Source organism: Mytilus galloprovincialis, chromosome 13 (assembly GCF_965363235.1).
Source record: "Mytilus galloprovincialis chromosome 13, xbMytGall1.hap1.1, whole genome shotgun sequence".
Classification (NCBI taxonomy): Eukaryota; Metazoa; Mollusca; class Bivalvia; order Mytilida; family Mytilidae; genus Mytilus; species Mytilus galloprovincialis.
Genome location: NC_134850.1, coordinates 20,117,885 through 20,189,973, shown reverse-complemented (window position 1 = coordinate 20,189,973; position 72,089 = coordinate 20,117,885). Strand labels below are relative to the sequence as shown.

General features: G+C 32.9%; 2 protein-coding genes and 1 long non-coding RNA gene across 3 annotated transcripts; 1 reads left to right on the top strand and 2 right to left on the bottom strand.

The window, feature by feature from the left end:
* Positions 1 to 7,689: 7,689 nt before the first annotated feature.
* Positions 7,690 to 8,842, top strand: LOC143057086 (uncharacterized). Its single transcript, XR_012972627.1, has 2 exons — positions 7,690 to 7,781; positions 8,479 to 8,842. It is a non-coding gene; the product is annotated as an uncharacterized LOC143057086 (long non-coding RNA).
* A 24,306-nt stretch (positions 8,843 to 33,148) lies between these two features.
* Positions 33,149 to 41,876, bottom strand: LOC143057425 (uncharacterized). Its single transcript, XM_076230729.1, has 2 exons — positions 37,899 to 41,876; positions 33,149 to 36,164 (listed from the first exon to the last, which is right to left on the bottom strand). Exons 1-2 carry the CDS (start codon positions 41,874 to 41,876, stop codon positions 35,937 to 35,939), a joined length of 4,206 nt encoding a protein of 1,401 aa, XP_076086844.1. The 3' UTR covers positions 33,149 to 35,936.
* Positions 41,877 to 45,343: 3,467 nt separating this feature from the next.
* On the bottom strand, positions 45,344 to 64,349 carry LOC143057424 (uncharacterized). Its single transcript, XM_076230728.1, has 8 exons — positions 64,257 to 64,349; positions 56,322 to 56,617; positions 54,109 to 54,199; positions 52,823 to 52,854; positions 51,768 to 51,896; positions 50,876 to 51,078; positions 47,964 to 48,134; positions 45,344 to 45,376 (listed from the first exon to the last, which is right to left on the bottom strand). The coding sequence occupies exons 2-8, from the start codon at positions 56,590 to 56,592 to the stop codon at positions 45,344 to 45,346; spliced, it is 930 nt and encodes a 309-aa protein (XP_076086843.1). The 5' UTR covers positions 56,593 to 56,617; positions 64,257 to 64,349.
* Between the last annotated feature and the right edge of the window lie 7,740 nt (positions 64,350 to 72,089).

Sequence of the window (72,089 nt, the reverse complement as noted above, 5' to 3'; positions counted from 1 at the left end):
CAAACAGCAGGGGAACCTATTGAAAGTATTATCTTAAATGCATAATTTTTATAAACAGGGTATCCTGTAGATCGCTCAGGGGATACTGTAGAACTCCCTATAGTATAAACATGAACAACAAACAACAGGGGGCCCTATAGAACGTCATACAGTAGATATATAATGTTGAGAAAACAGGGGATCCCGTAGAACGCCCTATAGTATACACTTAAAAAACAAACAACAGGGGGTCCTATAGAACGTCTTATAGTAGACAAATAATGTTGAGAAAACAGGGGATCCTGCAGACCACCCAGGGGAATCTGTAGAACGCCCTATAGTATAAACCTGGACAACAAACAACAGGGAATCATATAGAACGTCTTATAGTAGATATATAATGTTAAGAAAACAGGGGATCCTGCAGACCGCCCAGGGGATACTGTAGAACTCCCTATAGTATAGACATGAACAACAAACACCAGGGGGCCCTATATAACGTCATATAGTATATATATAATGTTGAGAAAACAGGAGATCCTATAGACCGCCCAGGGGGATACTATAGAACGACCTATAGTATAAACATGAACAACAAACAACAGGGGGCCCTATAGAACGTCATATAGTAGATATATAATGTTGAGAAAACAGGGGATCCTGCTGACCAACCAAGTGATCCTATAGAAAGCCTTATAGTATATACATGATAAATAAATAACAGGGGAACATTTAGAATGTCCTATCTTAAATGCATAATTTTCATAAACAACAGGGGACCCTGTAGACCGTCCAGGGGATTATGTAGAACACCCTATAGTATAGACTTGAAAAGAAGTCAACTGGGGGTCTTATGAACGTCCTTTAGTAGATATATAATGTTAAGACAACAGGGGATCCTGTAGAACTCCCTATAGTATATACTTGAAAAATAAACAACAGGGGATCCTATAGAACGTCATATAGTAGATAAATAATATTGAGAAAACAGGGGATCCTGCAGACCGCCCAGGGGGATACTATAGAACGACCTATAGTATAAACATGAACAACAAACAACAGGGGGCCCTATAGAACGTCATATAGTAGATATATAATGTTGAGAAAACAGGGGATCCTGCTGACCAACCAAGTGATCCTATAGAAAGCCTTATAGTATATACATGATAAATAAATAACAGGGGAACATTTAGAATGTCCTATCTTAAATGCATAATTTTCATAAACAACAGGGGACCCTGTAGACCGTCAAGGGGATTATGTAGAACACCCTATAGTATAGACTTGAAAAAAAGTCAACTGGGGGTCTTATGAACGTCCTTTAGTAGATATATAATGTTAAGACAACAGGGGATCCTGTAGAACTCCCTATAGTATATACTTGAAAAATAAACAACAGGGGATCCTATAGAACGTCATATAGTAGATAAATAATATTGAGAAAACAGGGGATCCTGCAGACCGCCCAGGGGGATACTATAGAACGACCTATAGTATAAACATGAACAACAAACAACCGGGGGCCCTATAGAACGTCATATAGTAGATATATAATGTTGAGAAAACAGGGGATCCTGCTGACCAACCAAGTGATCCTATAGAAAGCCTTATAGTATATACATGATAAATAAATAACAGGGGAACATTTAGAATGTCCTATCTTAAATGCATAATTTTCATAAACAACAGGGGACCCTGTAGACCGTCCAGGGGATTATGTAGAACACCCTATAGTATAGACTTGAAAAAAAGTCAACTGGGGGTCTTATGAACGTCCTTTAGTAGATATATAATGTTAAGACAACAGGGGATCCTGTAGAACTCCCTATAGTATATACTTGAAAAATAAACAACAGGGGATCCTATAGAACGTCATATAGTAGATAAATAATATTGAGAAAACAGGGGATCCTGGAGCCCGCCCAGGGGGATACTATAGAACGACCTATAGTATAAACATGAACAACAAACAACAGGGGGCCCTATAGAACGTCATATAGTAGATATATAATGTTGAGAAAACAGGGGATCCTGCAGACCAACCAAGTGATCCTATAGAAAGCCTTATAGTATATACATGATAAATAAATAACAGGGGAACATTTAGAATGTCCTATCTTAAATGCATAATTTTCATAAACAACAGGGGACCCTGTAGACCGTCCAGGGGATTATATAGAACACCCTATAGTATAGACTTGAAAAAAAGTCAACTGGGGGTCTTATGAACGTCCTTTAGTAGATATATAATGTTAAGACAACAGGGGATCCTGTAGAACTCCCTATAGTATATACTTGAAAAATAAACAACAGGGGATCCTATAGAACGTCATATAGTAGATAAATAATATTGAGAAAACAGGGGATCCTGCAGACCGCCCAGGGGGATACTATAGAACGACCTATAGTATAAACATGAACAACAAACAACAGGGGACCCTATAGAACGTCATATAGTAGATATATAATGTTGAGAAAACAGGGGATCCTGTAGACCGCCTAGGGGATCCTGTAGAACGCCCTATAGTATACACTTGAAAAAACAAACAACAGGGGATCCTATAGAACGTCTTATAGTAGATAAATAATGTTGAGAAAACAGGGGATCCTGCAGACCGCCCAGTGGATACTGTAGAACGCTTTATAGTATACACATGAACAACAAACAACAGGGGGTCCTATAGTAGATATATAATGTTGAGAAAACAGGGGATCTTGTAGACCGCCTAGGGGATCCTGTAGAACGCCCTATAGTATACACTTGAAAAACAAACAACAGGGGATCCTATAGAACGTCATATAGTAGATAAATAATATTGAGAAAACAGGGGATCCTGCAGCCCGCCCAGGGGGATACTATAGAACGACCTATAGTATAAACATGAACAACAAAAAACAGGGGGCCCTATAGAACGTCATATAGTAGATATATAATGTTGAGAAAACAGGGGATCCTGTAGACCGCCTAGGGGATCCTGTAGAACGCCCTATAGTATACACTTGAAAAAACAAACAACAGGGGATCCTATAGAACGTCTTATAGTAGATAAATAATGTTGAGAAAACAGGGGATCCTGCAGACCGCCCAGGGGATACTGTAGAACGCCCTATAGTATACACATGAACAACAAACAACAGGGTGCCCTATAGTAGATATATAATGTATATACATGATAAATAAATAACAGGGGAACATTTAGAATGTCCTATCTTAAATGCATAATTTTCATAAACAACAGGGGACCCTGTAGACCGTCCAGGGGATTATATAGAACACCCTATAGTATAGACTTGAAAAAAAGTCAACTGGGGGTCTTATGAACGTCCTTTAGTAGATATATAATGTTAAGACAACAGGGGATCCTGTAGAACTCCCTATAGTATATACTTGAAAAATAAACAACAGGGGATCCTATAGAACGTCATATAGTAGATAAATAATATTGAGAAAACAGGGGATCCTGCAGACCGCCCAGGGGGATACTATAGAACGACCTATAGTATAAACATGAACAACAAACAACAGGGGACCCTATAGAACGTCATATAGTAGATATATAATGTTGAGAAAACAGGGGATCCTGTAGACCGCCTAGGGGATCCTGTAGAACGCCCTATAGTATACACTTGAAAAAACAAACAACAGGGGATCCTATAGAACGTCTTATAGTAGATAAATAATGTTGAGAAAACAGGGGATCCTGCAGACCGCCCAGTGGATACTGTAGAACGCTTTATAGTATACACATGAACAACAAACAACAGGGGGTCCTATAGTAGATATATAATGTTGAGAAAACAGGGGATCCTGTAGACCGCCTAGGGGATCCTGTAGAACGCCCTATAGTATACACTTGAAAAACAAACAACAGGGGATCCTATAGAACGTCATATAGTAGATAAATAATATTGAGAAAACAGGGGATCCTGCAGCCCGCCCAGGGGGATACTATAGAACGACCTATAGTATAAACATGAACAACAAAAAACAGGGGGCCCTATAGAACGTCATATAGTAGATATATAATGTTGAGAAAACAGGGGATCCTGTAGACCGCCTAGGGGATCCTGTAGAACGCCCTATAGTATACACTTGAAAAAACAAACAACAGGGGATCCTATAGAACGTCTTATAGTAGATAAATAATGTTGAGAAAACAGGGGATCCTGCAGACCGCCCAGGGGATACTGTAGAACGCCCTATAGTATACACATGAACAACAAACAACAGGGTGCCCTATAGTAGATATATAATGTTGAGAAAACAGGGGATCCTGTAGACCGCCTAGGGGATCCTGTAGAACGCCCTATAGTATACACTTGAAAAACAAACAACCGGGGATCCTATAGAACGTCCTATAGTAGATATATAATGTTGAGAAAACAGGGGATCCTGACCGCCCAGGGGATACTGTAGAACGCCCTGTAGTATAAACATGAACAACAAACAACAGGGGACCCTATAGAACGTCTTATAGTAGATAAATAATGTTGAGAAAAGAGAAGATCCTGTAGACCAACCAAGGGATCCTATAGAAAGCCTTATAGTATATACATGATAAACAAACAGCAGGGGAACCTATTGAAAGTATTATCTTAAATGCATAATTTTTATAAACAGGGTATCTTGTAGATCGTTCAGGTATTCTGTAGAACGCCCTATAGTATATACTTGAAAAACAAACAACATGGGATCCTGTGGAACGTCTTATAGTAAACAATACTGTTGAGAAAACAGGGGATCCCACAGACCGATCAAGGGATCCCGTAGAAAGCCTTATAGTATATACTTGATAAACAAACAACAGGGGAACCTATAGAACGTCTTATAGTAGATATATAATGTTGAGAAAACAGGGGATCCTGTAGACCGCCCAGGGGATCCTGTAGAACGCCCTATAGTATACACTTGAAAAACAAACAACAGGGGATCCTGTAGAACGTCTTATAGTAGATATATAATGTTGAGAAAACAGGGGATCCTGTAGACCGCCTATGGGATCCTGTAGAACGCCCTATAGCATACACATGATAAACAAACAACAGGGGATTCTATAGAACGTTCTCTTAGCCTAGTAGATACATCAAAAACAAACAATAGGGTATCCTATAGAACGTTCTATAGTTTATATATTATGTTCCGACAACAGGGGATCTGGAGAACACATAGTATATACATGATAAACAAACAATATGGGATCCTATATATATTTTTTCCCAAAATTACAGGGCCCATAAAGGGCATAGAATCAGATAGAATTGATTTACATAATTGGTAACAACAACAATAATAGAGGCATATACATATATATTTGGAATATAAGCATTGGTCAGAATCAAGCCAAAAACCACATATATATTGTGAATAAAAGAATAATAAAATTACATTATATATGTATTCATTCTCAAATTGTTTACTTGACTTAGTGTCAGTGTTCATATCTGATCTCCTTAATTCAATAGTTATCAAAGGTACCAGGATTATAATTTAGTACGCCAGACGCGCGTTTCGTCTACATAAGACTCATCAGTGACGCTCATATCAAAATATTTATAAAGCCAAACAATTACAAAGTTGAAGAGCATTGAGGATCCAAAATTCCAAAAAGTTGTGCAAAATACGTCTTAGGAAATCTATGCCTGGAATAAGAAAATCCTTAGTTTTTCGAAAAATTTAAACTTTTGTTAACAGGAAATTTATATAAAAAAAAAAAGATTATTGATATTCATGTCAACACGGTGTTGACTACTGGGCTGGTGATACCCTTGGGGAAGAAACGTCCACCAGCAGTGGCATAGACCCAGTGGTGTAAATAGTTATCAAAGGTACCAGTACGCCACACGCGCGTTTCGTCTACATAAGACTCATCAGTGACGCTCATATCAAATATTCAAAACAGTCACCAATATAACAGCCAAGTTTTTCCATAAGAGTAACATTTTCTTGGGTCAAGAGCCATAAAAATTTAGAAGATTTATTTAAATTTATAAAATTATAACAATTGTTAGAAATGTCTTGGAAAAAAATCGTCCCTTTGAATATCATAAAGAGAGCATTCTAATAAAAAATGAAGCTCATCTTCAACTTTACCGAGTGAGCAATTAGAACAAAGACGCTCAGATCTTTCTACATGTTTTTTTTTGAATATCTGGTTGTCTCCATTTTTAAAGAGTGAGCGCTTATTCTTAATTTACAAATTGACTGTCTTTTTTTGAAGTCCTGTAATTCTAAATATTTTTCTTTTTTAAAACAATTTTTTCCCTTTTTCGGAGTTAATTGTTTGAAATTTCAATTTATTCCAAAATGTGAAATTACTTTTACATAGTTTATTTTTAACATACTGACTGACATAAAGAACCAATTGATTGGTCAAAATTTGGTAATTCAATCTCTCTCTGAATATAATCTATACTAGAATACCATGTATTTACATTAGAACTTTATGTAATTGTATGTTTACAACATATAAATGCATCAAATAATAATCCTTCTTTCAAACGTTCCAGTCTATGACAATATTTTAACATTGATAAAATTATAGTAAAATACATAGGAAATCTACCAATCTCTGACATTACAGCTATATTACTTGACTTTCTGTTTACACCAAGAATATATTTCATAAATTTGGTATTAGCTTTTTCAGAAGAATCCTGACCAAAAACTTGTTCCTATAGAACGTTCTATACTATAGTAGATATATATATATATAATATTCAGACAACAAGGGATCCTGTGGACTGCCCAGGGGGATCCTGTAGAACGTCCTTTAGTGTATACATGATAAACAAACAATATAAGGGATCATATAGAACGTTTTGTAGTAGATATATAAGGTTCAGACAACAGGGGATCATGTAGAACGACCAGGGGATCCTGTAGAACGCCCTATAGTATACACATGAACAACAAACAACAGGGGGCCCTATAGTAGATATATAATGTTGAGAAAACAGGGGAGCATGTAGACCGCCTAGGGGATCCTGTAGAACGCCCTATAGTATACACTTGAAAAACAAACAACAGGGGATCCTATAGAATAGTAACTTTATTGTAAACAAGTAACAATGGTTCCTATAGAACGTCCAGCTATAGTAGAATGGTCAGACAACAGGGGGTCAGATTACAGATTCGTTTCTTTAAACGCAGACCAGTTTAAACACCCTCGCACACTCCTGTAAAGCCTTACTTAGTACGTGTAACATGTTTAACATGTGTAAGCTATATCTTTTTTCAATTTGCCTACATAAAAATACTCTTTTAAACGGTTAACTCCATAGTATATCCAAAGCCATGGGACCACGTGCATGTGACATTTGCAGGTCTTTACAACATAATTAAAGGCACTAAGTTCTACTGTTTATCATATCTATATGAAATGTATCATGTGTATTTTAAAAGGAATCTGTATATATTTGTACTATGATATATGCTACTGTAATGCGGTACATTTTCCTTTTTTTCATGTGATAAAAAAAAATAAAGCAAATTCACCATGTTACATGAAAGTTAATGATTTTGAATCGTTTTTTTTTTTAATAGTTGTACATGTTGAGAATATTCTATTTTTAGAATAAGTATTTTCAGAATCGTTTATAAATAGCCTATAAATAGAATATGCATAATTCATGAATCGTGACGTAGGGCGGTCTACGGGATCCCTTCTTCCGCTTACCGCTCTTCTGACTAGAGGTAATCGGTAAAGAAAAACGGACGACGCTGTAATTGTTTAGCTTGTTAAAAATGAGCTAGCACAAACGAACTAAGATGTCAACATAATGTGAATATGATTACGAATCAGGTAAAATATTTATTGTTAAGTTTATCACCTCATTGTATCATCATATGATAGGTAAATGCGTGAATTTTTGATTTTCAGTGTCGTTAGGGTTCAAACTTGTAATCATGCCATCCTTTTATTATTTTTTTTAAATACTATCCAATGGTCGGAACACCTTGATTTTCTCCTAATTTGTAAAGTTGATTATGTTGCATGATATATATTTTTATCGGTGGAAAAAATTGATATGCAGCAAAGATTGGCAGTTTTTAATTTGTGTTGCTATGTGAAATAAAGGGAAGTAAATTAAAGTAAAAGAAGGCGCGCTTTTTCAAATAGTAAACAATTTAATTCAGATGCATAGTATTTTGTCAAATGATAAAGAATATCCTAGAAACTTGCTAGAAATTCATCTAATTTATAAAAGATATACAACATGACATACTGAAATCTGAAAAGGGGTAAAACCACCATACCTTGAACAAATTCAGTAAAAAAAAAGGGGGGGGGAAATGCTACGAAATTTGGATTTTATTTATTTGTTGTCGACAGCCAAAAGATGATTTGACATGCAACTAACTACTTTTTCAATTTCCTTGTAAAGTAAAATTGGCTTTTTTGGGGGTCTCTGTTCATTGTGGTCTAATATTTTCAGGTTCTCTTTGGATTGCCAAATAATATTATAATCATCTAATTGAATGTTCAAATTATTTTGCAGCGATGGTCTGTATGGAAGGAAGACTGTCATAAACCCCAACAGTTCCGGATGGCCCTTTTAACTAATTGCTTAACATCAATAGCGATGTAAGATTCAAGTGTTTGATTTAGCACAAGTTTAGCCAGGTTTTCCTTGTAATTGTGGCAGAAAAACCACGAGACAGTGTCTGGCATTGAAAGGATATCAAACGGATGTTTTATGGAATGATTCTCGTACATATGGCAATCATATGCATAGGAATGTGGAGCTAGTCTCTTTCATGCAGCAATTTTTAATTTCCAATATAAACTCCGAAAAGACGAGAGCATAGAAATGTATACCAATGAGAAACATTCTTTGTGAATAAAATCATTCCAAAACTTAATTGTGTCATTAGTGTTGCATTATTTATCAGTAGAGATAATCAGATTCCAGTAATATTGCCCAACTGAAGGTTTTTGTTGGTAATGTTTTGTAAATCTTAGTTGTTTTGACAAGCTGGGCTGTGCAGGTTGCCCGGCTGCCCCTTTCAGTGTGAGACAATATTTTGTTTATTGTAAACAAAATCACTGATTCAAGACTGGAGCGGGCCCCTTTTAGGCAGTTAGTGCGAACCCCTTAGGTTTCAACCATTACATGCAATACGGGGGGAGGGGGAAGATTTTTTTTTCCGAGTCAAACATTTTTCCTAATAATAGTACATTAAGATTTAACATATACTTTGCTATATGTAGTGTTTATATTTTGCCAACAAAATTCATTAAATTTGGGATCATAATATTGTTTAAGAAAAACCCTTACCCCCTCCCCTGTACATCATAAAATTGCATAATCTTCTGTAACACATTATAAGAATTCGAAGGTTCATATCATTTACAATATCATTCAAAAAATTTCTGGGATATTTTTTTTACTATCAACGTTGAACCTCGAGGTTACACACATTGTAGTAAAAAAAAATCCAATAAAAACGTTGAATGTAAATGATATGCACCTTTAAAATCTTATATTGTAGGACTCATGTTGTTCAAACATAATGTGTTGATCAATTATGTGATGATGATTTTGATAAAACTTCACATTAGGTAATCTTTCACGTATATTGATTACATTATATCGAGTTGTCCCAACGATATACTTGTCGGTGTGCTCGATCATACGAATTTACCGACATTCATATAGACAAAATGACACAACTTTGAAAAATTCTTGTGACGAAACTACATTTCGAAACACGTTAAAAATTGGATACTCAGAAAGCTACATTATTAAGGTTTGATATATATTTTTTTCAAAAAAAAAGAAAAATATGCAGTCAAATCTGGCAGTTTTTTACACACCCCTATGTTGAACAATAGGTTGTTCAATTAACAGCATGTTTGGCAATAAAAAAATCATATATTAACAAATTTAGCTTTAACATATACTTTATTTATAGTGGTTGTATAAAAGTTAGATAATGGTTTTGTGTTTTAAGAGATATTCATCCCTATGCATATCGGTTTTTATGCGTAAATTGTCTCTCCTGTTTTTAGACCTTTTCTGTCTCTTTCATAAGAAGAGTGACTTTTCTATTGTTCTAGTGTCACTGGAAATCCCACTGCACTCCTTTGCGGGAGATGCAAACAACAATCTTTAACTTCAACTCATTTATTGGTAAATGATTTGATTCTATATTGTTAATTTAAGATATACATTCATTGGTTAGTTTGACCGAAACCGAAAACTGTGAGTTCTTTCCGTATTTATTTGATTGTTTATTGTTTGTACTATTATATAGATCTATTGTATTTGAAATAAAAGTGAACACAAATTCAATAATTTTGCGACTTAGATCAAGGGGTACCCCTAGAGTATCGATATCAAAGGCAACACAAAAATCGGCCAATAAGTATATAAGAAAAAGGACAATACAAATGTTCAAGTAAAACAATCCCTATACATTTTTGTTTAGGGGCCAACTGAAACACGCCTCCGGGTGCGGGGGTTTCTCGCTGCATTGAAGACCCATAAGGGGCCTTCGGCTGTTGTTTGTTCTTTGGTCTGATTGGTGTCTCTTTGACACATTCCCCATTTCCATGCTTAATTTGACTATTAAGAAAAATAAAAGTTGTTCAAAACAAAAACTCGCACTCACAACCTGAAATGTAACTAGGTGATCTTGAAGGATATAAACAACACTTCAAAGAAAAACTCATCAGAAGATCGTTATATTCTTACTTGTTACCGGTATTCGATTGTGCAAATGTAGTTTCACGGAACCAAGAAAAAAAAACACGTACACGTATATTATTACAAAAAGCATCTAGCTAGGCAAGGTATCAAAATATCAGCAAAATAAATGCAGGTTCAAATATTGAAAGTCATGTTATGGCAGTTCTGTGTTTGTTTTTATACATCCGTCAAAATTTGACTGGACGTATTATGGTATACAAATGTCCGTCTGTCCGTTTGTCCATCTGTCTGTCCAGCGTAAACATGTCGCATCGTAACTTGAGAACGAATCATCCAAATTTCATGAAACGTATCATAGTTGTTTCTTATGGTGGTCAAACGATCTGTATACTTTTTGATGACAATAAGATTAAAACCTTTTGAGTTACGGGACTTTATAACTAAAACAGGGGTGTAATTTTTTGCACCACATGTCGCGCCGTTTCTCAAAAGCCATTTATGATTATTGCTTAAAACTTAATATACTTCTTAGTTTTATTAATCTAAAGATCTCTATACTTTTTGGTTTTGATTCAAAATTGTATTTAGAGATATTGATTTTTTTATATATATATAAAAAAAAAAAATGAGGGGGGGGGGAGGGGAGGGTAGAGTTATTATTTTTTTTTATAAAATGTTTTGGTGATGGTGATGTGTTCGTAGATCTTACTTTACTGAATATTCTTGTTATTACAATTTTCTATAATATCTATAATAAACTTGGCCCTTAAGTTACAGAGGAAAATCTTTTGTAAAAAAAAAATCAAATTTACCAAATTATTGAAAATTGTTAAAAATTGACTATAAAGGACAATATATTTGTGGAACTTACATTGCTGAACATAATTGATGTTTACAGTTTATCGCTATCTATAATAATATTCAAGATAACCAAAAACGGCAAAATTTCCTTAAAATTACCAATTCAGGGGCAGTAACCCAACAACCAGTTGTCCGATTTATCTGATAATTTCAAGGCAGATAGATCTTGACTTGATAAACAATTTTACCCCATGTCAGATTTGCTCTAAATGCTTTGGTTTCAGAGTTATAGGCCAAAATCTACATTTTACCCCTATGTTCTATTTTTAGCCATGACGCATCTTGGTGGGATGGCCGGGTCACTGGACACATTTTTTAAACTAGATTCCCCAATGATGATTGTGGCCAAGTTTGGTTAAATTTGGCCCCGTAGTTTCAGAGGAGAAGATTTTTGTAAAAGATAACGACGGACGACGGACGCCAAGTGATGAGAAAAGCTCACTTGGCCCTGTGGGCCAGGTGAGCTAAAAAATGGGGGTTCTCACATGTCACGCCATATGTATGAAACTATAATTCATGATTATTGCATAAAAATTCACACACAAGACAACGCGGACGTATGCGCTCATGGCGCAGCTGTTCATTAAACAAGTATTGCTGCGCATGTATCTTCATACGCTGACGTCATCGAATGCAACATGGAGTTCTTTATTGCTTCATATACCGTATACTGGGTTGTTTTTGCGGGGTGTGAATTTTCGCGGATAGAATAAAATCTCCAAATTAAATCCCGCAAGTGAACATGCAAAGGTATGATAAAAGTTATGAATCCGCCAAAATAATAACTTCCAAAATATTTCGCATGTATACCTTATTCAATGAAAATCGTGAATTGTTACACCTACGAAAATAATCCGCTAAACGGTATATTAATATAACCAATGAAATTTCAAGATATTTGTTTTATTAGAACATACTCACCCCTTCTCGTCCAATAAAAAATCAGTTTTTTGCCCTCTAATTTTCATAGTACATGGTTTTCCATGCACTATGAAATGTTAGAACATACTCACCCCTTCTCGTCCAATGAAAAGTCAGTTTTTTGCCCTCTAATTTTCATAGTACATGGTTTTCCATGCACTATGAAATGCTATACATGAATGACTTTTCATTGTCAGTTAATTATGAAAGTGAACTCTTAATAGCTGCACTAACGAAGTGTACAATCCCCTAAGACATTTTCCTTGGGAAAATAGCCTACTGATTAGAAACGAAAGAGCAAAGATTAAAATAAAAATATTTTGAATTTTGCAAAATTTCATGCATTTTTTAATGGTACACATATATAGAATACACAAAAAAATAATAGGATAAATAAAATGATATTTATTTCATTTATATACCTTACATTTGAGGGAATTATTTTCTTTTTCTATAAAAAAACACATTGCCAGACTGCTGATATATAGCAAAGGATTGTTTTCGGAGAAACACAATACATTTAAATTTATCAATAAAAAGTAAACATATAATGTTCAATTGTTGTATGGTCTGAATTCAAATATTCATACAGAGAGTTTCATATTTATAAAAAAAAATCAAATTTCAAAAAGGGGATTTATGTAACATTGTGTTGCTTTTTATAATAAAAAAAATCTAAAGATATATGCTATAAGTATTAAATTTTACCTGGAGCAGAAGAAAAACAATTTATCCATCACAAACTATGTCAGTGCTATTTCATTTCATCCATTGAAATTACCATAACCTATGTATTATATTTAGTTCATTATAAAAAGTGAACTCTTATTTAGGTTTGAATATTACAATGGGAAAGGATAGTTTTGTAAGGTCATTCGAAAGTGTGAATATGTTCTAAATTGGTCAGACAATACTTGGTCATGTTTTATGAAGATTTAAGCCCTCGGCTTCGCCTTGGGCTTAAATCTTCATAAAACATGACCAAGTATTGTCTAACCTATAAATAAAATTGAGATTGGGAATGGGGAATATGTCAAAGAGACAATAACCCAACCAAAGAGCATACAACATTTCTTTGTCAAAATGTCCAAACGTCTTGAGAAATATATATCAGTAAAAATCATGCATATCAGTCATATCATAGTCATGATAATATAACGCATAATAGCGTTTGCAGGTACATGTACCTAGATACATGGGTCGTCTTATTGGCCATAATGCAAGCGAATGCATTACAAGAATTGTATGCATGCTCCTTATTTACATAATATTACGGACGTACATTGTACTTAGCTTATATACAGGCATTTTCCTTTTGAAAACTATCATCAGTTGTGTTTATACCTCGTACTTTATAACATACATAGACAATATATACTGTCATTTCGTGACTATACATAATTTAACTAGATGCTCTCAAGAGCATGTGTCGCTCACCTGCATTTACTGATGCTTAGATAATCATGTAAAATAAGGTTAAAATCATAATTAATAGTATACAGTTATTTATTATGTACATGTAACTATGCAATAGATCAAAATATATTTCCCGAGGTATGAAGATCAGCTCATTGTTCTATTGCCCTCAGCCGAAGATCAGCTCATTGTTCTATTGCCCTCAGCCGAAGATCAGCTCATTGTTCTATTGCCCTCAGCCAACGGCTGAGGGCAATAGAACAGTGAGCTGATCGTCATACCGAGGGAAAGATATTTTGATCTATTGCACTGTTACACATTCAATAACTGTTTTATTACCTAATACATACTGAGTACCTAATAAATACATAAAAACATTTAAAAGACCCAATTTGATTGGACAACATGAATACCTTTCTACTAATCAGATTTCAGAATAAGAGGTCATAACAGGTCAGTGCTATAGACTGCACACAGGTGCAATAGAACGATAATTTCCAGTGCAATAGACCATGGAACAAAAAATGGCAGAAAAAAAGCAAATAATATAGAAATATTAATAAAACAGTAAAATACTCTTTATTAGATAAAAATATTAAATATTAGATATTGATATAATGATAAAAAAAACCCGGCAAAACGGTAAAATTACAAACTCAGGGGCAGCAACCTAACAACGGGTTGTCGGATTCGTCTGAAAATGTCAGGGCAGATAAATCTAAATTCAATAAACATTTTTGCCACCTGTCAGATTTGCTCTAAATGCTTTAGTTTCATAGATATAAGCCAAAAACTGCATTTTATCCCTATGTTCTATGTTTAGCCATGTCGTCCATATAGCCATGCATGTTGGTTGGCAGGCGTGGTCATCGATCGGACACATGTTTTAAACTAGATACCCTAGTGATGATTGTGGCCAAGTTTGGTTAAAATTGGGCCATTAGATTCAGAGAAGAAGGTTTTTGTTAAAGTTAACAGACGACGACGAAGACGGACGACGGACGCCAAGTGATGAGAAAAGCTTATTTGACCTTTCAAGTCAGATTGGCTAAAACTGTACCTATATATTAGCATATGAAAGTCATATTACACGGAGTTTAATGAACAGCGTGATTATCATTGAATATAATTAAGGAGTAGTTGATAACATAAATAGAATAATTTGAAGTAAAAGTTAAGAAATCAGAAGATAGTACTGTAACAAAATCGACGTTCCTGAATTAAAGATTTTGCTAATTTTCAGGTAGGCTTCAACAAGTGGATATATGAAACACCTTTTAGGAATTTATAAGTTAACTGCGATTGTCGATTCCCTAAAATTGTGTGATGACGTTGTTTTAATCGTGCCGATATATCTATAAAAAATAAGATGTGGTATGATTGCAAATGAAACATCTCTTTACACCATGACACAGAAATTTACAACTATAGGTCATCGTACCGTCTTCAACAATGAGCAAAGCTAATACCGCATAGTCAGTTTTAAAAGGCCCCGAATTGACAATGTAAAACAATTCAAACGAGAAAACTAACGGACTTATCTATATACAAAAAAAATTAACGAAAAACGAATAGGTAACACATAAACAAATGACAACCACTGCATTCCAGGCTCCTGACAGGCACATACATACATAATATGGCGGGATTAAAAATATAGTGAAATCCCAACCCTCCCCCTGACCTGGGACAGTGGTACAAATGTATAGTAGTACAACATAAGAACGAACTATACAAATAAGTTGAAAATGGCTTTACTCATCAAATGGACAAAAATACAAGTGGACGTGGCCGGGTACTTGTACATCCCAACAAGAAATGGACACTAGGAACAGATTTGTTAGCATGTTTTTGAGTGTACTAATGCAGTTTGCAATTACGTTTTTCAGTATTTCAAGCATTTGCATAGTTATATATAATGTCATAATCTATGTTAAACGTGTCGGACTAACGGGGTGTCGGACTAGTGGGGTGTCGGATTAATACGGTGTCGGACTATTGGGGTGTCGGAATATCGGGGCGACCCCTAGAAATTTTATATTTTTGCTGCCAAAACTTGATAAAAGAATGGAGAGTAATGGATCTATGGTCAGTATGGAACTTGGATTTAAATGGGGACTTGACATATTGTTGCAACCTTTTTAAAGTTGTTCTCATGTTCTTTAATCTCTTTTTTTCTCTCTCTCTAGGTCATAGCAGATTAATTAATTAACAAAGTCTAAGGATGGAAGTCAAAGAATATTTATTATAGAGCTATTTTAGGGTAATTGAATTCTACTAGTAATAGTACTATAATAATTGTTCTGGTCAAATGAGTATCTGATTGAATAGATCTACTGACAAAATTTTATTTTACAGCTTGATAATAAATGAAAAATGATATAATTCATTACAATTTGTATTTCTTGTATTGTATTAGGCATTCAACCTCTTCTTTATGAAAATAAATCTTGTACTTAATGATGTTGTGGACTGGTCTAAAGAGTGTATGTCTCTTTTGTTCTAAAATGACTAAATGTAATCTTGATTAAATAATCTTGCCTACAATTATTTCTTATTGTCAGTAATTGTTAGTCTTCTGATACTTATTATTTCATGTCTTTGTGGATTGTAGGATTCAAGCAAGTTTAGTACAGTTACAGTTTCAAGATGGATCAAAGTGTGTCAAGTTCTTCTCAAGTAGAGACAGTGTCTTGTGTTGAATATTTTGGACCTTTTTCTGAAAAACTTGGTATTTCTATTGAAATTTTGAATAAGTTCAAATATGTTGTAAAGGAAGTTCCTAATGGTTTTATTTGTGAATTGAGGTCATTTGGTCACAGTGAAGATCAATGTATTTCACATCTTTTTGCTCTTACTGGTAATAAAAGTTGTAACTATAATGAAAGCAGTGTAAGAAGGAAAATCAAGGATAGTGTAGATCAAATTAAGAAAATGAAAAAGAATAAGAATAAAGATGTTGAAGGGTTTTTAGGTAGTATTTTCAAATTTCCTGAAAGAAGGGAAGATGCAATTATTGGTTCTTTCAGTGATGATAGACAAGCTTTGGCAAAAAAGATTGTTGATAAAACAAAAGAAGTTGTAATAGAAAATAGGGTTTTAAAGAGGAAACTAGAAAACAAATCTGATAATTTAGATGAGGTCATTGATGATTACAATGTTTTAAAAGAGAGTTATGAGTCTCTTGTAATAAATGTAATACAATTATATCTGAGTGTAATTCAGAAACAATACAATTCAATAACAACAATGAAAAATTGAAAAGAACTTTAAACAAATTAGAGGAAAAATATAAAATTCAGTCTGAAAAACTAGACGCTAAAATTCAACAGCTTGCTGAAGCTAAGTCAAAGTTAGGGACATATGGCATTAAAAATGTAAATAAAAAGTTGAAAAGAAAGAATGAAAAAATAAAAATATTGACCCAAGATTTGAAATCAAAAACAGATGAAAATGAACAATTATGGGAAGAATTGGGTGAGAAGGAAGGAATAATTTTGAATGAAGATGTATTAAGAGAGGATTCAGAAAAATACAAAAATGAAATAGATGATTTGTGGGAACATTTATTTGAAAAAGAAGCTGAAAAGCATACACTTTCAGAACAGCAGCAAATATTAAATAAACAAAAAGTTGCTTTACAAAAAAGAGTGTCATTATTAAATAAAAAGTTTGAGAAAACTGTTAATGAAAAAAAAAATACTCAAAGAACAGCATGACATTGAAATAGAAAATTTTTAGTATGAGAAAAAAGATTTAAATGAGCAGATAAAGGGTCTAGAGAAAGTAAATGCATTTTTAGAGGGTGACACAATTGCTACTTTTGAAAATGGTAAATATACAAATGAGGTTAGAGAATGCTGTATGCAGCTAGTAACAGAGGGAAATGTTAGTTTAAATAAACTTCCTATTGTTATAACCTCTGTATTAAAAAATCTAACAGGGAAATTACCAGATAGGCTACCAAGCAAGAGCCTAATAAGTAGTAGACTTATGGTGGAAGCCAAAATAGTAGCATGTAAACAGGCTTGTGAAGCCATGTTTACCAATTATAAGCCTACAGAGGCAAAAGGTAATGTTCTGCATCAAGATGCAACAACAAAATACCATGACCATTATGAAGGCATGCAGGTCACACTAAAAGATGGCTCAAATCTATCACTGGGTTTAAGTAAAGTAGGCGGTGGTGATGCTGCTACATACACAAAATGTTTTAATAATATTATAGATGACCTTGCTAGGTCTTACTCAAACCCAGATGAAGATAGCACTAAAGTTAAGGCCAAGCTTATCACCTCTATTAAATGTTTCCTAAGTGACCAATGTGCCACTAATAATGTTTTTAATGAAAATATAGAAAAAATTAGGAAAGATCTTTTACCCACGGTAATTAATAATTTTGATAATATGACTGAAAATGAAAAGTCTGATATTACAAAAATGGGAAGATTTGCATGTAGGTTGCATCTTCTGGCAAATTTTGGAACAGCAGCTGATAAAGCGCTGAAATTATTTGAAGATTCTGTCACTGATAGCAGAAACCCATACTCATTTGAAAGTGATGAAAGTGGTACGTTTCGCTTAGCTAGAACAGCAGCAAAGGCACTTACAAAAAGAGGGTCAGACAAGTCAGGAATAGGGGCATTCTGGGAAGTTTTTCTTAAGGGGCGAGACATTAAAAACCATTTGGTAACATTTCATGGGCATAGAATAAATATTGCATTACATGATTGTGCTGCTGTATACTTTCACAGAAATGATATTTTAGAGTTACTACAGGATTATCCTGAACCAAATGGTTTGTTAAAGTCTGTCCTTTTTGATATAAAATCCAAAGTTATTATTGCTGGTGCTAGAGCTATGGGCATGTTGGATAAATTGGTAACTGCTCCTTTTTGGAAGATATTAGAGCAAGACGGCTCTATCTTAGATATTAATAATCATTTACTGCAAATGAAACTTTGTCTGAGTCAGTGGGCAGCTGATGGTTCTGAACCTTTTTCTGGGGCATTAATGTATGATGTCAGCTTGTTGGACAAGGATGACCTATACAATGAACTATTTAAAGAAACAAATGACCCCCAGCTAGACTCTTTTACCCAAATTGCACTTGAATTATTATGTGCACAGCTGCAAATCATATTAGAAAGGCAGGCAGCAAGTCAGTTACCTGGGGGTTCATATTGGGAACCATCAAAAAACATTAAAGAAATGTCAAAAAATGTCCCTAAAACAAATGCCATCAGTGAACGGGATATGGCTATCCTTGACAATTTATTAAAGGCCAAGCCTGCAGCCAAATCCTCCACTCTAGAAACTGTGCTTATGTGGACAAGAAACAAACCCTCTAAATGGCTATGTAATTTGCCTGTTAGTGAAAGGCATGCTGCTCTTGAAAGTGCCCAGAAACTTGCTCCTCAATACATAGAAATTATTCAAAATAGACAAAAAGAGGTTGAAACACAAATTGCAAATAAACTTGCAGAAAAAAAAGCAAAGCAAGAAAAATCAGAGCAAACTAAAATGACAAATAAGTTGTCTGTTAGTCGAGAAATTATTAAATTTGGTGGTGTCTGGGATAAATCTCAAATGGAAGAAAAAATAAATAAATTAGAAGCAAAAAAATTGAGAGAGGCATTATTGGTACAAATAAAATTTCACAAAGTGGTTTTACTTTCAAAAGGTTCAAAAGAGCTCTTTCAGGAAACATACATTAAGAAAAAATATTCAAATGAAGAATTACAAGATAACCTAACAAAAATTTTTGAATTGAATGATTTAAATGATGATGAGCAAGATTCTGTTTCTAGTGAATTCAATGTGCTATGTCATATAAATCTGAAGATCAGATTCAAGAGTCTCTGCAATCAAAAAAGAATATTTTGTTCTCTAAATTATCAGGAGAAAGATTGTCTAGACAAATAAAACAACAAAAAGAGTCTTTGCCTTATTATGTAGAAAATCCAAAAGATCTGGTTGGGAAAAAAATTTCACAAAAATGTAGTGAAAATAACACTATACAGTGGTTTGATGCCCAAGTTATCAGCATAAAATAGCTGAAAGCAGATGCAGTCAAAACTGAATACAATATTCGATATGACGACTGTCCAGATGATGTTTGGTTCTTTCCTCTCCTAATGGATTTAAAAAAAGGCGACCTTCTCATTAAAAGTTGATTTTGTTTTCTGTCTGTTTCTGACTCTTGGAGACTTTTAATTTGCTTCACATTTCTGACTGTGAAATTTAGAACAAATTATTATTTTCAAGGACCTCGTTTTTCTTTTGTAGCTTTTACTTGCATAACCTGTAACATATATGTTATTTTCTCCAGTCCATGTCAATGAAATTAATCAAAATACACAAAACTAATATACATATATCACTTTCTATGTATTGACTTCTGTATGGTTTTATTGCTATGTTGCTGCTTTAAATAATTTGTTTACTTGTTTGTATATTAGATAAACAATGAAGGAAGAATTGAAATCCTAGAAAGGATAGATCTAGACAATTTGAATTTTGTAAATCTTTTTTGTAAATTTTCACCAAAAAAAAGGGGGGGTAACTTCCATACCCCCCCCCCCCCCCCATTTGGTATCTGCCCATTACCTGTCAGGTTACACATCTGGGTATTGACGGTTTTATTTAACTCGTGCACTTTGCTTTCTAGGTTCAGATTTTTTTTCTTAAAAAAGCACACGTCTGCTAAATTTGATGTGTTACCTATACAATTTACCTGTTTACCTGTAATTTACCTGTAATTACCTGTTTACCTGTAAATAAACCTACAAGGCTTAGTTACTATAGCTCAGATTAGAATTGATGTATAATATGAATGTTTTTTTGTTATCATACTAAATTTAGCTTTTATAACCCTTTTCACTAACATGACTTATCTACCTGTTAATTACCTTTTACCTGTATGCAATAACCTTTTACCTGAAAATGTGTTTTTCATCTAACATAATTCAAATATATGTTTCTTTTCTGAACTAATATATAATTTATCTAGAAAATATTGATTGTCTTTGTAATATTCTAATTCTTCAATGTTTATTAATGAATAACACCTGTCTTACCTGTAATAATTTACCTGTGTGTGTATGAAATACCTGCTTTTAATGTTTCTTTTATTGGTTTTTAGAAAATAAAATTAGTTATTGATCATAAACCATCTTAGTTGTTTATTAAAATGATGCCACAAGACCACATTTGTGCTTTCTGTTCATTTAATTTGGATATTTTCACCTTATTTTCACCTGATTTTGCACCTGTGTCTCTAAGGTAATATGCTTTTGACATCTGGGTTGAAGCCCCATTCTCAAACTTTGCTGCTCAACATACAACTAGCAAAAAAAAAATTAAAAATTTAACAAAAAATGAAGAAGTTTCAGATTCATGAAAATTGAATTTTCCTTCTTAATTATCTTGGTGCCATTTAATTATCTTGATTATAATTATAATTATTAATAGAAATATCATATGCAACCAAACCGAATTCCATTAAATGGTCAAAACTTCAAACCTTCAAACATTAATTTTTCTGAGATGGGTTGTCCTACAGAAAAAAACTTAGGCTCAAAATGCTCAGGAAAGAAAGATCTAAAAGGTTATGAGATAATTTAATCAAGCAGAATTTGGTACAAAAAAAGCCTGAACACCGTAGCAGAGTCTCCAAGGATGAAAATAGAAATATCTTTTGATTATTTTCACAAATACCGAAACGCATGATTAAAATTATTAATAATAGTCCGAAATGATTGTTTCAATTTAACGTACAAATAATGATTTGCACTGGACAGTACACAGCAATATTTAATCAAACAACCCCAAAATACACATATAAATTATATGATATATGTATTTATGTAATATTGCGTTACACAACACTCGGATTTCCTCAATTCAAATATGTGTTATAAATATAGCTTCATGTGCGAACTGTAAAGATAAATGGAAACGCAATTTTAGACGTTTACTTAAAATATCGGTTTCTTAGACATGTCTATCCTTTGGATAGACAAACGTAACTTTTTTGTTTCCAAAAAATGAACACATGCGGATTTGGAGTGTCATTTTTACTAAAAGTATAATTTTACTTCATTTTTTTATTCTTCAGATCAAAGTGAATATTGGCCAAGAAAAACTCCTACTATAGTCAGTTAGTGCATGCTTATCTGATTGTACTGTTGCTGATAGAAAATCAGAAAAATTGAAAATTTATATATAATAGAGACAGACCATAAAAACAGGTTGACAAATGAATCAGTAGGCAGCACTTCGGTGTTGACAGGAATATCAATTATGTGGTCACTTTTATAAATTTTCTGTTTACAAAACTTTGAATTTTTCGAAAACCTAAGGATTTTCTTATCCGAGGAATGGATAACCTTAGCCGTATTTGGCACAACTTCTTGGAATTTTGGATCCTCAATGCTCTTCAACTTTGTATTTGTTTGGCTATACAACTATTTTGATATGAGCGTCACTGATGAGTCTTATGTAGACGAAACGCGCGTCTGGCGTACTAAATTATAATCCTGGTACCTTTAATAACTTTTTAGATCCCAATGTTATCATTTGTGCGTTCAGTACTACAGTAGACACTTTGGTAAGCAAAAGTACTACACTGAACATATGAATATTAAATGTAATTCAACTATGCCATGGCTCTAGATTTTAATCGCGTAGATTTACAATATGGTAGAATATTTTGTTCATTTGAACCTGAGGAAACACATTAACTATAAGAGAAAAACAACAGAAACATAGAACCACAGCTGACGACAAAATACATACAAACTGAATATTTTATAGCAACAGGCATATTCCTGACTTGGTACACGACATTTTAAGAAAAAGGTATTACATATGAGTTGAACCTGGTTTTATGGCAAGCCAAAACTCCCGCTTATATGGCAAGCCAAAACTCCCGCTTATATGGCATTGATAGAGATATAAACTAGGAAAATTTGTCTCCATGAATCACAGTGGCTCGTTTACTGTGTACCATTTAACGAATTCGAATTTACTCTCCAAAAGACATGTACTAAGTAACTCACATAGATAATATAGCTGACTACCTAAATGAGCCTCATGTAATTCAGTGGTTGTCGTTTGTTTATGTGTTACATATTTGTTTTTCGTTCATTTTTTTGTATAAATAAGGCCGTTAGTTTTCTCGTTTGAATTGTGTTACATTGTCATATCGGGGCCTTTTATAGCTGACTATGCGGTATGAGCTTTGCTTATTGTTGAAGGCAGCACGGTGACCTATAGTTGTTAATGTCTGTGTCATTTTGTGGACAGTTGTCTCATTGGCAATCGTACCACATCTTCTTTTTTTATACTCATGTGACAATTACGTCTGCAAAAGTTCCCACATTTTATATGACATTAAGCAAATAACTATTCAGATTTATGATTTGCCTCTCCAGATCAAATGGATATTGTTCAAAAAGAATATCACATTAGTTGTGTTGCATATAGAAAATAGGATAAATGAATAACTTTTTTTTTGTTTATTTTGTTTGCACTTCGGTGTTCCTGTTCTTCCTTTCTTTTTCCCTTATAGTTGATGTATTTCACTTGCTTTCGGTTAGTAAGCTGGATTTGTTTTTTTTTCCAATCGATTGATGCCTTTTGAACACCGGCCGTTTACAACTGTTTGCACTTTATTTATACTTTTGAACACATAATGTCTAGGCCCGATTATATAATCGTTTGTTGATGATCATCTGGAGCAGTATTACTTGTACCATTAGTGTTCTTAATAAATTATTTCTCATTGGTTAAAATACAATGCTTTATTGAAAAGGAAATTTAAGTGTAAAAGGGCAAAGTACACTATGTAAGTAAATATGAGTACCAATACTTATTTAAAAGAGGAAAAGATACTGAAGGGCCAATTAACAAATTCATGTCGGGAAACAACTTATCCCCGACTTTGTTTATTTCTAGGATTTTGTTTTGAATACGCACGTCGTTACAAAACCCATAGCTGCTGGGTGTTGCTAACCCATTTCACATGTTCAGCGGTCGTTGCTTACCTACTCATTACAACGGTGAACTTCACGCGCGTTTTCCTTAGTATCATTGTTGTTCCTTACGATATATTGAATTCCGTAGATTATCCATGATGTCTGTTTATTTAGATACAAAATCCACTGACAATTTGATCTTTTTATGTCAATTATTTGTACTCATTTAAGTAAATGCATCATTATGCTATTGTCAATTAATAGGACAACTGACCTAGTTATGCAAATGACCCACGTTGACGTCACATCGTCTATGATATAACAACATTTAGCGCCAAATTTGGCCCATTTCAGTTTCTCTGTGTCCAGATTAAAAACGTCTCATATTTGTCTACCTGTTGGGCTCTACCAAAGTTTGTACCTTAAACCCCATTAAAAATATGTCAAATACCCACATTTCAATTAAATATATCTAAAAGATGTTTTCACGTATTTACTTGTTTTTTTTCATGTGCACTTAGATATTCCTGTTGTTCCTTTGTTTTCCTCTTATGGTTGATGTATTTCACTTGGTGTTAGTAAGTAACCCGGATTTGATTTTTCTCACTTTTTGAACACCGGTATACAACTGTTTGCACTTTATTTAACTTTTACACACATAATGCGTAAGCATGATTATATAATCGTGTGTTAATGCTCATCTGGTGCAGAGCAATTTTTACCATTAATATTCTTAACTGTTTTTCATTGATTAAATTGTACGGCGTCCTTAAATAAAGAATCTGTACATGAAAGTTACTGAAGATACATATATATTTTGTTCGTCTATGTTGATTAGTGTTGCTTCATTTAAATGTTCTTGGCAGAAACAAATATTAATTCATTTGCTTGTTATCAAATTATCCATTCAAAGATTGATAAACCCTGTAAATAACGTGTTACACTACAATTGAACAAGAGGACATGAATTTTCTTCAGTCTTTATTTGTAACCTTCATTTGTACATTTATTATTCCTTTTCTGACGGTTTTTTTAAAAGTATGGTTACTTTCAATTATATTATTTAAATTACTAAAGATACATGTATAATAGAAGACAGTATTTCTTTTTCTTTCCTTTATTTTCTCTAATGTAAAATTATATCGGCAGACAAAAATAGTTGATCTGCATTTTATCAATTAACGAACTATTTCAAAAATTAATAAAACTAAGTAATTTACATGTATATTAATAAATTGAACCAATGCCATACCATCTCTATGTAACTTCTTAGGAAGAAAGATAAGAAGTTAGCAATATCCTTTAACTCTACTTTCCGCTATATAGATGATGTTCTTTCACTAAACATTCAAAATTTGGTGACTATGTGGAACGCATCTATCCCATCGAACTAGAGATAAAGGATACTACAGATACAGTTAAGTCGGCTTCACATCTTGACTTACATCTAGAAATTGACAATGAGGGTCGATTGAAAACAAAACTTTACAACAAAAGAGATGATTTCAGCTTTCCAATTGTGAACTTTCCATTTCTAAGTAGCAACATTCCACCTGCATACGGGGTATATATCTCCCAATTGATACTATATTCCCGTGCCTGCATTTCCTATCATGATTTTCTTGATAGAGGGTTGCTGCTCACAAGGAAGCTATTAAACCAAAAGTTCAAAATGGTGAAGTTGAAGTCATCCATTCGTAAATTTTACGGACGCCATCACGAGTTGGTTGACCGTTATGGAATAACCGTTTCACAAATGATATCGGATATGTTCCTTACGTCGTAACTACAATTTCCTTCCCTTTCATGAATGTGAGCTACCGAATTAGACTATTTACCGGATTAAAATTTTGTAATCACATAAGCAACACGACGGGTGCCACATGTGGAGCAGGATCTGCTTACCCTTCCGGAGCACTTGAGATCACCCCTAGTTTTTGGTGGGGTTCGTGTTGTTTATTCTTTAGTTTTCTATGTTGTGTCATGTTTACTATTGTTTTTCTGTTTGTCTTTTTCATTTTTTACCATGGCGTTGTCAGTTTGTTTTAGATTTATGAGTATGAATGTCCCTTTGGTATCTTTCGTCCCTCTTTTATGTAAGTTGTGAGTGATGGTATAAAGGGAGGTAGGAAAATTGAACATGAGACTTAAAAGATTCGAATTGCTTAAAAAATCCGACTTGCATGATTTTCTCATGGTGCCGTCATTTTGAAAAGGGGATAATTGAATGGGTGCGACAACACATGTTCTATGATAACATCATCTCTACATTTTGCCGAAATCAGTGCACGTCTAGTCACAAGTTATGGATTTATGCGACCTGTGATATTGGACTATAAAAACTCCTTGTGATGTTCAAGCCTTCCTCGACAACTGTGAGCAAAGAACCTCGAATATGTCTTGAAGCATGCATTTAAGAAGAGATATTAATAAGACATTGAGGGTGGGATTCCACACCAAAGGGATCAGTCATGGATCATTTAGATGGTTCACAATTGTAATAACATGTTCTTCAGCTTTTTTCATTTTTGTTGGCTTTTTTCTTCTTGTGAATTTGCATAATTTGCAGCAATTCCATCCCTTTTCAGCATTACACGACTAATGGATTATATGACATGTCTAGCAAGGGTCTATCTAACAAGCGCAGACTTTTGATTTTTTTATGCCTACAGTGCCACCTAATTCCCTTGAGGCTTTTATAACGGTCCTTTCTGTGGCCATGTCATATTACTGTTAAAATGTCCAGGAATCTGTCTAAAAAGCAAAGTAGCCATCTATAAATGGTGATCGAATGTTCTCAGAAGATTGAAGCATATCGAGTATGTAAACTGGCATCCACCTTCGTGCGGTACGGTTGGTTACAAAAATATAATGTTACATTTGAGATGACGATCTCAAGGAAGAGACAAATTTCCCTCTCGTTCTGCTCTAACATTTGACAGCTAAATGTCTACTGCTTCAAGGAACATTCCCAGTATGTAAATGTTAGTAATACATCACATCCCAATTGCGTATATGTATATATACATGATATAAGAGCCTGTATATGAGCTTCGAATAGCTCCGTCATATGAGCGTTATGAATTTTGTCTGGCTTGAATTGCTTAAATAGTCCTTCTGAGACAAATGAATTTGATAATATTGATTAATAAAGGTACAAATGTATGAAATTTCATATAAATGATAAATATTTTACATTTTGCGTTAAAAAAATTATGAAATTAAATTGGAAGTACTCTATTAAATTCAAAGTATTCGTAGTGTTAAACTTAAAAAAAAAAACAAAAAAAAACTCTTAAATAACGAATTTATTTGGCTTAACTTTATTTGAAATCGTTAAAATAACACGAATAAGGTGTAACAACAATGTATACAATAACAAAAATCATATCACGAATCTTATTTTACAATGTTTACCTCGAAACTTGTCTTAGTCGATTTTTCGTTCAAATAAACTGACGTACTTCAAATCCCATTTTACGAAAACTGCACCGTACGATTTTTTGACGACAAGTCAAAATGTTAAGTTTAACCTTTGAACTACCAATACTGTGATTTATAGCCGTATAGTCCGAATGACGATTAAACTCCTTAAATAAGCGACTTTTCCTTACTCGGTCACCGTACTATAATGAGAAGAAGCAAAATTGCATCCATGCTTAAAATCACATCCATAAAAATTGAATAACAAATGCTATGTTTTATATCTTCAAAAATGTAAAACAATTTGACATTATTCCATGCTATCTAATATTTGTTAGAGAAATTATACCTATTTGCTCATTTTTAAAAGATGACTTTTTGTGAAGGTCTCATGGCGACGTTTTCGTAGATTAACTTTTTCCTGTAAAAGCTTCATCTGTTGGTATATACTGTAAACGTTTTATAGTCAGCTATAATAGTCCCCGAAAAGATAAATACAAACTTACTCAAACAAAAAAATAACGGTCTGGTTTAGGTAAAAAATTATGAACAAAAATCAAATATGATGAATAGCAACACACGACAATCAAGGAATAACAGGTTACTGACTTGGAAAAAGCAAATACAGAAAATGGCAGGGTTACAAAACATTAGAGTGATCCAAACTCTTCGCTCACAGTGTTGTAACAGTTCAAAATAGAACTTACTATAAAAATCACTTGAAAGGGCTTAACTTATGAGATCCAAACAAATCACAAAAAGAAGTAACAGAAACACAGAGTGGACGTGGCGTGGAACTTATACATCTCCACATAAAAAAGACATTGTAAAGAAATGAGAATACTCGCAGCAACTGACAACTATAGAAGTTATGTATGTTGTTAGAAAAAATATTTGGTAACGAACAATTAGAATCGAAGTTTCGTACCCTAGTTAAAAGTTGGACATTATGATTTAAATTACTTAGACGTATTCAATAAACAATAGACATGATAAAGTCAATATCAAATACAAACATTCTTTTTTTTTTACGCAAGAAGATCGGATCAGCCCCAAAAAAACACTAATTAAAAAAAAAGGCGGACTAGTTTACTACACGAATTTATTTAGTATTTAGAGACTGGAGGATTCTGTTAATCATAACAATTGCAAAATATAGTTTCTTTTATATCTCTCTTTGTTGCAGTTCTGAATGTGTTAAAACTATGTGAAATTAGCACACAAAAAATAGCCTTTTAAGGTATCATGATTATTTAACTAACCCGAGCCAAACAATAAAAAAACGTTCACACATAAGAGTACTCTTATTTTTTCTAGTTTCAGCATCTTTCATGCCTCAGATATACGGCTACTAGTTTGAAGTGTTGCAACAACATATGAATTTGTAACCATTTATATTGACTGAAATGATTAAACAAATTCTACTGAAGTAAACCTAAATATGTACTATGCCATGTGTGTCCTGTCATAATTATGCATGAGTATAGTTCCACAAACTTGTATAGTACAAATCATGTTTTTAATTATATAGCTATTGCGAAAGGAAGTGAAGTCCAACTACCGGTGTTTTTGAATATATAACATCCCCTTCCTCATTTTAGTACAAATAAATGGCTAAGTTCAACTATCTTGCATTTTATATATTGAATAAATCAAAATCCTGTGGACGTGCACGCGTCCATTATGTGTACAAACAAACCTACAAAATATTAAGGTGTAGCTTAAAAACTGTGGTCGGAAATAGTTGGACATAACATGTATCTAAATGTATGCCCGGAGAGACAAACAAACAAATAGAGGGGCGGACGAACAGACGAATGGACAGGGGTAATTTAATATGCCCCCGAAATTTTTCGCCGATGCATAAATGACAACACCTCGATACAACACCAGCTCGGTGCAATTCCAAGTTATAATGAAAACGCGGATTAAGATCGGACATTTTATGATACAAAAAGTTGAAAACAACACTTTTAATAATTCTATGCGTCCGAAACGTTTTTCTGGGTCTACCTTCATCAGGAATGCTCAAAGCCAAACATTTGAAATCCTAAGATGTATAAGTACCGAAACCGTTGAAAAGCTATATGACAAAAATACCTAAAATAAATAGCCAAATTCTTCTAAAGTCAACTTTGCCTGAGGGAGTTGAAACCTTAGTTTCTTAATAATGTCAAAATTCATAAACGGACAATTTTAGTTAAGTTTGTTAAATCATGTCAGTACCGAAGTACTGACCTCTGAGCTGATGATACCCTCGGGGACTGATAGTCCACCAGCAGAGGTATCGACATTAATCCTGTTGAAACATTAAAGAAAATGACAAATGATTCATTAAGAAAACTGGTTAAATTTCTGTTTAAAAGGAAAGCTACAGCCAACTTTCATACTTGTTTCATTCAGTATAGTGGTGTCGAGAAAAGATGACTAAATGCTATACTCACTGAATCCGGGAATATGTACGTAGTGACAGCCTTCTCCTTTCAGGGTGCATATCATAATTTATTATAGGAATAACAAAAGAATTGAAGAAATGTGAAGTACTGCACAAGTTCTTTTATAATTGATATAAAAATGAAAAATGTTTCATGATTGACAATAATGTGATTATGTTAGCAATAAACGGTCATGGTACGGTATGGTCCGCAACGATCAGATAAACTTATACCATTTAGTCTGCTATATATATAATAGACCTATGTATATGTGTGTGTGAAACGTTGTTAACGAGAAACTGACGGCTTAATCGTTAACGCTACAATTTATGAAAATCAGATATGACAGACATTAACCATCAACACTCACTGAGAATGAAAATGAACATGACCTTCTGCTGTTGTCTGTTCTATGGTCGGGTTGTTGTCTCTTTGACACATTCCTCATTTCCATTCTCAATTTTATACAGAATGTGGCGGCCGGGATTAAGCATGTTTGTAAGCGTTCAACTCCCCCTTTAGCATTTACCAGTCATGTAACAGCACAACATAAGAAAGAACTGTATTTATCACTTGCAAATGACTTAAAGCAATAGATCGATATGAAAACCACAAATAAGTAATTATCAGAAAAGATTTGATATATGTGTATATGTTTATATGTTTGTTCGCAGTTTTTTTCAAAGCTACGTCAGAATCAATTACAAATAATATATATATCTTGTTCTCCTAGACTTTTGCCGTTGGTTAAGGGAATTATCGTTTTGAAATTTCCTCGGAGATCAGTTTTTTTTGTCATTGCTAGATTAATGGTAATACACTATTTTTATCAGGTATTGTACTATTTCCCCCTTATAAAGTATATACTGGCTCAAACTTTTGCGGGTTCATCAGTCAGCATGACAAAATAAAATCACAAAAAAACTAAACTGCGAGAAAAATTCAAAACGGAAAGTTTCTAACCAAATGGCAAAATCAAAAGCTCAAACACATCAAACGAATGGATAACAACATGAACAACTGTCCTATTCCTGACTTGGTACAGGCATTTTTTTCATGTAGAAAATGGTGGATTGAACGGTGTGTTCCCATTTCGCCTTAGTTGTGAATTCCAGGTAAAAAAGGTAAAAAAAATACTAAGGCGAGATGGGAATTGTACTAAGGCGAAATGTGAATTTAGATGAAAAAATTAAATAAACAAATTAAAGCTCTGTGTTTTTATAACAACATAAACATTAAGTAATTAGGGATTTGTGTCTCTTGGATTATTATTTTAACATTTATTTATAAAAAGACACTTTATGATTTAAAAAATTGTGATTTTAGAAGAAAAAAAATCTATAATTAAATATTATTCAGTATCAATTGTATGAATTTCCCACTGTCTTATTTAAATATATTACAGAAATTTTAAATAAAATAAATAAAATAATAAATATTGTTTTTAAAATTGTTTTAATTATATATAATAAAGATAATGCATGGTACTCTTTGACTTCTTTAAGCTTGGTCCAAATATAAATTTACCAATGATCAGGTCATTAGTTAGCTTTGTCTACATAATTACTGAATCAAACTCAGCAATTGGCTTGGGATAACTCTCATTTGTCACTTCACAATCTATGGCTTGCACATTTCTTTATAATTAATAATGATAATTGAGAACTATTCACATTCTTCCATTAAGTATAAAAAAGTGAGTGTACCCACTTAAGGTATATCAGTTTTCAATTGACCATGGCAGGAGCAATGCTACATGTTGAGTTCCTAGAGACCAGTAGAGGAGGAAGGCATTTGATATGGAATGGCTACACACACCGCCAGAACAACAAAAGAGATACTTGGATCTCTTGGAAGTGCATAGACAGAAATTGCAGGGCTACACTATGCACAAGAAATGATGTCCCTTCAAAGATTGGCCAACCAGACAATCACCTACCAGACCATGCATCAGTCAAAAGTAGAAAGATATTAGAATCTGTTAGATCTAGATGCAGATCAGAAAATACACCTATACCATCAATTTATGATGAAGAAATTACAAAACTCAGAGATGCACCATGGGATGCCCAGACCCTTGAGACTGCACAAAAACTGCCTACCTTCGAAAGTAAGAGATCATCACTCTATCGTACCAGACACAAACTGTACCCAGGCATACCAAATACTAGACCAAGAATCCAACTTGAAGGAAAATTTCGCCAGACCACAAGTAGAGAACCATTTCTACAAGCTGAAGATGGTGACATCAACAAGCTACTCATATTTACAACTGCAGAAAATCTACGACAACTGTGCACTGCAGACACTGTATACTGTGATGGAACTTTCTACACAGCACCACCAATGTTTGACAGCATTTTCACCATTCATGCATTTGTTGGCACAGCCATGTTTCCATTGGTGTATTCTCTGCTACCACAGCGAGATGGTGAATGTTACATAAGATTCTTCAATCTCCTGAAAAACATAGCCAACCAACATAATCTCAACTTTCATCCAAATAAAGTGAGCCTTGACTTTGAATGTGCATCAAGAAATGCAGTATCTCATGTCTTTCCAAACGCAGAACTCAAAGGTTGTTTGTTCCACTACGCAAAAGCAATATGGAAAAAGACACAGGAATATGGGCTGCAAACTCAGTATAAAGATGTCCCAGATGTCAACAAACTCGTCCGTCGTGCAGCAGCTTTACCATTACTGCCCTTAGATCGTGTGGAAGACTACTGGTTACATGCCTTGGAAAATGCACCACAGTCAGATGCTTGCACCAAATTAACAGACTATATAGTTCTGACATGGCTAGAGGGCAGATACCCACAACCAACCTGGAACCATCACCAAACAGAAGGACCCAGAACAAATAACCATTTAGAGGGCTGGCATAACAAGTTAAAAAAGAGAGTAAAAACTGCACATCCAAATATATTCGAAATCATCAATGTGTTAAAGAAAGAGCAAGCAGCTAACGAGGTTAAGAAGGTACAATATGCAGCAGGTGGCAAGATGCGGGGAAAAGCAAAGAAGTACAGGGAAATAGAAAGATTCGCAACTTTGAAGGAATCACTACACAATGGTACGAAAGACTATATTCAGTATGGTGATGCAGCATCATACATCCTCAAACTTGGAAATTAGATGAACTTTGAACATTCAAATGTGTAAATTAGTGTCTTGTATTTCACAATATGAACTTTATGGAAATACTCATGTTTTATGTATTAGTGCTATTTCTTATGCTATTATAATAACATTGTGCTTTGAATTCAGTGCTGATTGAAATAAAATATTTGTTATGATAGTTTGATATTTGTCTTTATTTTTTCATTAAAATATGAAATATCCTTATCCAATTTGTCATCTCTACTAAGACTTTGTTTAAAAATATTATACATGAGTAAAAAAAAATACAATTTCAGGAAAAGAAGACCAACTAAAAATAACACATTTTTAAAAAGTGGGACACAAAATAGTAAACAAAAAATAAAAAAAATATATCTTCTTTTAAATAGTATTTCATGGTAATATTTGACATCAAAATAACAAATATCAACTAATTGCAATACAAACAAAACATAACTTAATTACAATGTTTACAGAAGCTCCCATTTCGCCTTAGTTAATTCTTATTTACCTGAAAATTTGTACTAAGGCAAACTGGGATTAATTTTATATATAAATTTTGACAGCTAAGGCGAAATGAGAATAAGCCGATTGAACCTGGTTTAATAGCTAGTTACATACATGTGTGACAGTAGATAGAAATCGACATAGGACATTTCGCCCCATGAAATTATGAAAATAATAACAACGTTTTTGGTATAAAATCTATACTACATATACTGAGTAAAAAGGTTAAGCAAAGAATATTTCTAATTTTCTATTTTAAAAAATAAAAATAAATTTTACTTCTACAAATAACAAATATATGAATATATAATTCTACCAAAACAAATGACATAATTTTCAATTTTTATATAATCCTAATAGTCAATTATGTGGATGTATAACATGTTTGTCATAGACCATGCTGTTGTTTCGTAACGTGTGTTCTGTATTTTCCTGAATGCATTGTTGACCGAAATTTATCAGACAAATCTTTCTTACACATTTGTTCAATAAACCTATGATACAAAAATATCAATCAAAATATATTTAATTGGTATAAACACGAACAATAATATGATGCAGTGCTGAAGCGATTCGTAAATAAAAAATAAATCAACTTCGGACATTGTCGGATAGGTCGATGAAATGAATCCGGAAATTCACTGAATTATATGTACAAAGGTTCGACGATTTACCTGAACTTAGACAGAAGTTTATGAAAAATAATCTTTAAAATGTAAACAGAAAAGTTTGAGAAAATATTTGATGACTGGTTAAAAAGATGTAACAAAAATGAGTTGCAGGGGACTACGTTGAGAAAAGTTAAAATGTTGACGTCGTCGAACGTCGAAACGTCAGAAATATTTGTGTGAGTGCTCCGGGTGAGAGTTTCTTAAGATTCTAAAGTTGATGAAAATGCGATTATTCAAGCAGGTACTAAAATAGAAATTTGTACACTTAATCAGTAAATCATGAAATTAGTTATATACTTGTTTTATATATTTCGGACGGGTGAAAATTATTTTATTGAGATAGTCCTCAAACTTTACGGACAACCCTCGTATATCAAATATATGTCGAAAAACATTAATTTATTCGAAAAACTGAACCGGTGTGGCCTCATAACTACACCAAATGTAGTTTTATTACTTTTCAACAAAACCATTTCGAAAATATCGATGTAATGTAAACTTACAATTGTTTTAAACACTCAGTGGAAATAAGAAAGTGTGCACATCTTTAAAAATGAGTGAAAACGAAAATAGTCAAGCCAAATAAAAGGAAATATAGTTTTATTATTTGAAGTAAGTATTTAAAATTTAAGTTAATGCCAAATCAACACTGTGGAGACTTTAAAAAAGAAACAAAAGTTAATATTTTGTCGAGTTGCATTTTGAATGTCAAAATATATTTGTCTTTTTCTTTCAATTTTAAGATAAAGCTATGACTAGGCAAAAAGTAACATCAAGGTAATGGCTTACAAAAGAAATCAGTGTTAGCCTGCAGTTATGTAGGTCTTTAAAAGTCGTAAAATAAACACCTTATTTAAATGAGCTTCTTTTTATTTGCACATGAACATAACAGCAAGTTATATAGTACATGTTACACATACTAAAATATATAGGTTGAAGTTATATACTATGGATTCATTATTATTCATGGGATACCGATGTTCGTGGTTTTCGTTGAAACATATGAACCACGAATTTAAATGTTCAACGAATCACAAATTTGCCATCAGGTTGTATATAAACTTTGACCAAACCACGGAATCAAATATCCACGATTTTATTTTTTTTTATTCACGAAAATAAATGAATCCCCAGTAACACATTTAATAGACACGGCACCTTTTTCTTGATTTGTCATTCAATTAATACAATAATAAACAAATAAAATATTACAATATTACAGAAAAAATGCATTAATTTTTGTGTTTTTTTTTTATCAATAATTTTTACAATTTAACTATAACAATCTACAATAAAAATTAGTCAATAGTGTTATCAAATAACCTGCGTATACAAACATGTTTATTACTAGACGTGATATTCAAAAAGACTCTGCATATCTCAACCTTTTTTCTATACCCTAGTTACTTCCCTTTAATGAAAACCTACATATCAGCCTTTGAAATAAATTTTAAGTTTCTCTCTATAGAAAGTATCAAAATCAGACAACTGTTTGTTTTAAGATTGTAAATTGTAGAGTATTTAAGAACAAAACAAGACTGTTTTCCTCTATGATATCAGCTCCAAATGGAAAACATATTCTGTAATATTATTTTCAGTGGAATTGTATATGTTCCTAACGGAATGAATGGTAACATTTTTTCTCAAACAGAAACAGATATTATGACATTTGTTTATAACAAAGATTCTCGTGGAACTTTTTTAGACGGAACAAATATACGTTGACAATGTAAGAGGGGCGGAATATTCCAGAGGGACATTAAAACTCCTAGATCGAAATTAAACTGACAACGCCATGTTTCAAAAAGAAAAATACAAACAGAAGAGGTACGCAAGACACAACATATAAAACTTAAGACTAAGCAACACAAACCCCACCAAAAACGTGGGGGAATATCAGGTGTTCCGAAAGGGTGGGCAGATCCGGGTCCATATTTTGCACCCGTCATGTAAACTGTTCCTTAGTATTACTGTTGACCGGGATGAAGTTTGTACACTACAATCCTAGTAACATGAACTCCTATCCTGATAACAAGGTGTTTAGAATCAGCTGTGAACTTCATCTGTTGGACATCAGAGGGGATCTTCAGTTGTACGACGTCTATTCCAGTAGTGATGTCCCAAAATATCAGCAAATTATTAAGACACCTAGAAGCAACCCATTTACTATCTGGTGATATTGTTATGGTAACCACCTGCAAAACAAATAGTGCACTTCTTTTATATTATGAAATTATTCATTTTTAGATGAGTGAAATATGTTCTGATATAAATAAAAGATATCTTTCCCGTTATGGCTCAAGAGCCCTTATCACATATTTTCAATCTTAGAAATAAAAGAAAAAAATGTCATGGAAACTATTGTTTTGATTTCTGATGGCTAAGATACTAATCTGTTATTTTATATATAATTAAAGAATGACTGTAATAGTTTTTCTGTCTATGAAAAATAACATTAAAAATGTGGTGCACACTGAATAACGCGCGTAACGGGTTATTTAACAGTGTGCACTCCATTTTTTATGCTATTTCGAATAGGCAGAACAAATGTTACAGTCATTTCTTATAATTTAATTCTTAAATCCATTTTAAACTTGAGTAAATCATGAAAAAAACGTTGATGACGTAACGGTCACATGACAAAATTATGTCTCTGGGCTAATAAAGGAAACGACGTCAGCCAAGCAGTTGACGAGTTACATCCAAAATTAAATTATACAAGAACATTAATAAATCTCAATATGATGCGTATCAACAATCCATTATTCTTGTTAATCCACAAGACACCAAATGACACAGAAATTAACAACTAAAGGTCACCGTACGGCCTTCAAAAATTAGCTAAGCCAATGTCGCATAGTCAGCAATTAAAGGACCCGAAATGAAAATGTAAAACATTCAAACGAGAAAACTAACGGCCTAATTTAAAACAAAAAAATTAACGAAGAACAAATATCTAACACATAAACAAAATAACAACCACTGAATTACAGGCTCTTGACTTGGGACAGGTACATGCATACATAATGAGGAGAGGTTAAACATGCTAGCGAGATCCTAATCCTCCACTTAACCTGGGACAGTGGTGTAACAGTACAACATAAGAACGAACTATACAAATCAGTTGAAAAAAAAGTTTACTCATCAGATGGATAGAAATTCAAATACTACACAGAGTCGATTATAAAGCTTGACTGAATAACACAGGTAATAAATCATTCATAGTTGTTGAACAATCTGTTAAATTATTGAATTTCAGAAAAAAAACAATAACATACGGATTTATAAAGTAATTTGCAATTGTAATTCAAAGTCAATACAGCATGGCAAATAGGTCATTAGAGACAGATGGTGACCATACCTACTTAAAGATACACAATTTAGGCAATATGAATCCAACACTATTCTTAATTACCTTTTAGTCAAAGATACTGACATGTAAAACTAAAATGAAGTAGGAAATGTAGGTCAGAGACCTTATTTACTTGGAAGCCAAAATAGTCTTAAAAATGCTACAATACTTTTTTTTTCTTTGGCAAGAGTAAGTGAACCATAAAGTCTTTGTGGTCAGTAAAATGAAAAAAAGGTTGTAATACAACATATTCAACAACAAATATCAACACAAATTGGTATCCACAAAAATCCTGAATCTACATGAGATAGAAAATTATTACTAGCAACACTTTCTGTTTCACATTTTAAATAGTTTTAAAACAGATTGAATAATTTCTGAATATACAATGCATTGAGTATAATATATATATGAATCAAATCATTGAAACTTTACCTATAGTAAAGTTGACTTTACCAGATAACTAAATCTAACAACAAACACAACAATGATTATGTCAATCAAAATGGAAAACAATAAATCTTGCTCTTGTTACATTGATATCAGTTGACACAAAAAAAGTTTTAAATAATCTTACCGAAGCTTTGTGTATTGTCTTTGGTTCTTTTCTCCCCACTGGGAAGCCAGTGTTGGCATCCCACACAATCATATAACCATCTGCATATCCTATAGCTACATACTGTCCATCGTTACTTTGTTCCATTGCTAGACATGATGTTCTCAAGTGGTCTGGTCGATGCATAAACATGATAAATCCTAGGTTTTCTCCTCTTGTTACTCTTTGACTACAGTTGCCAGTACTAATATCCCAAAACATAACCTTGTCACCAGTTGTGACCATCATGACATTTCCTTGATAGGGGCAGACAACTTCTCCTAGATGTGGAATTTTCGTGAGAACTCGAATACATGGCATTAGTTCTCCTGTTGCTTGCAATTTGTCTATAGCATAAAACCTGTGTTTATGAGACTGTGGTAAAAATCCTCCACTTTGCCTAAGACATAAGGTTCGGATATGAGCATATTCTTTTTCAAAAATTGTAACTCTAAGGATAAGATAGCGTTCTGATTTATTTATAGACAGATCTATACTTTCACAAGTCAGCTGCTGCTTCAACGGAATGGTTTTAGACTTTAGACTAACGAGATCTATTACTTCAATAAATTGATTGATTTCGTCAGTTATCAGGATACATAATGTCTTATGATCATCTCCCAGGCAGAAACTTAGAACGGGTCTAGCTCGTAATCCTTCTTTCTCAGATCCTTCTTCGAAATTAAACACTTTTAATGTTTGGGCTTGATTGTCGAAAACAATACAAATTGAATTAACTGCTGCTGATACTTTATGGCCAGTGATTCCAATGTAAATCTTCTTTTTAAGCTGACAACTATCCATTGACCAGATTCTCAAATTGTTGTCGTCTGATGAAGTTATGATGCAGTGTCCTTTGAGGTCAACGTCAAAACTAATGATATCCTGATGTCCCAGCTCTTCATAACCTTCTCCCTTGACATCTGTTCTTGATGATTGATTACCATCAGAATTTAGTAATGTTCTTAGCACCCAAACTTTTGCCGATTTTCTTTTGCTCACTGTAACAACTTGATCTTCAAGTATTGCCACTTTTACGATCTCATTATTTTCTGCCTTGAAATCCTCAAAGTGTTTTCCTGTCTGTGCTTCGTACATAATTAACTGTCCTTGGTTGTCACCTATGACGATTAAATCATATTTCCAGCTCACTCCAAAGCTTGTTACATAATTATCTATGTTTAACTCTTGGACAACCTCTCCATTAGAAATGTCGTACACAGCTACGTAGCCTTGTTCCAGCCAAATGGCAGCCAGTGCATGGTATTGTGCTACAGATAGCTGCATTACTTTAGAAGACCATTTCTTTGTGATAGAAATCCTGACCTCATCTAGGTTAACAACTGTCAAAGTATCATCTGATTCTCTATTACCAGTTCCTACAAGCAGGTTCTCATTAAAACCAACTGCAGCAAGACCTCTGGTAAAAGTATGATTTGTTTTCACAATTTTTCCATATTCTGCAGCACCAACAACATGGATTCTAACAACACCCTCTTGTTCATATTCATTTTCACTTGCAACAGTCTTAATAGTGAAAATAATCTTTAAATTGTCACTACTTGTAGTAATAATGTTAGAAACATCAATTGCTTGTTCTCTCAATGTGACGAAGTCAACTTTCTGGAAGCTGTTTGTATCCATTATTAGAACATCTCCATTGCTAAATAAAATGGTCAAATGTAAGAAATCGGTACTTAGACAACTCATTGTAGGGTACATCTCTTTTCCTAGATCTTCAAAAATGTCGGAAAACTTCTTCATGTTTGTAACGTGATTGTTTAAATGGAAAATCTGAAAGCTGTCTCTGCCTATGTTTATTATTCTTTTCGCGGAATGATCCAATATGGGTGGCATTACTGGCTTGAATCCCTTGTCATGGCTTAATTGGTTGACATCATTACTAATTGAATCAAAAACTAGGTACCCTTTTTGATCGACATCTGCCTCTTTCGCATGTGTCATCAAAACTGATTCTGAACCACTTGAAATGATATCATCAACATCATCATAAATCTTCAAAAGAGCTGACGAAGCATCTTTACTCGGTGCCAGATATGGAAATACTGGTAAAAGTAATGGAGACTTACTAGCATATACTGTATCCTTAGCTTGCTGTAGTAATTCCTTTAGATATTTCTGACTCTCCTTTACATGTAAATGCGACAGCAGATTGATTGAAAGGTTTGTTTCGCTGTTATTTCCAGTTTTTGAGACAAGGAAGAATTTTCTCAAGAGGGCCACCTCTTTATCGTTTGTTTTGTCTATATATTCTGTCATGTCGTCCACCAGGGTTGATAATGGTAATGATTGTATTCTCACTGTGAGAAACTTCAAATTACAAAAGCATTTTGACTTGGCAATTGAAGGATCTATCTGATCCCCTGCACGGGTAATGTGATGTGGAACAGCTATCAGTTTTCTTTGATTCTTCACAACAAGAGGTTGTTTAATGACTTGTCTATCTGCTTTCTTCACTGTTTTTCCTCGTCTGTGAAGTGTTATGTCCCTTTTTATACCATCATTGGCAATAAAATATTGTGCCAATACCTTATGTAATTTGTTGCCTGCACTGCCAGTTGCATATCTTTTATGAGCTGTCTCAGTGAACTGCCTATGATACCAATTCAATGTTGTTTTACCAAATAATCGTCTCTCGACAATATATTCTTTAAGATCATATCTTATCCTTGCTAAAAGTACTGGTGGCATTTGTACAATGCCATCGACTGGGGGATCATGATAGCGATATATATCATCTAATACTTCATCATCACAGGATAACACGTCATCCCATTCAAGATCAGAAATTCCATATTCGGCAACAGTAATGTAACCGAGAGCATGGCTTATTAGAACTTGCCCAAATTTCTTTTCCATGTTTTCAAACAGCAGGTTTATGGCTCCTTGTACGGAATCTTTCAAAGTTAGAGCAATAATTGGTGTGTATGAGTTCCAGTTAACAGCCTCATTGAGGATTAGTTTGAGGAATAATGGACCTGGACATTTTCTGAACGCACTGACAAGTTTCTTTTTTTGAATTTGTGTGACAGCTCTGTCCTTTTTAGCTAGATATTTGTCAATAATTTCAAAGCATGTTTTATCTGGTAAAGATGGAACTTCTACAAAATTGGTGGTATCTGGAAACAGTTTTTTTAATGTGTCCAAAATTCCATGTTCTCTAGGTAGTGTTGATACAATCATCCTCAAGTTTAGTGGGAGCTCTGTAGGCAGCCAACTTAACAAGTAAGAATCATCTTTTGCTGAAAGCTGATCTAGAGAGTCCAGAAGAATAACTATTGGCTTTTTCACCTTCGCTGATACACGACGTAAGAGTCTTGGCATGTATTCGACTAATTTTTTCATATTGTTGTACCCTACTGGCTCCATCCTTAGTTTTGCACAGTCAGCAAGTTGTCCACAAACTCCATATAGTACATCATATATATTCAAGCTATAAGGAGATGTGCCTAAAAATCTAATAATTCCAATGTGAGGCTCCTTTTCATACCACTCTGGGAGATTCTGCAAAATTTTGGACATAACAGATGTTTTTCCAGCACCTGACGGAGCATATAAAATAAGTGGCCTTCTGGACATGTCTTTGAGAATATATTTTTTTGCTTGTTGTAAAACATCATCTCTACCACAGAAAATTTCGCATTTAAGTTTACAAAAGTGCTGATGGTGAAGAACTTCTTGATAGTCTGTGTAATATTCTGTTCTTATCAGATCTTTTTGGTCTTCTCTGGCTTTATCAATAAGTTCACAAATATCCTCGATAAGATCAGCACAAAGATTCTTGATATAATCACGTTGCTCCACATGTTTTTCAGGATGAATTCCACCATTATGCCATTTAACTGGATACTGATGGATTCGGCCAGATTTCTTCAAAGCAGATGGAATTTGTTTTCTTATTTTCTCTCTAAGACACCTTGCCTCTTCATCAAGTACCATCTAAAAGAAGAGTTTTCAGATATAGTACAATGTGTTCATGACATATTGAAAAATGTGTTTACGTCTTTATGAATATTATTTGTATATTTTCATGACATGGTGCATTTGCTGATACTCATTCAGGTTAAAAGCTAGGCACATTTTATTTGTCTTTGCAAATTTTAATATCTGAGGAAAAAAGAAAATACGCTAAACTTGAAATTGATACTAAAGTATATAAAATTGATAATGGAAATGGGGAATAATTCTAGAGACAACAACCCGACCAAAAAGCAGAATAAGCCCAAGGCCAACATGTATGTTGTTTACATTTGTAAATCTGTCAAACTTGTCCATTACCCAAAACGTGTCTATTTTGCCCAAACGTGTCCTCAAAATCCCAATTCCCCCGAACGTGTGCTCAAAATCCCAATCCCCCCGAACGTGTACGATATTATTTCAACAAATGTGGTCAACAATTGTTGATCGATAAACATTTGTCTACTTTTTAAAAAATACAACAACGTCTCAGAACTTTTAGCGCTAATATGTTGTCAGCGACGTCAATAACATTTACGACAATTCCGGGGATCCATAATAAAAGACACGATTGTACATGTCGGGTTTCGATTGGATTCTAAAAACAAATAACAGTTGCTATCAAAAGACATGAATGATGGCACTATTACGGTATTATTACCGGAAATGAAAAGAGTAACGGAGTTGAAAGAGTATACGTGTAAGCATTAGTTTATTTAATGCTGGTTGTTTATATTTCACTGGCAAAACTTTCATGCATATTTTCAGCAAACATACAAATTGCAATTGATTGGTTTTGTATACAAAGCTAATTTTGTGTTATATACTCCGTTGATTTTTAATTACATGCACGAATTATTTTTTATCAGCTCTTTAAAGTATGTATTGGTATTAACTTTTTTAACAATAGGAATAAATTTGTATTTACCAGTATAAGCATCTTTAAGGTTGGTGACAACCTTACAATTTATAATCGTTCATTACTTACTATCGCTAATGAAATAAATGATTTGTGAAAGATGTATTAATCGACTTACTGAAAATAATGGATTGATTTATTTTTGGTTACTTAACATTTAGTGGCAAATATTTCATGCAAATTCAGGACGAGAACATATTAAAAATAAAACAACAGATACATGTAGGACTATAATAAAGACACTCCTCTTATAGTCGCCGTCACGTGAAATTGGTACCATGTTTTCTGGCTGAAAATTTTTAAACTAACAACCGCATTTATTCAAACTAACGTTTTTCCATAATTTGCGAAATTAAATATCATTCCAAAAATCAATCCAAGTTTATTTTGTATGGTGGTTCCGACATTGTTATAAACGGAAGTGTTGTCGTGGAGTCCCACGTGCTGTCTATAATCTCCAGTCTCTCTGAATTTTTCATAATCTTTATTGTTTTAATGCAAAAAGCGTGGGAAATTGTATCACATCAATTAAAAGGATATTACCGGAGAGTAACGAATGTTATGTAAATAAGGGATCCCGATAGAAACCAGCATGGCGGTTTCACAAGGTAAATAATCTTGAAGGTCAGGATTATGCAGTGCAAACACAATAAAAGATAGGACAGAAGTGGATATTTGGAAAGGCTTTTTCTTCCGCTAATGGAAAAACATCATCTCGAACGAATACGGCTGATTTAAAAAAAAAATTCGACAAAAATCACGGTGCCAATTTCACGTGACAACGAATATACACGAGAATTAGGGTTTTATGTCCCACATATCACCGGACGTGGCTGCGAACCTTTACACTTTTACGCCCGATGGATGGCAGAGTTTTACTGTCAATCGAAAGAAGGTCTAATTGACCAAATTCTTTTCTCGAGTCACACTTCGGTGAAGGATGATAGACACGTGTGGGGGAATGGGTACGTACGGGTGTTCTTAAGAAAATAGATACGATGCTGCGCCCTTTAGAACGTAGACAAGTTTTGCAATTCAGAGACGTCGAAAAGACATGTTTGAATGTATGGGACACGCTTAGGGATGAACACGTTTCTGAGAGTTATATATATGACAGATATCTGATTTGTCTATGCATTTATTAAATGATATGAGCAAATAAGCCCCAATACGGATAAATCAGCATGTGCAATACTAAAAACGTTCCACTGTCGATATAAATCAAGATTTAATATTGCTCTTCGAACAGGGCCAATACGGAAAAAAACAGGGCCAATACAGAAAAAAGCGGGAAAAAAGCCGTATCAACCCTAGGGCTAATACAGGACGTTCACTTCCGGTTTTCAATTTTCTTACGCCATTACTTAACTCTGGAAGTATCGTTATGCATAAAAACATTGGTATAATATTTTTTAAATTAAAGTCATAAAATAAACAGGTTAAATGATGTGCAATGTTTTGTAATGTCTTAATGAAACGAAAAAAACAGGGCCAATACAGAAAAAAGCGGGAAAAAAGCTGTATTGGCCCATGGGCTAATACGGGACGTTCACTTCCGGTTTTTAATTCTCTTATAATTATTTAATAAAAGTGTTATGAACTGGCTGTTTCTGCAATAACAAATGACTTATACTATTTCTCCATATAACATTTATATTCTTGTTCCTTATGCAACAAAGGTAATACTATAGTGTTATTAACGGGTCTCGAAGCCAATACAGCAAACCTTGAATCTATACCAGTGCCAATGCAGAAACAGCCAGTTAATAACACTATAGTATTACCTTTGTTGCATAAGGAACAAGAATATAAATGTTATATGGAGAAATAGTATAAGTCATTTGTTATTTATAATAAACAGTCTTAATTTTATTCATGAAGTTATTAAAATATTAAAATATTACTTGCAACAGTTTTTAATTTAAGTTTTGTCATTAGGTAAAAGGATGGTTACAAATTTTCAACTCCAGTGGCTTGTAGATCTATTCATTTTCTGTTTTGACTATATACATGAAGTGTCCAATATCTTTTTATTGTCACTTCCTGTGTAGTCTCACGGTAGTGTATTTGCCTCAAGTGTTGGAGGTCGAGAGTTTGATTTAAAATTGGTATTTGCCATTTCTCCGATGAGCATGAGCATTAAGGAGTATGAGCAAAGACTGATCTACTAAGAATCATTTGTCCGAATAACTAGATATGTCTTCCTGTGGACTGTTACCTTGTTCACTAGCACGTTCAAAATTTGGCTATGCATGTTGGTAAAGTACAAAGCAGGATTAATACTCATATTAGATTTACATTTTATCGTCCTGAATATGCAAATCAATATGCCACTTGACTTTAAGCCGTCATCCATCACCATTATCATCATCTTTTATCCTACAAAAGTATTGATAGTGTTCAAATAATATAAGTACCTTTCCATCTTCCATTGTAGTGTCAACGTATTTTTTAATTGTGTCATCTGTGACATCCAAGCCATGTAAGTCTCTCTGATAGATACTGGTATGACGGTTGGGTTCTTTGGCAGTCAAAATACCTTTAGTGACTTCAATCTCAGTAACTTTAAAACAAATTGTATTAAATTAATAACTAAAATACACAGACCCCTGAGTCACATCTGCACTGCTGAGTCTCTTTATCATTAAACAGAGTAAAATATGGAATGTCTGACAAAAGCATGAATTAAAGAAGGTTTGGGTTGTAACAGACTAGAATTCCATGCAAAACTTTCGCAATGGACATCATTATTACTGCTGAGTAAGGTTGAAACCTTTCGTTTCTGGTTCCATTACATTTATGAAATATGTATTAATGGAGATGCAATGTCCACTTAAATTCAACAGCAATAATAACATAGAACACATAATATAGGGGTCTCTATAAGGTCTTCATCTAATTATAGACATATGTCTATACTGTATGTAAACGTTTTAATTTTTCGGTGTTTAGTTGTAATATCACCAAATCATAGTACGTCACATCCGGTAGCATACGAAAACAGGTCGCAAAAAAAACATTCCCTTGAATTTGACAGTTGTAAGTTATTAATCCTACATTTCATGCAGTAAAATATTTCTGGGTCATGAACATATATCTTCGGTATTTCAAAACACCATAACTTTTTTATTTAGGGTTTCTATAGAATATTTTGGAAACTTGAGTTTACAAGGTTATTAATGCTGGTACATAGGTTAAGATAGGGGGAAATTTGATTGGTTAACTTACAGTAATGGTTATTTTCTTATATGCAATGAAATGTTATGTGAATATTTTTCTATAGTTCTGGACAGGATAAAACGAGACTCATGCGAGATATTTCTTTTTTGAAACAAAGATTTATTTTGTACGATTTATTGAAAGTGCAAATTAAATTAAGACGTATAAGGGAACATCAATATAGGTACATGTATGACAAAAAAGTTACATTATATGTAATATTTAAAGATTCTGAATAGGACAATGAAGTTAATTTCTATATCCGATAAGTATAAGTGTAAAAGCGTTTGTTGAGGCTCTTCCATGAACCTCCCTTTTTTTGTTTGTAAAGAAGCAAACGGCTGGCACTGTGATGTTTCAGAGAAAGGAGTTTGAACAGCCAGCATGAACAGTTGTATATTTCAATTTCGAAATGCAATACATTACATGTACAATCATAATAAATGAATTTATTCTGAGAAAGTCAAAATACGCATGTGCAAACAAATTGTATTGGATTAAGAGCATGGGTTTGTTCACAAAGCGAAAGAATTTTGTCATATTAGAATTTATAGTTATGTTAGAAAATGTTTATGTCGTCCTGTTTCATTCATATTAAGCCTTCAAGAAAATAAAAATTGAAAAGGGCTATGCCAAATGTATTTTAAGCAGCACGACGAGTGCCACCTGAGGAGCAGGATCTGCTTAACCTTCTGGAGCACCTGAGATCACCCCCATATTTTGATCTGGATCGTGTTGCTTAGTCTTTAGTTTTCTATCTTGTGTCCTCTGTACTATTATTTGTCTGTTTGTCTTATTATTGTTAGCCATGGCGTTGTCAGTTTATTTTCGATCTATGAGTGGGACTGTCCCTCTGGCATCGTTCGTCCTTTTTTAAAATTGCTTTTTATTAAGTTGTCTTTTATCTTTATATATTTACATATAAAGGACATGGAGAGGAGTACTTTTAAAAGGCATAAAATATATAATAATTTAAATACCTCCAGTCCTCCCCACTCAATCACATATTGATCAGTCCTCAAAACATTCTAAAGACTACATTTTGGTATGAATGCATGGTATTTCTATGTTCTGAAATAATTAAGTTGACTTTATTGAAACCTTAATTGAAGTTTGTTTTTCATTTTGTTTTTCTAAAAAGAATTCCAACCTGAATATAAGTATGTGTGAAGTTTGTCCTCGCTGAGTTGTTTAGCTTCACAGGCTAGTGTTGCTGCTTTCCTTAACACTGTCTGTAGAGATGTAGAGGTTTCCGACCAACCCGTGTTATCTTTAGCTCTTAGTTTATCACATCCACCAGAGTGATCGCCAAAGTGTTTAAACTGTGATCTGATTGGCTGAAAGAATTGATATTAAAACAGTTACAAGGTTATGGCAGAGTAAGAACAAACAAACTGTGATATGATTGGCTGAAAGAGTTACAATTCAAAACATTTTCTAGGTTATGGCAGATTTAGAAGAAATAGTACATATCGAGTCACTCACTGTCTTTTTTTGTTTGTCTTTAAATGGCTTTAAAGAGAAAAACTTGAATATCAGGTTTCTTGTTGCTGTGCATGTTTTTCTTCTATCTAACATTCAAAAAGAACATTAACACTTGACCCCAATAAATGGTATTTGATTTATCTTACATATAAATATGAAAATATATTTTTATGTATATAAATATATATTTATAGTCATTATTACACCAATAGACCTTTTTTGTCAATTTCAGAAAAATAAAATGAAGTTGACTAGATAAGTTCAAATCAAAATTATCCACATCTGTTCATAAAGTATCGCATCACTTTATATCAGTACTACGGTCAAGGAAAAACGTTTTACCAGCACCAGCCACATTTGAAACTGTAACGTGATGGGTTTTTTTTAAAGATGAAGATACTTATGAATACATTTTAATCAAAGCACAATACCAACATTAAACATACCTGTAAAATGTACCGTGGTGGTATAGCATTTTTATCTAATAAATACCAAATATCCAATAGTTTGGTATCAGATAAAGAGTTTTTCTTGGCTAGTTTCTTTAAAGTATCAAATTCTTCCTCATCAATTTCTACTGGGATTGGTCTAAATCCATATCTGTCACCTGATATAAACTAAAATATAACAATAAAATAAAAAAATAAACAACGTGTAAACAATGAAATTCAAAATTTAAAATTGATTTAACATGTAGGAAAGTATATATACACATGGAAAAAAGTATTGCAACACCTTGATTTTTTAAAACTTGAAAAATCAGCCCCTTGTTTTGGATGAAATATAATAAAATATATGTATAATATTATTGAAACATAGTTTATGATAACATTGGCATTGAAACGAACAAAAAATGTTTGAAAAAAAATGATTTATATAACCACAATTTTAATAACAAAATGAAGTGTTTTTTGTACAAAAAAGTGCATTTTACAACTTTTACTGTAGTCGAACTTTACAATGTCAGACATTTCAAAATTAATGTTCAGATGACTGTTCACATCATGGTTGTTCGTTATACGCCAAAGAATTAGTACTTTGTACGCAGCCTCCATTCAAACAGATAACCGCATCTTAACGTCTTCTGATTCCTGCCATAAATCGACTAATTTGTTACTAAGGTAGCAGCAACCATTTCTGATGAAAGGCATTGTTTATTTCATGATGTGTTTGAACTGGGGTGTCCTTTCGCGCACTTTCCGCCCAATAGTGTCCCAAATATGCTCGATATGGTTCAAATCCGGGCTACGATCGGGCCAAGGAAGATGAACCGAATTCCATTTGAACATTGGATCTTCCTCCACGAGGCTAATTTCCAACTTTGGCGAGCTCTGCACTACGTGTGATACGGAAAACTGTGTGTCTGTTCGTTAGCAAAGGTCTACGAAATGGTATTGTCGCACGATAACCAGTAGCGAATAGTCGATCTCGAACAGTTCTTGTTAAAAGGCTCCTGTATGGCCACACTCTTTTTTTAGGATTGTCTTGTATGCAATGGGTTTCCTTCTGACCAACCTTCATTATGCTTGATTTTCCCTAGCAAATGGTATAGGGGGTCTTTATTATCTTGGAAGGTCTTTAATAGCGTTTATTGTCTGATTTTTATTCTCAAAACGACTTATAGTGGAATGGTGATGACCAACAATACGTATGTTGTTACAGCGACATCCCTGCTTCTCTTATGCTGATAATCTGCCATCTTGCTGCAGTTAAGAGTTGTCAAGGACCCATTACAAGGTGTCAATCACATAACTTTAAAAACTTGGTTATTTAAAGTGTTGAAAACAATGAGGATGAAAACATCTATTTTGCTGTTTACGGATACAGTAGCTGCATGTGCAGATAAAAACTTATCGAGTCGATATCTATTGATTAAACTCATGTGATACTTAAATAATGTTTAACTAGTTCTATTTTACCAAATTATATCACCAAAAAATAAAGAGTGTTTTTTTAATTTCAATTTCAATTTGGTGTTGCAATACTTTTTTCTATGTGTATATAATAAATTAGTTGTGATATCAATGAAAACAAGTTGATAAAGATCAATTCCGTTTCTATGTTTAACTGTACAGTTAAATGGTTGAGCTTAGTTAAACTTTGTTATCTCTATTTTTCTCTTAACAATATCTAAAACAAATGTTTACAAAGAAAGTGGAAGACAAAGTTCATGATTATCTGTCTGTTACATTGAAAGTCAGATTTGCAAATAATTTCTTGCATTTCAAGAGCTTTTTATTTAGTTTCCCGTTCTTCCGGAAACGAGCCATCGTTGTTGTTTATTTGTTACCAGTCGACACTATGACTGTTCCCAGGTCTCCGATTTCTAATCGTCACATTTGCGCGTAAATATAGGGAACCAGTCGTAATTGGGTTATTTCCCTTCGTGTCGGGATCTACCTTAAGCATATCTATGATTTCAAAAATGAGGTACTACCCGTCTCCTGATATGATAGATACGAAAGTCACAATTCCAGTTGCAAGAATTTAGGAATGATATATATTTTCGTTCATTACGTGTTGATAAAATGCGATTATTGATTTTTTTTGGGTAAAAAATGTTAGTTTTGTTATTTTTTAAATGTTCAGTCAGTATCTCCCGTTTTGTCATTATTCGGTAGATATCATAAAGTAAATACTGCTGTTATATAACAAATGTATTTGTAAATAAAATATTCACTACTAGTGAAATGAAAAAAATGATTTTAAATATCAAATGGTAAAGGTCCAAGTTCATTCATTGCAAATAAACTCATCATGGATTATATTTAGTATATACGCCAGACGCGCGTTTCGTCTACAAAAGACTCATCAGTGACGATCGAATCCAAAAACGTTTTAAACTGGCCAAATAAAGCACTAAGTTGAAGAGCATTGAAAACCAAAATTCCTAACAGTTTTGCTAAATACAGCTAAGGTAATATATGCTTGAGGTAGAAAAGCCTTAGTATTTTAAAACATTCCAAAATTTTGTAAACAGTAAATTATTAAATATAACCATATCAATGACAATTAATGTCAGCACAAAAAGTGCTGATTACTGGGCTTGTGATACCCTCGGGGAAATAAATCTCCACCAGCAGTGGCATCGACCCAGCGGTTGTAAATAAACTCATCATAGATACCAGGACTAAATTTAGTATATACGCCAAACGCGCGTTTCGTCTACAAAAGATTAATCAGTGACGCGCAAAAAAGACCGAAAAATCTTAAAGGCAATTCAACCACCAATATTCAATTAATTTGAGTATCTACTATCATCAAACCCGATAACTTTTGGAAGAAATTTTAGTACATTAGAGTAAAATACGTTTTGAAACATGACTAGAAAAGTATTGATTGAATGTCTTCAACTTACAATGAAATTAGGTCCTAAAGAAAGGTTCTGACAATTTTCAACTTCTAGCAAACAAATTTTTCCCACACTATGGTCATTTATACTATCTTCTGTTACACCCCAGCGCATATCTACCATCTGAAAGTCAAGGTCATATTTTGCACAATACTCCTCTAGGATTGGAATGACTTCTCTGACGATGGCATTTCTTTCAGCTCTCATATCTGAATTATTAACATAACAAATATAACCTAAACCAGAAGAAAAGTATTTGTAAAATCAAAACAGAGCCAGTCTCCTTCCTTTAAGTTTGCTTTGTATTTACATGATTTAAAGAGAAATACAAGAAACGTCTGATCTATAATTCATGTTTTAAATGTGCCTTGTGATTTCAGAGATGACCAATGATTTTTACTCAGGCAGCCATTTTCTACATCTAATAGAAAGCATGTTCATAGAGACCCAACAAATAGTATGCATGCACCCGCCTATGACAGACTTACTAAAATGTAATTGTGATCTTTTTGTTTTTGAATCTTTAGGATGTCATGCATTCTCATTTTTGTAGTGCTAAATCATGCAATTAATTCTCTAATTAGTTCTAACATTAAAAATCTAAAATTAAGACGGCTATAACTTATAAAAAAATCTTAATATCCTCTGGCTGCCAGGCAAAAATACATATAAAAAATGAGAAAAGCTTATAGATATAATATAAAAAAAAAAGAAGATGTGGAATGATTGCCAATGAGACAACTCTCCACAAGAGACCAAAATGACACAGAAGTTAACAACTATAGGTCACCGTAATATTGGTTATGGGAGATGAAAGATTCGACAAATAATTCATCTATTACTAGTACTAGTACCTCTTTACATGGGCTACAATAACAATAAATAATGTGATAAATACCAGAAAAAGTAGAGCTCATAAATATTCTGACTGTAGAGTGAGGTAAATTAGGTAAATCATCCAAGCATCCTTCCAATAACCTCTCAAACTTAGCTTCAGCTTTCTTTGTCTGTTCTTCCGTTATTTTACCTACCAAAAAAATCATTTTATTTATATTAACAAATAGATTCCATCACTGCAACAATTCTTCTACGATATTTCTCGACTCGACACAGTTAAATTGTAATATCTATCAAAAGTGGATAGAAATCCAATTAAGATTATTGACGAAAGTTTCTCTACATGAAGTGTATTTTGGGCAAACGAAAAAGTAAATATAAAAATCTTCAATGAAAACTTTCGTTCGTGTTAGATGCATGATTGTTTTTTCAAAAGTTGTTATTGGCTTTGAACTAGCTGTCAGTAACTGCAAGTATTTTTGGATCTTTACCCTATGTCTTTCAATGCGGATGCTTAATAACCGGTCAACATCCACTGTGCGTTTTTGTTAGATGCCTTTCTTTATGTATTTTTCTGATGAGCAAAGCCTATTTGGACTGATATTTTTGCATTAAATTAAGGAGGTAGACCTAGGTTAAGGGAAATAACTTTTAAAATCATCAGTACGTTTGTGTCAACCATTTTTAAAAATATATTCTAAGCTTCTATGTTACATAGATTATTTTCAATCTGTTTCAGGTAAATGCTTAAAATACATTGATGAACTTGACTTTTACAAAGTTTAACGTACTGATGATTTAAAGAGTTATCTCCCTGAACTAAGGTCTACCCCCTTAAACACCATAGGTTTCTCGTTTGATTTGTTTACATTTCGGGTCCTTTCCTAGCTGACTATGCAGTATGGGCTATGCTCATTGCGATAGGGTGACCTAGTCGTCTCTAGTGGAGAGTTGTCTCATGGTCAATCATACTAAATATTAGTATATATGATCAATGTAATTTGACTGCAACTAATAGTACATTCACAGTACAATTGTCTGTTTATTATGAAATACGTTTCATTTCGAAATAATGTATCTACAACACAATGCTGTCAGAAATATAAAGGAACTAACTTTCTTCTCGACTTATTGTCCGCTGTATATTTCTGCAAGAGATAAATATTCAATCTTTATTTTGCTGAAATTAAACGCAATACAATATACAGGGTAAATGCAACATGTACAGGAAGTCATATCAATGTTCTAGCTAGTTGAATAAATGTGAGGGAAATTACCTGTATGTGCATGCTATGTACAGATTATTGGGATTTCTACACATTGATATCGTAAAATATCAGTCGCGAGCCACCATGTGAACCTGTTTGGCGAATGAGCGGAGCGAACAAGCAAAAATACTTCACATTGTGTCATTCGGCTGATATTTGACGATATCTATACGTATATTTACAATAATTTATAAGACTTTTAAAGATGACTTATAATTATACATGTAAAGATTTATAAAAAGAAAAATGGGAGTCAATGAGTTAAACATTATAAGGCTTTCGAATGGATAAAACCAGAGGATTCTGAAAATCTAACAAAAATTCCAAAACAAGGCTTGCGAACTTCCTTAATTCAAAATTAAGGATCAGATCTTTAACATCCTGCATGCCAGGTCAACACCCTATCAGGATGAGACACAACTCGGCGCAATATTTAGACAATTTCGATTGATATTTCATAGTGTGTCTTTTAATGTTGTCATGTTACACTTCTGTCTCAGGTAAGAGTGAAAGATTACACCAGTTAAAACGTTTAAGCCCGGTGCATGTGTATGCAAATGTTTTGAATAAAGAGCCAGGTGTTCAGTGGAAGTCGTTTGAAGGTTTGGTTCATAGGGGTTTCCTTTTTTTTTATTAGACTGGTTTTTTTCTGTTTGAATTATTTCACTTGTTAATACAGCGTGCTATTCGGTTTTTTCTGTTTAGTTTGTTTCACACTAGTCATTTTGGGGTCCTTTATGGCTTTTTGTTCGGTTTGAGCCAATATTCTGTGTTGAAGGCCGTATTTTTACCTATATTTGTAAACGTTTTAAACATTGCTACTTGGATGAAGAGCTGTCTCATTGGCACTCATACCACATCTTCTTATTTATAAGGATATAAAGTGCGTACACAAGGTTTCAGAAAGGCGGAGAATAGGAAAACTAGGTTGATTTATTGTTTTTTGCTTTACGTCCAGTGACAAATATTTCATGCATATCATTGACGAGAACAAATTGAAAAGATTACATATGTCAACTTAATTCAAGTCACACTTTGGTAAAGATAACAGCGAAAGAAAAGAAAATCGGTGATTCTTGAATAAACATGAATGGAATAATAATATGTAATGGGAGAAAGTTGTATCAGACATACTTTGTAACAGGTTTTGCCACTTTCGATTTTGATGACTGTGATTTCTTGACCATTAAACTTTCATCAACTAAGGATAAAATTCGTGTTATACCTATGACAAACAAAAACACAATAACATACACATTAGAATTTTTTAAGTGCAGATTGAATACCGTATAGCTGGTTATTTTCGCGGAGTGTAAATTTTCGCTTATTTTCGCGGCTAGAACAAAATCGCCAAAATAAATTCCGCCAAATTCAAAATGTATATGCTAAGGTATTGATAAAAGTTTTGAATCCGCCAAAATAATAACCGCCAAAATATTTCGCATACCTTATTCAATGAAAATCGCGAAATTTTACACCCGCGAAAATAACCCGCTATACGGTAGTATGAAAATATATATATGATATCTTATTATTGTTATCTACTGATAAAAAAAAAAACTCATAAATAAATGAAGTAAAACCTATTTGTATAGACCATGTAGACAGAAAAGGTCATTTAATTACCTTTTTGGATTTTGTAACACCTGTGCCTTTATGTATAGCTTCAATTTTGAAGGGGAAAAACACGAGCAACATAATTCACACTTTATTAGTATCTAATGTATCTTGCATACAATCATCATTCGTAATTTTAAATCATTTTTAAATCCAGTTATTATAGTACAGGAAGATAATCTAATTTAAACCTTGGTAATGAATAAGTTGCAATAGAATGGAATTTGATGCGACTGTCATACAAGTGAGAGGTTAAGCTAGCTATAAAACCAGGTTTATTCCACTATTTTCTACATAAGAAAATGTCTGTACCAAGTCAGGAATATGACAGTTGTTATCTATTCGTTTGATCTGTTTGAGCTTTTAATTTTGCCATTTTATTTGGAACTTACCGTTTTGAATTTTCCTTTGAGTTTAGTATTTTTGTGATTGTACTTTTTACAAATAAAACATGATGGTCTTCAAATATATATTCTAGATACTGACGTTGTTTTCCATTATAATAACGTGTTCAAGCTCCCCTTTTTGTCCTTGTACATTTTAACCTATAACTGTTAATCTAGTGTTGATTATTTTTTTAATGTGGATCGGTACTTATAATATTTTCACTATATGTTAGCTATAACACTAGATTAAATTCCCCAATTCCCACATAAGGAAATGCCTGTACCAAGTCAGGAATATGAAAGTTGTTTTTCATTCGTTAGATGTATTTGAGCGTTTGATTGTGTCATTTCATAAATGGACTTTCCGTTTTGATTTTTTCTTGGAGTTCTGTAATTTAGTTATTTTACTTTTTGCTAGTCCAAATTACAATATATCGTATAGGTTTTATAGGTCGAATGGTGATCAGTAGTTGTTCACATTTTAGTCCTTTTGGTGTTTTTGAATAATTATCTCATTGGCAGTCATACTATATTTTTTATTTGCATGTTTTTTTTTTCATAAAAATTCAAAATGGGTCGAAACATCATTGTAATTTTTCAACCATAACACCTCACAAACACGAAACATTAACTCAAAACAGCATTAATGCGTGCAGCAGAGACAAACATCGTTGATGTGTGACAACTTTTCATTTGAGCAATGTTTGTATAAAATTACTACATTGGTTGCAATCAATTACATTGATTTCCCAGTGAAATAAAAACCGATAATTTCACATGTGAAATAAACGTGGTTATTTCACTACTCTGACGTCATACAACAATAGGCGTTGTCAAGACGTCGATAACGTCGGATCAAAACAATTTGTGAATGCGTAGAAAAAGATATAGTTCCTTACATTTTATACTTTAATTTCATAAAAAAAAGCAGATTTGCGAATGTAATAAAAAGAATAACTAGTCAAAGAATTCAAATATCGAAAAATATTCAACTCGTGACCGAACAACACTGATAATTAACTCATACGCTGCGCGTATTCGTGTTGTTAATGTCTTGTTCGGTCACTCGTTGAATATTTTTCTCAATTTGAATTCTTCGATTAGTTATTCTATAAATACAAACAATGTAACAAAGGGAGGTTATAGCATAACAGATAGGGGCTGATATCCTCTTTTTAATTAGCAATATAGACAAGTTAATTTTAGTACATTCATAAAACAACTATTTATCTACAAGTAGATATTTATCAAACTATAGAGATAAAAGTTAGTGGTTTTTTTCTTAAATACCTTCAGTTTCATGAACTATCAAAAATCTATATTCATTAACATTAAACTTCATACCGGGCTTTTTGTTAGACACTGATGACCTGTCGCTTCTAGCAGACCCAGATGGCCTGTCGCTTCTAGCAGACACAGGTGGCCTGTCGCTTCTAGCAGACCCAGATGGCCTGTCGCTTTTAGCAGACACAGATGGCCTGTCGCTTCTAGCAGACACAGATGACCTGTCGCTTCTAGCAGACCCAGACGACCTGTCGCTTCTAGCAGACACAGATGGTCTGTCGCTTCTAGCAGACACAGATGTCCTGTCGCTTCTCGGAGAATTCGTAGCCATCACGAAAGAATTTTAACCCATTACTCTGGAAAAGAAGAAAACACAAAGAATTTCATAAAAATTATCTATAAACAGATCATTCCGTCTTCGGGATTTTTGAGAAAAAGTTGCTAGCATTGATCCTATCAAATTCACTTTCGATTTTTCACTGAACTTAAAAATGACTTTTTTTATACTGTTGAAAATATTAATGATTTTTGTACCTTTCCAACAGAAAGATTCAGTATATCAAAGTTTTAAGCACATATTGCATGATTTGGCTCTATGAAATTCCTTTTCTGAGTCCTGAGGGATTTTGTAGGAAATAAAGAATAAAATCGCACATAATTAAAATGGGAGTAAGCTTTATTGTATGAGTTGCTGCTCTTCAAGGAAGATATCAAATCAAGAATTATAAGTGGGTAAGTTGAATTTATACTTTGAAAAAACAGATGCTACCAAACGGTGGTTGACCATCTTTCACAGATGACGATGGATACATTTGTATATTCCAATTTTTATAACCCCATTTCTCCTTTTTTCTCTAATTATGATCTACCAAATTAGATTTATCACCAGGTTTGTACTTACTTACAACAGGTACCTCTAATGGAGCAGGATCTGATTACCCTGCTTTCACAGCACCTGAGATCACCTTTATTTGTTCATGTCAATGATACTGATGAGGGCTGTCTAAAATTCTAGTCAGTTTTTAGTAAAAGGCTTTTGCATATCTGGGATATAATAGAAAATTGAATAGATAAGTACACCTCTTCCAAACTCCAATGACTTTAATAAATGTCTTTCACCATTGAATAGAAGGCATATATCACACTAAACTAACTAACTTGATTAAACAAAGTAGGTGACCAGACACAAGTTTTTTTCTTCTTTCCTTTTCGATATTCAAAAAGTCCAAAGTGAATATATTTTTTTCACCAAAAACAATTTTCCAATTTTTTTTTTTCATGTGTAGAAAAACAATTAACTGTTAAATTGGCAATCATGACATTTTTAAACAGTGTTTTTTTTATATCTAGCTTAAAAAAAGGATCTGTTTTTTTTAAATTCATGTCTTTTGTACTTGGGGTTTTCAATTCCACCCTGGAAAGTGCAACTAACTCACTGTAACAATAGTACATTTACATGCATACAAACATAACTATATGTACTAAAAGACCACATTTTGTAATCTGTCAACAAATCAAAATATTATTATTTTTTTTTTTTTTTTTTTTTTTTTATCTTGGTATCACTTTATCCAACAACATGTCATGGGATATCAATCGTAAGGACTCACTGCTAAAGCAAATATTTTTTGTTTTTTTTTTAAGGGAGAAACAAAAAGTTTGGATATGAAATCTATGTTTGTACGATCAAACCTATAATTAATTATCTTCAGTGTGGGGTCTCTACACCCACAAACAAAAAATAACATTGAAAAAAGTACAAAGTAGGGCATCTAGCACGGGCCGTCACCATAACACAACGTACTAAATGTCCCTTAAATGATTGATCATCTTAAATGAAAGACACTTCAAAATCGGAGAAACAATCAATGGAGTAAAATTAAAAACCAATTGTTCAGAGAACAATTGAAGGTCTTTCCATCAAAACAATGTATTTTGATATGAAAAGTTGTGAAACTAAGTTTAAAATGTCATTTCAATCGTCAAATGATAGCTCCTAGTAAGCTGATTCCAAAAATATATTGTTTCCATACATTTTTTTTAAATAAGGGAGATAATTTGTTACTTCCGGTTTGAAAAATGTAACTTCCGATTATATTTGAATATTTACTTGACACTGATTCCAAAAATATCTGGTTCTATATACTTTTATATAAAAAAGTACAAAAAAATAGCTATTTCCGGTTTACAAAAGGTCACTTCCGGTTGTTTTTTACAAGGTTAAATGGTTTGATATCTTTTTCTAAAAGTTGTATATCTTTATCATGTATACATATAGAATAAAAGCAAAGGTCAAAATCTAGAACGTCAAATTAAGCTATGACCTTGAGATCAGTTTCAAGGTCATAAACCAAGGACCTCAAATCAAAAGACCATAGGTCTTTATTATATTTAGTTAATGAGTTATATCACCAAACGCGTATTTTTAAATACAATAGGGGAGAAAACTCCCTTTTACATTCAACGTACGCTTGCAATCAAAATTTACATCTTACGACATGTCGCAACTAACAATTTAGTAAAAATAATTTGTTGATATCTTATACAGTCTTTGGATATAAGTGAAAATAAGCCAAATTCAAATATTAGAATATGACCTTGACCTTTGACCTTGACCTAATTTTCATTTTTGGGACCAAGGACCTCAAATCAAAAGATCCTAGGTCTCTATCACTTATGATTTATAAGATAGAAATTCATATCACTTATATCAGATGCATAAGGGGAAATAACTCTCATATGGAGCGGTCATATCGCTTCGGTCAAAATAGGACAAATCATGCGAAGGATATAACGAGCAATTTTGTAAAATAAATTTGTCATAATCTTTTACGGTTGCGAAGGAGATGCGCTAACAAGGAAAACAGTGTTAGGGGAGATAACTCCTACAAAGAAAAGTATTCGTTTACGCAGGGTAAATTTCAAAAGTGCATAAACTGTTCGATATCATATACCAAATATCTAAGCGACATATTGCGAAACAAATGTTTATCGCAAGAACAAAATTAGGCGGAAGAAAAAAAAAAAAAAAATAATCAGAAGAAAAACAATAGATCTTTCCACAGAAAAGTGGAAAGACCTAATTACCCTTCACCACAGTCACTCAAAAACACAAGATTCGCCATTTCACTGCAATAGCTAGGGATCACCATGACCTGTTTATTGATGGCGGCCCGCCATCGTTAAAACATCTTAAGCCAACGTCAAAATCATCCCGTCATCGTTGAATTATCTCCCACCATCGTCAAATGATACCCGTCATTATAAAAAAAAATCGTTTTTCTAGCCGCCATCCGAGGTACAGATTCGGCCAAGTTGTGACGATTGCCCAACCCCCAATCTATTGAATTCAGTTTTTAACTTACATGGATATTTTGATGTCGTCCCTTATTATCCAACAACTTTAATATGCTATTTATACGTATGACAATGTATTAGACGGACATTCAAAGAAATTATCTCTGTCAAACGTCCAATCACAGCACTATTATTAGTGACATAATCAAGATGGGATGATGGTAATGGTCAAGTATCCTTATCAGATACACCCGGATGCAATGTTGACAATGATTGATTTTCATTGAAAGTAATGAAAATATGTGTGTATCCTTCGTTTATCTTTTATTTTTATTCTTATCGTTTGAATTATTACATGTATTATTGCCTCTTACGTTCGAATTCTACTTAGATTTAACTGAATTTATATTGGTACAAAATCCAGTTCATTCGATTTTATATTCAAGGGTAACAATTATTCTAAATTAAGAAATAATGTAAAAGAAAATCAGTGATCAGTGTTGCTATGTATTGCATTCAATTAAAAGGATATTTAAACTTTTTAAATGCAGATTGGGGGTCAAGATCTCAACACTTATTGTAGACCAGAAAACTGCGTTGTTTATATTCTACTTGCAAATTCGAAATATTAAACATGTGAATCATTATATGAGGTAGAAAATGGAACGATTAACACCAAAACCATTGACAGTTAAATTATAATCCTGGTACCTTTAATAACTATTTAAGAGAGCATCAGGCGTGACTTTTCAACTAAACAAAATTAATTTGGTCAAACATATATTTTACTCTTTCTGTATAACATACTGACTGGGAATATATATATCTTTTTACAAATTTTTGTGAACTTGACATTTTTTTTTAAAGAAATTCAATATAAGCGCTCAAACTGCGAATTTTAATTGAAATGTATAGGAAAAAAGACAGTTTCTAACAGTTTTCAATTATCCATCACCGGAGGAAAACAACTCTTATGACTAAACTACCTATATGGAAGTCTAGTACTATGTTAAAAAAAAATCAAATAAAATTTTTGGTATCTTTTTTCTTTTTTAAAAAAAATAAGTTTAAAAAATGCAAAAATAAAGAGAATATTGTAAAAATTGAGAAAAGCCAGTTTCTAACAGTTTTTAATTATTCATCACCGGAGGAAAACAACACGTATGACTAAACTACTTGTATTGAAGTCAAGTACTATGTTGGTGTAAAAAAATAATGAAAATGAAATTGTTTGGATCTTTTTTATTTTTTTCAAAAAATAAGGTAAAAAAAAAATGAAAAAATAGATAAAATTGATAAAATTGATAAAAGCCAGTTTCTAAGCGTTTTCAATTATCTATCAACAGAGAAAAACAACACTTATGACTTAACTACTTATATGGAAGTATAGTACCATGTTTGTGTAAAAAATAATGAAGATCCTATCTACAAATGTAAGTAGTGGATAAGGAATCTAATTATCTTAAGATTTGATTTACAACATGTACAAGTTGTTTTTTTTTAAATATGCAATATACCAATTTACAATATGTGTCTTTCATATGTCATAAGGTCATGTATAATATAGATATATAATCACGTAGCAATCAAAATGACAGAAAATTTAAAATACAATTGTATAGGTAATTGTTCATGTAGCAATTAAAATTAAAGAAAATTTAAATTCGACTGTCATTATAATTTAAAAAGCAACAATTTGCTCCATTTTTTTTTAACAAATTAAGCTTACTGTTTACATGTATAGCTGACATAAACATATATGACTATCCTGACAACTGATACCGGGCGTTTTGAAAAACTTCGTTTTCGCATCAGAACGAATAAAATCACATTAGAAGATAATATATACGTGATTAAAATAAATAATCATTGAATTATATAATAATACTTATATTATCAAAACTGGGTAAAACGGAACAGCCAAAACAGTATCGTATGTATAGGTCTTTCACGGTCAACCAAATTACCGAATGTGTCCTATAAGAATCGAAAATAATTCATGGCAGCCGGGGTAAAATAATCGAATATAAATGCCCAACCCGTGGTTAAATGAAAACAAATCTACGGCTGCCATGAATTATTTCTTAAATATTATACAGGATGAATAATTCAGACGATGATACTTGTAAACTATTGTATATGTTTTAATTGATTATGAAAATTTACCTAAATACGATATTACACAGACACAAGTGGAAATTGTGCACAAAAGAAATGACAGGCAAAAATTATCATTGTATGTAAAAGAATAATTTCTCACGTTTCGTTAGTATAAGGAGAAATTATTGTATGTACGGAACTAGCGTATTGTTTTATAAGTTTACGTCACTATAGGTATAAGACACGTGATTATTTTTATAGCGGCAATTTCTTTCCACTGAGACTATCACTTTCTAGCCCGCCGTAGACAGGGCAATATTCAAGTTCCATTCATGTTATGAATATACTATGATACATGTATTTGTACGTTTTCCAAACAAAACACGCCCAAGTATGTCCCGTAAGATGACTTATTGGATTAGATCGGACACAGGTTTCAAGTTTATCCCATCGTTGGGTTTGTTTGGTTGTTCCTGTCTGGCGAGGTCTTTCATGATCGAGTTATTCATTTATTCAGTTATTCAATTTAAATATATATACATTTATATATATTAAGATACATGTATGTGAATAATTAATAAAATCAGTTGTCCACTGTGCTTGCTGGACAATCAGCAACACTATATATTGTATTAATTCATGCCTTCGAACAAGAATAAAGATATGAGCGTATAGAGTATACGAAATATAATGTATAAAGCAAACGCTGGATTAGATAATGGAAAAGGAATTGGGAAACAAACTTGTAATTTACTAATTATTGCTATCATTAAATTTATTTTCAGTTGATAAAAAATTCGATATTAAGGAATTTGATTCATTGCACTCAGATGTCCACTATCAATTACTTTCAGTTATTCAAGCTCCATTGATTTCATATAATATTTTAATAACGAACTCTCTCAATTGGGTCGTGAAAATATTTAAAAATATAGAGAAGAAAAGTGTTCAGATTTTTTAGTTTGAACATACTCACCGGTTCTTGCCCAATGAAAAATCAGTATTTGCCCTTCTATTTTTTATAGCACATGGCTTTCCATGCACTATTAAATGATATACATGATGACTTTTCATTTTAAATTAATTATGAAAGTGAACTCTTAAAAACTGCACTAAAGAAGCGTACAATTCCCCTACTCAGCTACTTTTGCAAAGGTACTATTTCTGTACTAAAAATTTGTAGTACTGGAAATCTACTTTTAATATTCAGTACTATTTTGTTACTCCAAAATTATTGTAATATTTAGGTACCTGTATTTTACAGTCCTTTATTTGTACTTGAAATTTAGGTACTACAGATTTTTGGTTACTACCGTTACATTTTCAGCATTTTGAAAGTTTTTCTATTTCAAATCTCTTAAAGTTATGATTTTCAAACATGGAATATTGTATTATTTTTGTACCAACATATTTAGTACAAATCAAGTACTGTAAAATACAATTACCTAAATATAACAATAGTTTTAAAGTAAAGAAATAGTACTAAATATTAAAAGTATATTTCCAGTACTGCATTTTGTTAGTACAGAAATAGTACCTTTGCAAAAGTAGCTGTGTAGGCAATATTTTCTAGTGAAAAGAACTAATGAAAAAGAGTTAAGAGTCCTTTTTTTTTGTCTAATCATTACAAATGAAATCAGGAGAAAAAATATTATAAAAACATTTTAGGTTGACATTTCAACAATGTAATTTGACTGTACACTCAAAAGAAAATTAGAAGGGAGACAAAAGTTTAGTGTAATATTTAAATCTATTTTTATTAAAGTTCTAAAGATCAATAACAATTTATTGGTGAAGTTTTGTCATTATTAAAAGTTATGTAATTTTAGAAAAGATGATTTATACAACATTGTAAGCTTTTTAAAACGAACAAGTATCATATATACAAGATTAATTTGTACCTCCAGCAGAAAATGTTCATTTTTGAATAATTATTTTTTTTTATTATCACGAACCTATCTCATTTCTCTCATTTCATTCGTTGAAATTACCATTAAATGACTTAAACACATTTTACTTTCCCTGTTAACACAAAAAGTAAGCTAATATCAAAATTTGACTTTTACAGAGAATGGCTTATTTTTGGTATGTCACTCGAAGATGTAAATATGTTATAAATTGGAGAGATAATACTTGGTCATGTTTTATGAACATTTTAAACCCTCAGCTACGCCTCCGGCTTCAAATATTAAATATAAAAAAAATCTGGCCAGCTAATATTTAACCTGTAAAGAATGCTAAACTTGATTATGATTGTCAGTTTGAACGGATACTGCTGGAATTATAGGAATTTAGAGGTACAACTAGGGATTCGTCAAAATAAGACGAACAAAGTTGTAGAGAGAATATCAATAAGTGATTGTTTTCAATTAGTTGCTACAAAAATTTTGGTAAATAAAAGCCGTTTGAAATCGCTTTTTTTTTTATAGATGAAAAACAATTTTAAAGGCGGAAAATGTTAATTTATCTTGCACCATCAAAACGTTATTTATATGAATGACCATGTATTACACGGACATTCCAATAGATATTAAAAGACATATTTACTTAATCCCAGTCAAACGCTCAGAAACAGCATAAATATTAATCATGACATACCCATGAGTGGAGGACAGTAATGGCCGAATAACATTATCAGAGACACCAGGGTTGCAATGTTGTCAATAATTATCGATTAGTATTGAAAGTAATGAAAAATATATTGGAACCCTTCAATTATCTGTCGTATTATTTTAATTACCGTTTTAAATCACACAACCGCCTTTACATAGATTTACCTGATTTTATATTGGTATCAAATATCCAGTTTATTCAATTTTAAATTTTAAGGGTAACTATTATTCTAAATTTAGAAAAACAAATGTAAAAGAAAATCAGTGGTGATTGTTGCTATGTATAGCGATCATTAAAAAAAAAAAGATATTTAAACTTTTTAAATACAGATTGTGGGTCAAGATCTCATAACTTATTATAAAACAGAAAAATTATTGTTTACTGGGTTGTGTCTATTTTCCAGTTCAAATTCGAAATATTCAACAAATGAATAATTGGAGTAGGTAGAAAAAAGTAAAATAACAAAAATACCGAACTCCTACGAAAAGCAAAATTGGAAAGCACGTAATCAAATGTCAATATCAAAAGCTCAAACACATCAAAGGAATGGATTGACTTGGTCTAGACATTTCGGATGAACAGAAAATGGTCGACCAACCTGGTTTTATAGCTACTTGTAGCTTAACCAATCATTTGTTTTTCATTATATTAACAACGATGTGTGAACAAATAAATATAATAGGTAAGCATGTCAAAAAGAACTACAGCAGTCAATAATGTGTTTAATCTTAATCACTGTAAAAACAAATAAATATATTACAAAGAAACACAAAAAGGCATGTATATATGCCCTTATATTTTTCGGTTATTGGTTGTTTGCCTGTGAGGTTATTTGGATGAAGAGTTGTCTCATTGGCACTCATACCACATCTTCATATATCTATCTACTGCAGGGTTTGTTACTCGTGCTGTGTGGATGCAGTATAATATGTCCCCGTGCGTGTAGTGTATGCCCTTTTAATTTTAAGTTATTGGTTGTTTGCCTGTGATGTTTTTTGGATGGAGAGTTGTCTCATTAGCACTCATACCACATCTTCCTTTATCTATATAGACAAGAAAAATTATCCAAAATATAAAAAACAAGAATTTCAAAATTTCCTACAGCACAATAACATATAGAGTATAAGTTCAGAGCCACACCTAACGGATACCGCCAAAAATAGAGTAAACAGTAAAAGTAATATGCCTAAGGACAAATAAAAGAATACTACAACACGTTATTAAGATGATAGTTTACCATGGCACAATAACACAATGACAGGATGTATAAGTACAGCTAGAGCAACGTCAAATGTATTTCATTAAAACAGTATCAGTCATAATCATCAAGACACATAATAGAATGATAAGCAACGTCAATACACAGAATCTATACTTCAAGACCATCGTGTATTATTTGTGAAGTTGATACGGACAAGGTATTGGTACCTTCAGATGAACATTTTATAAAAAAAGGACGAGACTTTCTATGTCATACCCCTGGTTGATTAACATTCTACTCAGACACTGGCATCTTTTAACAAGTTTTAATGGCAGCTGTAAGCTCATGATTACCGAATAAGTTGGAATATAAATAAACCATAGGTGAAGCTAGAATTACGGTATGGGTGATAATATCAAAATTAAAATAGTCTCGTTTGTAATAGATTCTGGTACTTATGACTGCGTATGTCAAATTAGAGATATAAGTCTTAAATAAAAACCAGAGACAGTTTAGATTGTATTATAAATTATAAATCGTGACTTACCCACGAATTGCGGACAGATATGGCATATTACCCTTATCAGAGACACCAGGGGGGGCAATGTTGTCAATGATAATCGATAAACATAGAAAGTAATAACAAATATATGGGAACCTTAAGGTGGTACCCAACACTTTCCCTAAAATCAATTTGCCTCGTTTAATTTTTATAAAATTTTGACAAAGTATTTACTTTGACCCTTTTAAAAAAATTATAAAAAATTCAAAAAAAAATGAACCAAGCGTTTTATCAGAAAAATTACACTGGTTATATAGCAGTTTGACAAACATCAATTTTGATCATTGAGAAGCTTAATATTCCTTTTCCAACACAACGTAATTAAAACGTTTATCTAACTTTACAGAGTTATCTCCCTGTAGTGTTAGGTACCACCTTAAATTAGTATTAACTCGTATAACCCAATTCTACATTGATTTACCTTACAATATGTCTGATGGTATCAAATATCCAGTTTATTCGATTTTAATTTTAAGTGTAACCATTACTCCTTATTTAGAAAGAAAGAAATGTTTAATGGAAAATCAGTGGTGATTGTTGCTATGTATAGCGATCAATCAAAGAGATATTTAAACTTTTTTTAAGTACAGATTGTGAGTGGGTCAAGATCGCATTACTTATTCATGTGGTATTATAAACCTGAAACCTGACTGTCTACTGATTGTCTATACCTGGTTATATATATTTGTACTTACTTATTCGATATATTCAACAAGTGAATCAATGGATGAGGTAGAAAAAAATAAAATAACAAAAATACCAAACTCTTAGGATAATTTAAAACGGAAAGTCCGTAATCAAACAGAAAAATCAAAAGCTCAAAGTCATCAAGTGAATGGATAACAAATGTTAATATTCTTGACTTGGTATGCACAGGCATTTTCTTATGTAGAATATTGTGGAATAAACCTGGTTTTATAGCTAGCTAAACCTCTTACTTGTATGCAAGTCGCATGAAATTCCATGATATTGACAACGATATGTCAACAAAAACAAACAGACATTATGGTCTGAATAACTTCGGAGTTCTAAATTTTACATGTTTATTTTTATGTAAATAATCACACGTCAAGTTCATTTATGTGCATGTTTAAATTGGTGTCATTTTCTTTTGTTTTAGTTATAGATTGTCTTTGTTTTCTTTCCTTCATAATTTTAGCTATTTTTTTCTCTTTTACGAATTTTTGATAACACCTCGTTTTCAAAAAGTCAAATGTAGCTTCTTTTAATACTGAACCATAATATGCTCATTTCAAATTCCGACAATGAGTGTTTTGATAATTGCAAAGAGAGGTGAGAGTGATTAAAGGGATATTCAAAGTCATAAGTCGAAAACAATGATATGTCAAAAACGAAAACAACGAAGATACAAACAGTACACAAACCACAATAAAGGAAAATAAAGACGGAGCAATACGAAGGTGATCTAAAATGCTCTGGAAGGGTTTAACAGAAAAGATGTCAATGTGTCGTCCCTTAGTTACCACAGGAAAACTGACATAAACTTGTTATGGCTAATTTACTATATAAATGCTAAAACTAAGTAACATAACTCAAATTGAAGAAGTATGATGATCCTTTATAATAAAGATGACATACAAATACTGCAAAAAAATAAGAGATCAAACAATAACAGGATTAATTACAACTATATGGTAAATTATGAATGAATACAAATGACACACAACAGTATTTAATACATAATAGAAATGTCCGGACTGCTGGCATATTCTGAAAGTAAATTTGTGCTTTTTTTACAAAGGGTATTTTACAACGAAAATTAATCTTAATTTATACTGAAATGGTTTTTCTCGTCACATTTTATTTTGAAATGAGTCACATCGTTATAAAGTATTATGGATCCCGATTTTAATTGGATAGCCTCTTTTTTACAAGATTTGTTCTAATAAATTTCAAAAATCATTATAAGCAGTGGTGGATCAAAGGGGCGTAAAACATATGTTTTTTACGATATAGGCCTAGATTAAACTTTATAATAGAATCGTTCATTTTTATTTTTTTTGCCTTTATCCGATCAGCGTCAAATATTAAATTGTTAGGAATAACACCCGCTTTAAAATGTCGTGTTTCCGCCCCGGATATGTAGCAGAACTTTGATTTTTAATCATACGTCAATTTCAGCAGACGTCAATATTGAAAATAATGTTCCTTCCACTTGAGACTGCGAAACATCTAGTTTTAGATAAGTTTCCTATGGTCATGTTATTACAGGAGACCTCAACATCTTCGAAGACCGTGAGGTCATAACTTTTCTAAAGAAAGGACCGAAATAACATCCTCCATCTATAATAGATAGGAAACAGTGTCGTCAGTTCATTAAAGACGTCTGTCTACTGTAAAAATTGGTGCAAACGTGAACAATCTGATAAAAAATCTTTAGACAGTTATTTGAATAAAATTATGAATACTGTTAATATTCGAATATCTCATTTAGAAAGCAATTCTGAAATTAATAAAAGGAACCATGATATTGTCACGGGTTTGGGTAGCGTGTACGTGACACATTTAACTCTACAAAAAAAGGATGTGGTTCATGGGATTGGGAAAATTACGTTAATCAAATCGAGAAATAATGTAATACATGTATACAATATATGATTTATTTGACTTCTAATGCTATTTTTATGACAGGATTTCAAACGTTACAATAAAGTTAATTTGTTCTTTAGTTGTCTTTTTCTTTACTTTGACTTCATGAGCTAATCGTTTTAAACGGGTTAGTCCGCCTTGTACCAAATATTCGAGCCTTGTACCAAATATTCGAGCCTTATATCAAATCAATATATCGAGATTAACCCCGTATATGAATAAATATATGTACGCAAATGTTCTCTTTTCGGAATTATGTCCGACTAGAACTCGCTTCAGTCACTTTAATGTTGAAGTATAAATTTATATTTTCGTCCTGAATAGCTTGTTTCTTCTTGAAATTTGTAATAGATTGTGAGAATCACCTCAGTAAAGTAATTTTAAAGCTTAAATAAGCTATAAAATATATATGTTTTTATATTAAAGTCATTAAATAAAATAAATTTTCTCTGTACCTTTTCTTTTTGTGAATTCTGTAATTTTTCCCGTATGTCCTATCCTCTTTGATTGTCGAATCCCAGAACCCCGAATAAGCCAAACGCTCTTGTTTTTATATGACGATGCTATGTAGCTATAGCAATTGCTAAAATTTAGCTGTCCCCATGGTGTCCCCATAGTTACAGCTAAGAGTGGCGCGAAATTCGCCATCTCTTAGGTAACGACTAGAATCTCGTATTTTCATCCCAACACCGTGTTACTTCTTTTAACTACCAATATAATACAGCTTTCGTTAAATAAACCTCAAATAAACTTTATTTCATTGAAAACTATTACCAAATATAGAATCGGGATGAATTTACCCATATGGAGCCTCTGAAAGTTTCCTTCTATTTTCATCCAAGTACGCACATGCGCAAAGTTAACTTTCGAATACACATCCTCTATGGAATTTTGTACATCAGGAGTTTGTAAACATTGACCGATAAGACAACAATTTGAAACAAAAATGAAATGTTGGCATGCTTAAAAGTAAGACAAGAAGAAGTCCAACCGACGTATAACCTCTGAAACAGCTGCCATGTGCTTAAACGACAGAAATCCTTTAAAACCAGAAAACCAGATGTCCCACTTCGTACACAAACTGTATCATGTAGGTTGACTCCTCCACATGTGCTTACATTTACCAATCTCATATACCAAATATTTATGTAAATGAAATATACCATTAACTGTAACATACGTTACGTTAGGTATAAGTAATGTGCAAAGTTAATAACTTGCACAACCTCTTGTAATAAAAGGGGGGGTCAGTTTGTAGATCATTACAATACCCTCTGTTTTAAGTGAGGTCCTCCGAACTTCAAATTTAAATAAAGGCATAAAACATTAAAACTGTTGACTTCATTTATGTATATATATATGATGCGGATAATGTCACTGTTCATAAAACAACTTGTCACACATTGTAGTCAAATCACTAAGTAATACTGTTTCAGCATCTATCTATCTATAAGGATGATATCTTCTATCTCTATAGTCCCTGTACTCTCTACTATCTCTATGATTTTCCCTACTTTCCCTATTTTCTCTAATTTCTCTGTTGTCTTTATCTGTAGTTTTTTGTTCATTGTTATCTCTTAACCATTGGTTTAACCCTTTTAGTTCATTAGCCATTTTATTAAAAGCCTTGGTTTGTTCCCCGACCATTGAGGTTAATTGCTTCACATTTTCTTCCCCTAGTTTGAAACTCTTGTTAATAAATTTTGACGCTTCTTTCAAGTTCTTATTCAGTTGGGAAGTGAAGTTTTGCATCTGCTTGTCCATTTCCTCTTTGGACGTAGATTTGGATGAGGTTGAAGATGATGTTGTTGAAGAATTGTCGGAATCTACTCTTGGTGTTTCAACAACTGTAGTCACATGCACCACCTCAGTATTGTCCAAATCACCTGAAGCAACTGTAACAGCATCATATTCTCCCATCTCATCCCTTTCCTCAGAAGATGGCAGAACTGCCAGTATCTGCTGACTCAGAGTATTTGCTTCTGGCACTTTAAGGCACTCCTCCACAGTACGCGCCGCTGTCCTTCCATTTTCCTTTCTTTTTTGGCTGTAATGCTCCTGGCTTTTGTCTTTGCTGAAGGCCACAATGTCATCACTGGATATAAAATAAGGCATGTCATTGTGTCCAAAGAAACTGTCAGGGTTGATGGTAACTCCTGATGTTTTTTGGATACCCACTATCTTCTTGTGTACAGGATATGTGTCCACATGCTTCGCTAGTTCCTCCTGTGTGTCACACCTGTAATCACACAGGGTGCACCAATATGGACACTGTGTGGCCAGCAAGTGTTGTTTTCTGATATGATTGACGACGTATTTGTAAGAGTTGATCACTGGCTTGGTAGTTTGGCACCTTACGCACTCATACGCCTTCCCCCTCTTTGAAACAGGTGCCTTTGCATTTAAGATATTTGAAGCCATCTGAAAAACATAAGAAGTTTACATTAAGTAAAATTCCCTTTTTCTAATACACTAACAACTTTTAAAATATATATACAAAGTGCCACATTAGACTTTGGTGTGATTTATACCTTATACTGCTACATACAACTGGGAAAAGGATAAAAACTTTTGAAACTAGGACTAATCTCTAAATTTGGGTCGGATCTCTGAAATTGGGTCTGATCTCTGAATGACAAAAGTTCCTCATTTTCATTCACCCCTATCATTTGGGTACTCTTAAAGCTCAGGCAAATGGGAATTAACATCCAAGTCCTTTGCAATATTCAAATCATTATTACCGTTAACTAAATTCGCAAAATATTCACTGTAAGAATATCTCTTCTTACTTTTTAACACTCATATAAAACATTATTATCACTAAACATCTCAACACATGGTCTTGTTTGGGCAAGTGGGAATTAACATCCAGGTCCTTCACAGCAACCAAAACAAAAATAATTAATAGCCCCTCTGAACTATTTTCACTCATCAATTACCAGTAACTAAATTTCACTTTAGTCATTCAGAAATCAGCATTCAATTTATCTTGAATAATTTTCCTATTATTTATACTCAAAACTATTAACGGTAGCATATCTTTATGGTCACCATTCAAAAGGGACCAGTTATTTTATTGTCTTCTTGAAAATCCATGTTTATCATTTTTAACATCAATTAAAACAACATATGTCGAACCTTTATTTCTTCAACTTCTAATAAAACAAACATATAACTTTTGCAAAAGTATGAACTTTTACAATTTAATGAATAGAACAATAATCATTGCATAATAACATGCACAACTATTTCAAACACATTTAATCCAAATATAAACTGTTTAACGGTATAATTCAGAAATATATAAACACATGAACTTCTGTATTAATACTAGTACATGTATTTAATACTTTTGGTCAATCTCTTCATTGCTTGAAGAACTAAGAAAATTTTGTTTCTGATTGTTTGCTCCCTTTAGCCTATATGCTGTATCACATGTTTCTTC

Excerpts from the sequence above, each read along its gene's own strand:
- LOC143057425 (XM_076230729.1), bottom strand. The coding sequence starts at position 41,876 with ATGGTACTTGATGAAGAGGCAAGGTGTCTTAGAGAGAAAATAAGAAAA. Across the intron at positions 36,165-37,898 it reads AGACAATACACAAAGCTTCG|GTGGTTACCATAACAATATC; the intron begins GTAAGATTATTT and ends TTTGTTTTGCAG.
- LOC143057424 (XM_076230728.1), bottom strand. The coding sequence starts at position 56,592 with ATGGCTACGAATTCTCCGAGAAGCGACAGGACATCTGTGTCTGCTAGA. Across the intron at positions 54,200-56,321 it reads AGTGTCTAACAAAAAGCCCG|GTATAACACGAATTTTATCC; the intron begins GTATGAAGTTTA and ends TGTTTGTCATAG. Across the intron at positions 52,855-54,108 it reads GTGGCAAAACCTGTTACAAA|AAATATACAGCGGACAATAA; the intron begins GTATGTCTGATA and ends TATCTCTTGCAG.